The following is a 72089-nucleotide window of genomic DNA, read 5'->3' as shown; positions in this document are numbered from 1 at the left end:
TTGGGAAATTTTTTTGTGACTGTACTGATTCACCCCCCCTCTCAGTACCAGTTTAGTACTTATTGTTCATCATTGAGTTATCACTATGGTAGTTTGAACGATCTAAGGGCCATCGCTATACCTCTATAGAAAGAAGCTCACCATTTATCATAGCGACGTGGTGACAAGCAATGTTTAGAAAAGGCAAAGGGGATGTGATCGTCTGAGAGGTTAAAGATCAAGCAGTTTGAGGGTAGATCAACGACCATCACTATACCACAAGATTAGAATGCTCGATGGTTATCTCATGCAACTTGGTGATTGATGATGTGGTTGTCCAAGTGGACTCAGAACGAATAAGGATGCACCACATGGTAGAGAGAAGATGAAGAACCAAGGTAGACCAAGAGTAAAGATTGAACAAATTGATTACAACCAATGGTGATTGTACAGATTCGACGGTGGTCGCTAAGCCACAATGAAAAGTTAATTGCCTAGTTATCAATGCGATTTGGCGACAAGGTGAGTCTAGTCCAGATGTCGGTCTAGATGGTAGACAAAGTGGACCCTCAAGCAAATCAGAGGACGACACGTGGGTCCAGTCCAGATGGTGGTCCAGAGGCAGACAAAGTGGACTTTTAACTTGAACTTTGAACTAGTTCAAATTGGTTCCACACTTCAAAATGGTTCAATTGTTCAAAGTTCAGTGGTTCAATGCTTCAAAATGGTTCAATGGTTCAAAGTACATTAGCATCGCTCATTCCCATGGGCCCAAGAAGATAAAAGAAAACAAGCAGACTAAAAGGCAAGCAGGTTCCTGACATATTGATGGCCATCGCTATACCGTAAGGTAAAAGTGCCCATTGGTTATCATAGCGACTTGGCAACAAACGGTGGGGCCCGCTAAGAAGTAAACAAAAAAGTTAAATGCAAGTGTCCATGGTCAATGCAGGAGATCGAGTGGCTGGAAATAATATTAAATTGCACGATGGACTCAGAACTGGTTACTCAAACAGTGAAAATCCTACCAAGCAAGGGGATGATTTCTACATGAAAGATTAATGCAATTGATTATCTGAATATGCAAGTGCTACATACCGTTGGAAAGCTCACAAAATAGGGAGATCATTTCCACAACCATTTTTAACAAAAGTTTTCAACATAGAGAGAAGTTGCCAAGGGATGCATAATATTTTCTCATTGGGATTTCTTTTAAATATAGTCATAGTTCAGTTCATCATGCAACTTTCACATGGGGATAACTATTTTTTCACATTTAGTGTTGGCAATATTACATTATAAGGATATTGAGAAGGTTGTTGATGATTATGGACATAATTGATTAAAGATGTTTAACTATCTTGATATTATTATTTTGTCATTGATGTCAAGAAATCGATTTTCTAATTCAGTATGATGTTGCCATATCTTGAGAAATATGATATGAAGATTATAAAGAAGTCGGTAAAGACAGAGGAAAGAATATGATGAATAAGGGGATAAGTTATTCAATGGGCAACTACTACTGAGTTAGACAATGATGAGATCTTGATGTTTTAGATTGTTTTAACATCACACATATGTTGTAAAATGTAAAGGTTAATACTATACTATGTTATCCAGCAAAGAACCTAGTCAGTAAACCCTAAGGAACCTAGTCGGTAAACCCTAAGGTTATCGCAGTTGGTTAATGAAGAAAGAATGTCTACCGAGTGAAGTTTAGTATTAACCGAGTTGTAACCGAGCTATAACAGAATGCATTAAATGTTTAGATGTGATATTTAATGAAAGAAGCTGATGAGCTGGAGCAGATCAATGATTAGCAAGCCGTGGAAGAAGTTTGTTAAACGAATCTAAGGCAATGGAAAGTTGGCAAGAAGATCTACAGCTCAAATTGAACCGCATTACCCTAACACAAGTTCCAAAGTGAATGTGCAAGTTCCAAGGCGGGGTAAAACATTTTCAGATTAAAAGATACAATGAACCTGGACAAGATTGAAGATCTGATGGCTATGATTGATCATGGGAAATGTGATCAAGGAGATTAAGCAGTTAGAAGATTGTTTATAAATAGGAAATTGTTGATAAACAATGAATGCGGGCAAGTGTATGCACAGGGATGCTACATAGTGATTATCGAGCACAAAAGCTTGAAGACCTATTAAAATAACAGAGTATTGATGCCCAACAGATAGACAAGATTAGTTCTATGTCTAGATTGTATTGACCAAATAGGAATCTGCTTTAGCATTTTAGATGTGAAGTTGCAGATAGATTGTATTATTGATATTTTGTGAAAGTGATAGGAAATCTCTTAACCGAGTGGACTTAACAATATTATATGTAAATCCTCTAACAAGGTGACATTCTGATTGAGTGTTTGAAATCCTTTGACAAGGTCACTTCTAACAAAGTGAAGATCCTAATAGATCTAAGGGAAATCCCTTAACCGGGTCACATCTAGCAATGTGTTTGTAATCTTTAACAGGATTTGCTTTTAACCGAGCATACTCTAGAAGAGTATATTTCTTAGTGGGTCCAAAATCCCACAATGGTTTTTCCTATTTGGGTTTCCACATTAAATCTAGTGTTATGAGGTTTATATTGTTCATATGCTTTTGAGTTTGCATGTTTGACATTTTTTGGTTATATGACTGATATATATGTTACCGAGGTTGAATCTGATGTTTTTATAGATGATTAAGTTTGTGAGATTCACCCCCCCCCTCTCATCTTGTTGGCTATTGGATCTGTACTTATATTAAGTATCAAAACTATCAATTGGTATCAGAGCTTTGGACTCTGGAAGGAAAGTTTAAAGGCACTTGAGTTAAAGATCCAAAGATGTATAAGAGGGATGCACCTAAGCTGAATAAGTCAAGTTTCTCCACATGATAGAAAAGGATGAAGCTACATCTATCAGGAGTTGGAGAATATGCTATATACTATCTGGAGAATGATTTTGTTGCACCAAGCACCTATCCATTGACTATGAAAGAGATAAAGGTGAAGCAAGAACATATTCAAGCAATGATTGAAATAACATCTACATTGACCGATTCTGAGTTTAATGATCTAGAAGGATGGAATGATGCAAAGGCAATGTGGACTAAGCTCATATCTGTATATGGAGGAGATGAACATGTTCAAAGAGAAAAAGTTGATAGTTTAAGAGGACAACTTGAATCTATGAGGATGAATGAAGGTGAAAACATAACCCAGTATAGTACAAGACTAAAGGAGATTGTAAATCAAATCAAAGGAGTAGGAGGAACTATTGAAGAAAAGGATGTGACAAGTAAGTTGTTAAGAACCCTTCTACCTGCCTATGCAATCCAAGTCTCTGCAATCAATGAATTGAGGTCTGTACCTAATATACCAGTTTCCTTGGATGCTACTATTGGTAAGCTATATGCATTTGAGTTAAGTAATTTTGATAATAGTGGGTCATCGGTAAATAAAGTTGAATCTGCATTTAGTTCTTTTCATCTAAATGAATCTAATGATTACTATGAAATAAAGTATAAGTACTCTGAAGGAGATCACAATGGAGCAAGTGAAAGGTTTTGGAAGAACATGGAGGAGGTACACAAACTGTATGAAGAAATTAGAAAGCAAGAAGAGTTTGAAGCACTATTGGCCAAAAGGTTACCGAGAGGTAAAGGTAAGTATAAAGGAAAACTACCTTTGAAATGTTTCAATTGTGATAAGATTAGACATATGGCTCCTAATTGTCCTGACAAAGATTTTACTGAAAAGAGAGATTAGCGAGATGATAGACAGAAAGATAATCATTACAGAGGACACCGAGACTTCAGAAGAAGAGATAGAAAGACATGCTTAATTGCTGATGAGGAATCTAAAGATGATAAATCAAATGAGATTGATACAGAGGAAGTTGTTTATGTGGCTATCAAGGATGGATCAGATGAAGAAAGGTATGAAGAAAAAGGCCTAATATCTCACATAAACACTAATGATTCTTGGATTATAGATAGTGGATGCTCACATCATATGACAGGAGATAAATACAAGTTTGTTATGTTAGAAGATTATGATGGAGGCTATGTTAGATTTGGTAATGATGCACCATGTCTGGTAAGAGGTAAAGGATCCATAACACTTCTTGATAAAGCAAGATGCAATGATGTTTATTGGGTTGAAGGTTTGAAATATAATTTGTTGAGTGTAGCACAACTAAACAACACAAATTACCGAATAGAATTTCAGAAAGGAATTGTCAAAGTTCATGACAAGAATGGAAAGTTAGCTGCTACCGGGACACAAACAAAAGGTAATACATTTCACCTTGACTCAGCTTACAATAAGTGTTTGCATGCAAAGATTGATAATACCTGCTTATGGCATAAAAGGTTTTGTCATGTTAATTTTGTTAATCTAATCAAGATAAGTAAGAAGCACAGAGTAAGAGGTCTACCGAGTCTTGAAAAACCTGAGAATGCTATGTGTCGAGGATGCCAGATGGGTAAAATGACAAGATCAAGCTTTACAAGTAAGTCCTACACTTCTAAGGGAATTTTAGATCTTGTGCACACTGATCTTTGTGGTCCTATGAAAGTTCAAAGTTATTATGGTGATAAGTATTTCATATTATTTGTGGATGACTATTCAAGGATGATGTCAGTAATGTTTTTAAAAGAAAAACCAAAAGCTTTTCAAATGTTTAAGTGGTACAAGGCTAGAGTTGAAAATGAAACAAGAAGACAACTGAAATGTGTTAGATCAGATAGAGGAGGAGAGTTCACATTTGATGAGTTCAACCTATTTTTCAATGATCATGGTATTAAAAGACAAGTCTCTGCACTGAGAACTCCACAACAAAATGGAATAGCTGAAAGAAGAAATAGATCTATTATGGATTGTGCTAGAACACTGATGATTGAGAAGAAGGTTCCACAAACATTTTGGAGAGAAGCAATAAGCATAGCTGTTTACACCTTGAACCAAGTTCAATTGAAGAAAGGCACTTTGAAGACACCTTATGAAATCTGGTATAGCAAGAAACCTAATATAAGTTATTTTAAGATCTTTGGAAGTAAATGCTATGTTCATAAAGATGATAGAAATGGCAAGTTTGATCAGAAAAGTGAAGAAGGAACATTTCTAGGATATTCTTCTAGAAGCAAAGCATTTAAATGTCTAATCAAATCATCTAACAAAATAGTAGAAAGTGCAAATGTGAAAATTGATGAATTTACAGAAAGAATTGATGAAGGGAATTCCAAAGAACTGGAAGACTATGATGAATTTGTCTATGTGCAACCGAGAAGTCCTACCAAGATAACTGTTGAAGAAAATGAAGGAAATATCCAGTTATCGAGTGATGAAGAAGATCATACAAAGCCTACCAAGCCTGTATTATCCAACTATGTCAGAAGACACCATGCACCAAGTCAGATTATAGGAGATAAGGATGATCTAGTGATGACAAGGAACAAACTGAGATAGAACCCATGTTTGATATCTGAATTTGAACTGAGAATTGTGAAATAGGCATTTAACAGTGAAGATTGGATAAATGCTATGACAGAAGAGATTGATCAAATCAAGAAGAATGACACATGGACACTGGTCCCAAGACCGAAGGACAAAAATGCAATCGGTACAAAGTGGATCTTCAGAAACAAGCTAAATGAAAAAGGTGAGGTCATTGTGAGGCCCTACCCCGACCCATCCTATCTCTTCAGCTATTTTCATTTTGGAACTATTTTGGATGCTAGTTTTGACACACTATGGATAGAGAACTTTACATGGTCCCATGATTTTGGTAACATTGATATATATGGATGCTTCATTTCTATGCCTTGTGGATTATAGAATATTATATGATTCTAGATTAGGGTAATATTGTGATAATGTAGGTTATTGTCTGAATTTTAGGATTTGTTATAATGTTAGAAATATGTTTGCATATCTTGTAGATGGATCAAATTTTGAGGATTATGATGAATTGCTTTGATTTGTGACAAATCGTATTTTATAATGACATGTCTTTACAGAATGAATGTATTGTATTCTGATAATGTGTTATATATTATATGAGGCTATTTGGGAAGTACTAATGTTTAAATTGAGATGTGCAGGAAATTATCCATGTGACCATGGAAATATTATGGAGAATCAAGCCTAGGCCTATGTGCGTTAGTAAAACCAGGGGTTGTCTATTTGGAGAGACAACACCCAGTATGTATTGTATTTTATTCGTAAATGTAAAATGTTGCATGAGTGTAAATTGTATTTATTGAATTGTTTAAATTGTTTTAGGGACAATTGCCATGTATGTAATTGTGATGTGGAATTATGTTGTAGTGTCACTTGAAACCTATGTAGTATGTTGTGTTGGCAAATTGTCTGGTCACCTTTTTGGAAAGTTTTATTTTTGTTAATTGTTTTATCTCCTAATTATCCTTGAAGGAACCAAGAAACCTAGGTTAGTGAGCCACAAGGAGGGTCAACTCAGAGTTGACCCATAGGTTAACTTTAGGTGGACTTTCTGAGGGTCAAATCAACTCCTAGAGTCAATTTCAGAGCTTTTTTATTAGGCCTCATGGGGTACCTATGGGTGAAGGCCAAAATTGGCCATATGTCTCTCCCTTAGGACTTGTTTAACCACCCAAAAAAGTGGTTTTCCCAAGATGGACGAATTCCATCTATAGGAGTGCCCTCCTTGGTAGGATAACCTTCTTGAAGGGAGTAATCCCTCTTCCCCATTCCATTTCCCTTCTCTAGGTACCTAGGTTAGGGAGTGTGTAAGACCTAGGGAAGACCAACCCAATGGGGGATCCCTCACTCTATCCAAGAGGTTGGAAGGAGTGAGAGAGGCCTTCTTAGGCTAAGAATGGAAGCTTAGTGAGCTATCACCCATTCTCCATCCTTGGAGATTTTTGGAAAATTTTGAAAAGAAAATCAGTTTTAGGATAGCAGATCTGGGGGGGCTAAGGAATTGCAGAAAAGAATTAGAGGATTGGGCAGCTCTTCATCAAGCTTTCCCTTAGATTTTCCCTTGGCAGGTCAAGGTTGGTGTTATCTTTTCCCCTCTTGTAAAAATGTAAAAATGCAATGGATTTTTTGAATGGAAATTGCTGTAACTCTTTGTTTGTGTTGTAATTGTAAAAAAAAATTATGTGTTTCTTGTTTATTGTTGTTTTATGTAATGTTGTGTTTGGGAAATGTTCAAGACCCTCTTTTCCATGGGAGGAAAGATGGTCTTGGGGGTGGAAGGAGTATGACAGCCCTTAGGGTGAGAGGCTCTCATTTTGAGAGTGATCTCAAGGGTCTGTCCATGAGACCCTTGCTGCTTTCTTTTGTGTTATTTCTACTTGGGGGTCATAAAGGGTGCAAATATGGCATGGTTGCCTTTTGGGGGGTCATAAGGGTGTAGGGATTAAGGATGAATTCTGGTTATGCATTCATGGGTGCCATGAGTTGGCTGTAAGTTTTATTTAGTAGATTTCTCCCCTAGGGTACTTGGTCCACTTCCACCCTAGTAAGGCATCACATTTTGTGATGGAGTTTCAGCTTGGGAAGGGATGTGTTTGTTGTGTTGATTTCTATTCCCTTTTGCTTGTTGTATTGCTTGGTTGTTACCCCGTCTAGGTCTTGATTCTCCAAGCTCGGGGGTGGCTTCTGGTAAGCCTAGGCTGGGAGGTGAGCATCCCATGGTCACAGTCCTAAATTTTACATGCAGGTGGCTTGGGAAAAAGACTACGAGTTGCAGATTTGTTTGGTTGCAGATATTTCTATTTAGATTCAGACTTCTTTTTAAATGCAGAAAAGCAAAGAAAGAAAATGTAACTTTATGATTTGTAGCAAAAAGAAAATGTATATGTAAATAAAGAGCTTTAGGGTGTTTCTTTTATCCTCTGTATAAAGATTAGAAATGGAAAGACTGGTTAGTTTATTCACCCATTTTATATATGGGTCATTGTAAATTAATAATCTGTGAGCAATGTAATCTTTATTTAAAAATTTGATGCCTATTATGTTGCTGTAGACTACATATAAAACTTGTCTCAAAAAAAAGGAGGGTCTGTTAACTTGTTTATTTACTGCAATATTAGAAAAAAAAAAAAAAAAAAATGCATTAGGTTCATTATTTATTTGCATAATTTAAATTGCTGTTATTTTATTGTTTAGACATAGTTGGAAGGGATCTAGTAATTTTACATTGCTGAAGTAGGCATGATGTATGACTGTAAAAAAAAAAAGAAAGGAAAGAATAATAAGTTCATTCATAATGCTGTTAAAGGACTAAGATCAGAATGTTTAGATGTTAGAATCTCAGACAATATAAGGGTTTCCAGCCCTATTGTCTTAACATTTATTGAATATATCTGTAAATATATAGGTATATATATATATTGAAAATATATATATACACTTATATATATATATATATATATATATATATATATATATATATATATAGATATATATATATATATATATATATAAATCCCTGTACATATATATCTCTGCAACAACAAAAAAAAAAACATATTTTGAACCTGTGTATCCCTGTTACAAAAAATATATATATAAAGTATTGCATGCTGCTGTGTTAAAAATATTGCAGAAAAGACTTCCTAATCCTAACTATATATATATATATATATATATATATATATATATCTGAAAACATACTCTGTGGATGCCTTTAGAAAAATATATACATATATGTTATGTTCGGATCATAGCAGTGTTTATATGTATATATAAATATATATATACAAATATATATATATATATATATACATATTCATATATGATTATGTGCACCATATATATATATATATATATATATATATATATTTGATATTTAAAAAAAAAAAAACACATCATATAAAATTTAAACCCTCCAAATATTAAAATATTTTTAAAAAAAAATGTGGGAAAACACGGGCACCGAGTCGCTAGCCACTGTGTGTAACACAGTGGACGGCCATGGCGGAGCCACTGTGCTACACACAGTGGGCAGCGTCGAAGGGCACCGCACTGTGTGTAACACAGTGGAGCGATCGCGGCCGCCACAGTGCTACGCATAGTGAGCGGCGCCCGCCACTGTGTGTATACACAGTGGGCGGCAGTTATGCCGTCTGCCACTATGTGTACACACAGTGGGTGGCGCTGCCGCCACTGTGTGTATGCACAGCAGCGCCCGGAAACACCCCCCCCCCCCCCCCCCCCCCGCGCACTTCCTCCATTCTTCCCTCTTCGAACCCTCCGCCGTGCCCTATCCGCCGTACCTGCAATCACACTAAACAATAAAAAAATGGTATAATAAACCCTAACCCATTTCGGGTTAGGGTATAAAATTGTAAGGAGATAAAATAAAATAGGAATAAATAGAAATGCAACCCTAACCCAATTTCGGGTTAGGGTTATCATTTTAGGAAAAGGGGAGTTCTTTATTTTAAAAAAAGAGTTTTAAATTAGGGTTAGCATTTTTAAATAAAGGATTTCTTTATTTAAATGGGAAATTTAAAATTAGAGAGGGGAGTTTTAAATGGAAGTTTTAATAATTTAACTTTAATTAATAATTAGGATCATTTAAATAATTGAGTTAATATATGCTTATATTCTATAGAGAATTAAAATTAAATTAATCTAGAGGGATTTAAAAGGGGAAGAGTTAATATAGTTGGATAAACTATAACCTAAATCAAATTAATTTGTTTAATTAGTCAATAGATTATCTTCAATTTAATTGTGGACATTAGGTTATATTGTATATTGGGAAAAAATTCAAAAAAAAGGAAATTGTAAATTAATTTTATGAACCATAAGCCTTTGTGACCGATTGGGCCGAAATTATTAAATCACCAAAATTAAGAGGTTAGGAAAATTAGAATTTGGCTTTAGCCTAATATCGGTTTTAGTGGGCAAATGGTGTTATAAAAATTTAAACCATATCGGTGGGATTTAAATAATAAATTTGCGTGTGCATCAATTAATTAATAGTATTATCATTGCATGGTTGGGGAATGATTTAATACATCAAGATATCCCACTTATCCCTCGTTTCTATTTTCGACAACTTAGTTAAGGTAATTAAGCTAGCTAACTAATCTGTGACACTGATTAATCCCCCGCCAAATTAAGTCGCTCGTTCGAGTTGGTTAATTAACCCAACCTCAGTAAACAATTTTATTTTCACACTAGATAAGACAAAACTCTAATAAAGTTATTATAATTGTAGGATATGTTGCGAGTTCATGATGTCAAAAAAAAATTTGTTGTTCCGTTTTTGTGCCCAAAAGTTTGGGCACGACACTTTGGTATCAGAGCAAGGTTTCCGACACTAGGAACCTTTCTCCATTACGTTTCGGTTTAATTATCTAAATTAATCAAATATTTTCTTAAAAAGAAAATGAAAATATAAATATATGAAAATTAAACTATTTAATTAATTGTTTATTTATTTTATTTTTGTTTTCTCATTAGGATGCCTCCGACTATGCGACAAGCTCGCAAGCGCGGAAAGGGTCCTAAGCGTACACGTATGGCACGCGAGGATGTTGCTAGGGAGGAACCGGTTCCGGAAGGGAACCCGGAAGTACCTCCTGAACCACTGGTTGACCCTAACCGAGACATCTTGCTAGCTCTTCAGAACTTGATTAGGATCGTGCAAGATAGGCTTCTAGCAGTGGACCGTAATGCAGACAATCAAAACTCAGGGAGTCATAGGTCAGTAGAGAGGGAATGAAGTAGGAGTCCACCTCCTAATTCCATAGAGGGTGAGGCAGAGCATGAGCCGAAGTCCATTCACCTGCCCGAACCACCTCGAGTAGCAGCACCTGTGTACTTTGAGAGAACACGTCAGGAACCAAGAGACCTGATTAGAGAGGTTTTGCGCCTCCAGCCACCATCTTTTCGAGGAACTACTGACGGGGTAGAGACTGAGGCATGGCTTTTGAGCCTAGATCGGTGCTTCCCATTGCAATCTTATGAAAGCAATCTGAAGGCACGAGTTGCAGTCCACCTTCTGAGATCGACAGCGTCCACATGGTGGAAGCAGGAGGAATTCAAGTGCGGGCTCACTGTAGATACCATCACATGGGAAATCTTCACAGAGAGGTTCAGAGAGAGGTACTTGTCAGAGCACTTCAGGCAGCGTAGGATCGATGAGTTCCATGACCTCCAGCAGAAGGGTCTCTCAGTGACCCAGTACGAGAGTAAGTTTATTGAGCTCCTACCTTATGTAGATTACCTGAAGGACGAGAAGCTGCTTGTCAATCGATTTGTTAGGGGACTTAATGCTGGGATAGCAGGACCAGTGAGGATGGCCGCTCCAGGGAGCCTTCGGGTTGCCGTAGAGAAGGCCCTTATAGCCGAGGAGATTTAGATCAAGACTCAGGACATGAGGGATCGGTTCCAGAACCGAAACCCAGCAACCCAGTCTTCCAGGTTTCAGAAACCCCATTGGAAAGGCAACCACAGAAATGTTTCGGGGTCCTATAAACTCCCTCCTCCGTAGCAGTCACAACAGAGTCAGAGATAGAGGCTCCCTCAAGGACAGCAGGGCTCCAAGCCCAAGCAGTGGTAGTCATAGGGCCCCAGGCATGACCAGAGAGAACAGGGTACATACACACCCCCAGCACGGGCTCAACAGTCCTCTAGGGGTGGGTACAGTGGTTCTTGCCGGACAGGTGGGCATCCTTTTTCCAGGCCGCAGGGTGCACAGTTCCAGGCACGCGGTGCTTGCTTCATGTGTGGAGCCATGGGGCACATGGCGAGAGAGTGTCCATAGGGTCAGATGATAGGAAATCAGAGAATGGCAACATCAGAGCCTACAGTTGGGGATATGGGCAAGTCCCATAAAGTCTTCGCAGCGGTTGACAACCGCTAGGCAGAGCACCAGGCCACAGTCATCGAGGCTGCAGGTAAGATCAGAGGTAGTAGTATTTCTATATTATTTGACTCAAGAGCGACTAACTCCTTTATATCTCCATTGGTTGTGGAGCGTTGCGGGCTAGTGGCAGTAAGGCAAAGTGTCAGCTGGGAAGTGGAGTTAGCTTCAGGGGCTAGAGTGTCAGTTGATTCAGAGGTTAGGGGATGTGCGCTCCAGATTGGCAATACCACCACCTTAGTCGACCTTAGAGTTATGCCACTTGGATCTTATGGCGTCGTACTTGGCATGGATTGGCTTTATGCCCACAGAGCCAAGATGGATTGTCGCTAGAAAAAGATTGAGTGTGAGGATGATCATGGTGCTCCCATAATAATCACTGGGATTCAGAGACCTGTGTCTCTTCGTATGATATCCGCTATGCAGCTTAAGCGGAGCATGCGAAAGGGATGCCAGTTTTTTGCTATCATGATCAGTGACCGAGAGGAAGAAAATGAGAAGGAACCTTCTATAGATGACCATCCCATCCTTGAGGCATTTGCAGACATGTTTCCAGCTGGGCTACCCGGTATGCCGCCTAGCAGGGAGATTGACTTCCACATAGATTTGGTACCAGGAGCGGAGCCAGTTTCGAGAACACCTTATAGGATGACCACTCATGAGCTTAATGAGCTCAAGATGTAGCTAGAGGAACTCTTAGAGAAGGGTCACATCCGTCCTAGCGTCTCCCCTTGGTGTGCACCAGTCATCTTCATGAAGAAGAAAGACGGATCCCTTCGGTTATGCATGGATTACAGGCAACTGAATAAAGTAACCATCAAGAACGGCTATCCCTTGCCGAGGATCGATGACTTGTTTGATCAGCTTCAGGGTGCTAAAGTATTTTCCAAAATAGACCTGAAGTCAGGATATCATCAGTTGAGGATTGTGGAAAGTGATATCCACAAGACCGCGTTTCGCACCAGATATGGCCACTATGAGTTCACTGTGGTCCCATTCGGTCTTATGAATGCTCCAGTTGTATTCATGAGTCTCATGAATGGGGTATTCTACACCTTCCTCGACCGATTTGTGATAGTGTTCCTCGACGACATATTGATCTATTCCCGAAATGAGCAGGAGCATGAGGAGCATTTGAGGTAGGTTTTGCAGTGTTTGAGGGACAACCAGTTGTTCGACAGTTTGTCGAAGTGTGCTTTCTTTAGATCCGAGGTCAAGTACCTAGGGCATGTTATATCCGGTGATGGGATCTCAGTTGACCCATCAAAGATTAGAGCCATTATGGATTGGCCGGCGCCCACCAGTGTGATAGAGGTCAAGAGCTTCATGGGCCTAGCAGGATACTACAGGCATTTTGTGGAGGGATTTTCCAGAGTTGCACACCCCATCACATCCCTCCAGCGAAAATCGAAGAAATTCGAGTGGACAGAGAAGTGTGAGAGGGCTTTTCAGGATCTAAAAAGGGCACTTACTAGTGCACCTATTCTTATTGTGCCAGACCCCACGGTCGACTTCATGGTATGCACAGATGCTTCCTTAGATGGATTGGGAGCAGTTCTTATGCAGGAAGGTAGGGTTATAGCATACGCGTCTAGGAAACTTAAGACTCATGAGCTTAACTACCCTACGCACGACCTAGAGCTTGCAGCGGTTGTACATGCACTTGTGAGGTGGAGACACTTCCTTTTAGGTAATCACTTCGAGCTTCACTCAGACCATCAGAGTTTGCAATACATCTTCACCCAGCCTAACCTTAATGCACGTCAGAGGAGATGGATGGACTTCCTTTGTGAGTATGATTTTGATGTTCACTACATCAAAGGAAAGGAGAATGTGGTCGCAGATGCCCTAAGTAGGAGACCGCATGAGGTTTACACCATATCCATGATCACAGATTTGAGAGACCGTATTTTGCAGCGATTGCCGGAGGATGATTGGTATCTAGAGGTTTGTCAAAGGATCCGTAATCAAGAGGCCCTGGAGGGGAAGTTTGTGGACTACTCTTTAGAGTCCGATGGTTTATTACGCCATAGAGGGCGCATCTATGTACCCTCTCCTAGGGGATTGCAAGATTTCATTATCATGGAGGCTCATAGAGCTCCTTATGCAGTGCATCCCGGGGTTAAGAAGATGCATGCTGACTTGAGGCTATTGTACCATTGGCCAAGAATGTGGCAGCTTATTGCCGAGTTGGTAGCCCGATGCCTTGAGTGTCAGAGAGTCAAGGCGGAGCACCGCCATCCAGGTGGGTTACTCCAGTCCCATGCTATACTAGAGTGGAAGTGGGATACTATATCCATGGATTTCATCATTGGTCTTCCTATGTCATCTCGTCGCCATGATGCTATCTTGGTGACAGTTGACAAATTGACCAAAGTAGCCCACTTCTCACTAGTCCGAACTACCTTCATAGCTCCAGCAGTGGCACAGGTGTTCTTGCGAGACATTGTTAGGCTTCATGGTGTCCCATGCAAGATTATTTCTGATAGGGATTCTCTCTTTACTTCTTCCTTTTGGAAGGCATTACAGGCAGCATTGGGCACCAAGCTCAACTTCAGCATAGCCTATCATCCAGAGACAAATGGATAGACAGAGTGGGTTAACCAAATGTTAGAGGATATGCTCCACATGTACGTCATGGATCATCAGACCCGATGGGAGGAGTACCTGCATTTAGTAGAATTTGCCTATAATAATGGGCATCACACTTCTTTGGGGATGCCACCTTTTCAGGCTTTGTACGGCAGACCATGCAGGACGCCATTGAGTTGGGACCATATTAAGGATAGAGTGGCCATAGGCCCTGAGATGGTCCGTGATATGGAGCAGCAGGTAATTTTGATTAGACAGCGCCTTAGAGAGGCACAGGATAGGCAGAAGAAATATGCAGATGCAAAGAGGATAGACCGGAGTTACATGGTTGGGGACAGAGTTTTTCTGAGAGTGCGACCGCATAAGAGTCCGATCCGCTATGGAAAGGGTTCTAAGCTCGCACCTCACTTTGTCGGACCGTTTGAGATCCTTGAGAGAATAGGACTAGTTGCTTATCACCTAGCTTTGCCACCTATCCTGTCACGCATCCACAATGTGTTTCATGTGTCAGTTTTGAGAAAATATATCTATGATGAGTCTCATATTTTAGATTGGGATGCCTTGCAGGTGGAGTCGGACGGGCAGCTAGCCTTGGAGCCCATTCGCATTTTGGCTCGCTGGACATTGGCCCTTCGAGGTCGAGAGCTGGACTAGGTTAGGGTCCAGTGGGAATGCTATGATGAGGTTACAGCTTCATGGGAGGATGCAGCACGTATGAGATCACAGTACCCTCATCTTTTTGATGAACTCCAGGAGGACGTTCATGACTAGAGGGGGAGGGTGTGTGGCCCTACCCCAACCCATTCTATCTCTTCAGCTATTTTCATTTTGGAACTATTTTGGATGCTAGTTTTGACACACTATGGATAGAGAACTTTACATGGTCCCACGATTTTGGTAACATTGATATATATGGATGCTTCATTTCTATGCCTTGTGGATTATAGAATATTATATGATTCTAGATTAGGGTAATATTGTGATGATGTAGGTTATTGTCTGAATTTTAGGATTTGTTATAATGTTAGAAATATGTTTGCATATCTTGTAGATGGATCAAATTTTGAGGATTATGATGAATTGCTTTGATTTGTGACAAATCGTATTTTATAATGACAAGTCTTTGCAGAATGAATGTATTGTATTCTGATTATGTGTTATATATTATATGAGGCTATTTGGGAAGAACTAATGTTTAAATTGAGATGTGCAGGAAATTATCCATGTGACCATGGAAATATTATGAAGAATCAAGCCTAGGCCTATGTGCGTTAGTAAAACCAAGGGTTGTCTATTTGGAGAGACAACACCCGGTATGTATTGTATTTTATTCGTAAATGTAAAATGTTGCATGAGTGTAAATTTTATTTATTGAATTGTTTAAATTGTTTTAGGGACAATTGCCATGTATGTAATTGTGATGTGGAATTATGTTGTAGTGTCACTTGACACCTATGTAGTATGTTGTGTTGGCAAATTGTCTGGTCACCATTTTGGAAAGTTTTATTTTTGTTAATTGTTTTATCTCCTAATTATCCTTGAAGGAACCAAGAAACCTAGGTTAGTGAGCCACAAGGAGGGTCAACTGAGAGTTGACCCGTAGGTTAACTTCAGGTGGACTTTCTGAGGGTCAAATCAACTCTTAGAGTCAATTTTAGAGCTTTTTTATTAGGCCTCATGGGGTACCTATGGGTGAAGGCCAAAATTGGCCATGTGTCTCTCCCTTAGGACTTGTTTAACCACCCAAAAAAGTGGTTTTCCCAAGATGGACGAATTCCATCTATAGGAGTGCCCTCCTTGGTAGGATAACCTTCTTGAAGGGAGTAATCCCTCTTCCCCATTCCATTTCCCTTCTCTAGGTACCTAGGTTAGGGAGTGTGTAAGACCTAGGGAAGACCAACCCAATGGGGGATCCCTCACTCTATCCAAGAGGTTGGAAGGAGTGAGAGAGGCCTTCTTAGGCTAAGAATGGAAGCTTAGTGAGCTATTACCCACTCTCCATCCTTGGAGATTTTTGAAAATTTTTGAAAAGAAAATCAGTTTTAGGATAGCAGATCTGGGGGGGCTAAGGAATTGCAGAAAAGAATTAAAGGATTGGGCAGCTCTTCATCAAGCTTTCCCTTAGATTTTCCCTTGGCAGGTCAAGGTTGGTGTTATCTTTTCCCCTCTTGTAAAAATGTAAAAATGCAATGGATTGTTTGAATGGAAATTGTTGTAACTCTTTGTTTGTGTTGTAATTGTAAAAAAAAATTATGTGTTTCTTGTTTATTGTTGTTTTATGTAATGTTGTGTTTGGGAAATGTTCAAGACCCTCTTTTCCATGGGAGGAAAGATGGTCTTGGGGGTGGAAGGAGTATGACAGCCCTTAGGGTGAGAGGCTCTCATTTTGAGAGTGATCTCAAGGGTCTGTCCATGAGACCCTTGCTGCTTTCTTTTGTGTTATTTCTACTTGGGGGTCATAAAGGGTGCAAATATGGCATGGTTGCCTTTTGGGGGGTCATAAGGGTGTAGGGATTAAGGATGAATTCTGGTTATGCATTCATGGGTGCCATGAGTTGGCTGTAAGTTTTATTTAGTAGATTTCTCCCCTAGGGTACTTGGTCCACTTCCACCCTAGTAAGGCATCACATTTTGTGATGGAGTTTCAGCTTGGGAAGGGATGTGTTTGTTGTGTTGATTTCTATTCCCTTTTGCTTGTTGTATTGCTTGGTTGTTACCCCGTCTAGGTCTTGATTCTCCAAGCTCGGGGGTGGCTTCTGGTAAGCCTAGGCTGGGAGGTGAGCATCCCATGGTCACAGTCCTAAATTTTACATGCAGGTGGCTTGGGAAAAAGACTACGAGTTGCAGATTTGTTTGGTTGTAGATATTTCTATTTAGATTCAGATTTCTTTTTAAATGCAGAAAAGCAAAGAAAGAAAATGTAACTTTATGATTTGTAGCAAAAAGAAAATGTATATGTAAATAAAGAGCTTTAGGGTGTTTCTTTTATCCTCTGTATAAAGATTAGAAATGGAAAGACTGGTTAGTTTATTCACCCATTTTATATATGGGTCATTGTAAATTAATAATCTGTGAACAATGTAATCTTTATTTAAAAATTTGATGCCTATTATGTTGCTGTAGACTACATATAAAACTTGTCTCAAAAAAAAGGAGGGTCTGTTAACTTGTTTATTTACTGCAATATTAGAAAAAAAAAGAAAAAAAGAAATGCATTAGGTTCATTATTTACTTGCATAGTTTAAATTGCTGTTATTTTATTGTTTAGACATAGTTGGAAGGGATCTAGTAATTTTACATTGCTGAAGTAGGCATGATGTATGACTGTAAAAAAAAAAAGAAAGGAAAGAAGAATAAGTTCATTCATAATGTTGTTAAAGGACTAAGATCAGAATGTTTAGATGTTAGAATCTCAGACAATATAAGGGTTTCCAGCCTTATTGTCTTAACATTTATCGAATATATCTATAAATATATACGTATATATATATATTGAAAATATATATATACACTTATATATATAGATATATATATATATATAAATCCCTGTACGTATATATCTCTGCAACAACAAAAAAAAAAACATATTCTAAACCCGTGTATCCTTGTTACAAAAAATATATATATAAAGTATTGCATGCTGCTGTGTTAAAAATAATGCAGAATAGATTTCCTAATCCTAACTATATATATATATATATATATATATATTCCTGCATCTGAAAACATACTCTGTGGATGCCTTTAGAAAAATATATACATATATGTTATGTTCGGATCATAGCAGTGTTTATATGTATATACAAATATATATATATATATATATATATATATATATATATATATATATATTTACATATTCATATATGATTATGTGCACCATATATATATATATATATATATATATTTGATATTTAAAAAAAAAAAACACATCATATAAAATTTAAACCCTCAAAATATTAAAATATATTTTTTTTTAAATGTGGGAAAACACAGGCACCGAGCTGCGGGCCACTGTGTGTAACACAGTGGATGGCCACGGCCGAGCCACTGTGCTAGACACAGTGGGCAGTTCTGAAGGGCACCGTACTGTGTGTAACACAGTGGAGCGGTCACGGCCACCACTGTGCTACACATAGTGAGCGGCGCCCGCCACTGTGTGTATACACAGTGGGTGGCGGTTATGCCATCCACCACTGTGTGTACACACAGTGGGCGGTGCTGCCGCCACTATGTGTACGCACAGCGGCACCCGGAAACCCCCCCCCTTCCTCCGTTCTTCCCTCTTCGAACCCTCCGCCGTGCCCTATCCGTCGTACCTGCAATCACACTAAACAATTAAAAAAAATGGTATAATAAACCCTAACCCATTTCGGGTTAGGGTATAAAATTGTAAGGGGATAAAATAAAATAGGAATAAATAGAAATGCAACCCTAACCCAATTTCGGGTTAGGGTTAGCATTTTAGGAAAAGGGGAGTTCTTTATTTAAAAAAAAGAGTTTTAAATTAGGGTTAGCATTTTTAAATAAAGGATTTCTTTATTTAAGTGGGAAATTTAAAATTAGAGAGGGGAGTTTTAAATGGAAGTTTTAATAATTTAACTTTAATTAATAATTAGGATCATTTAAATAATTGAGTTAATATATGCTTATATTTTATAGAGAATTAAAATTAAATTAATCTAGAGGGATTTAAAAGCGGAAGAGTTAATATAGTTGGATAAACTATAACCTAAATCAAATTAATTTTTTTAATTAGTCAATAGATTATCTTCAATTTAATTGTGGACATTAGGTTATATTGTATATTGGAAAAAAATTCAAAAAAAAGGAAATTGTAAATTAATTTTATGAACCATAAGCCTTTGTGACCGATTGGGCCGAAATTATTAAATCACCAAAATTAAGAGGTTAGGAAAATTAGAATTTGGCTTTAGCCTAATATCGGTTTTAGTGGGCAAATGGTGTTATAAAAATTTAAACCATATCGGTGGGATTTAAATAATAAATTTGCGTGTGCATCAATTAATTAATAGTATTATCATTGCATGGTTGGGGAATGATTTAATACATCAAGATATCCCACTTATCCCTCGTTTCTATTTTCGACAACTTAGTTAAGGTAATTTAGCTAGCTAACTAATCTGTGACACTGATTAATCCCCCACCAAATTAAGTCGCTCGTTCGAGTTGGTTAATTAACCCAACCTTAGTAAACAATTTTATTTTCACACTAGATAAGACAAAACTCTAATAAAGTTATTATAATTGTAGGATATGTTGCGAGCTCATGATGTCAAAAAAAAATTTGTTGTTCCGTTTTTGTGCCCAAATGTTTGGGCACGACAGTCATTCAGAACAAAGCAAGATTAGTTTGCAAAGGTTATACCCAAGAAGAAGGAATTGATTATGTTGAGAATTTTGCACTTGTTGCCAGACTTGAAGGAGTTAGAACATTGTTGGCATATGTTGCTTTCAAAAAATTCAAGGTATATCAAATGGATGTCAAATCTGCATTTCTGAATGGAATATTAGAAGAAGATGTTTTCATTGAACAACGTGGAGGATTTGTTGAAGACAATAATAAAGATCAGGTATTTAAATTGAACAAAGCTTTATATGGTTTGAAACAAGCACCTAGAGCATGGTATGAGAGATTGCACTCTTATTTGATTAAGATTGGTTTTATAAGGTCAAGTGAGAACAACAACATGTACATGAAGAATGATAAAAATGGAATACTAATCTCAGCCATATTTGTTGATGATATTATATTTTGTGGAAATGACTCTTTATGCAAGAACTTTGGAAATGAAATGAGCAAAGAATTTGAGATGTCATTAATCGGTGAGATAAAGTATTTTATAGGCTTACAGATACTGCAAATGAAAAATGAGATTTTCATTACTCAATCCAAGTACATAAAGGAAATCTTGAAGAAATTTGGAATGGAGGATTCAAAACCAGTAAGTACTCCTATGACTACCAACTGTAAACTATCAAAGAATGATGAATCTGCATTTGTTGATGAGACACTTTACTGATCTATGATTGGAAAGTTGCAATATGTTGTTCACAGTAGGCCAGATATAGCACATGCAGTAGGTATTATTGCAAGATTCTCTGCAGATCCTAAGGAAATACACATGACAACAATCAAAAGAATTTTCAGATACTTGAAAGGCACTGAAGATTATGGCTTAGTATATTAGAGAGGAAATGATTTTGATCTAAAAGTTTATACTAATGCAGATTGGGTAGGCAACATTGATGACAGAAAAAGCACAAGTGGAGGAGCTTTCTTCTTAGGAGAAAGACTAGTGAGTTGGCTTAGCAAGAAACAAGGATGTGTTTCTCAGTCAATAGCCGAAGCTGAATATGTTGCAGCAGCACTGAATTGTACCAACATTGCATGGATCAAACAACTGTTGGAAGGTATAAATGAGAAAGTTACCGAGCTAGTAACTATATTCTATAACAATACTAGTGCCATTAATATTTCAAAGAATCTTGTTATGCACTCTAAGACAAAGCACATATCTATCAAATATCATTATCTTAGAGAAGAAGCTCAAGAGAAGAAAGTGGTGTTGGAATATGTTAACACAAAGGAGCAAATAGCTGATATCTTCACCAAGCCACTACCAAAGGACACTTTTGAATATCTTAGAAGTAAGTTAGGGGTCCTACCCCTATTTTTTACTCACTAACCGAGTTCGGTGAAAACATCACTTTGATGACTCTATTAAATATCTTTTGGGGAGCTGATGCTGGATTGATACACTTTAGAATGTTTTTCTGAAAGTGTACTGGAATTAATACTGGGATAATATAGAGAATGATACAGGGAACAGGAATTGAAGACAAATGCTCTGACCGAGACCCAGTTGATACACAACAGCAGGCAATAACTTCTTATAGAAAGAAATTATGTTTTAGTTCTTTTTATTTTTGGCATTGTTGTAAAAGGGGGAGAAGACCTACCCAGGGGGAGAAGACCAAAAGGGGAGAAGACCTACAAAAGGGGAGAAGACTGAGAAAAGACTACAGATTGAAATAAAGATTGAAAACAGAAGAGAAGTCTAATGTATGGGGGAGAGAATTTCAGCATTTCAGAATCATAGCAATCCGAATCTTTTAAAGATCAAATCAATTGGTTTTGCCATCAATGCCAAAGGGGGAGATTGTTGGCAATACTACATCATAAGGATATTGAGAAGGTTGTTGATGATTATGGACATAACTGATTAAAGATGTTTTACTATCTTGATATTATTATTTTGTCATTGATGTCAAGAAATTGATTTTCTAATTCAGTATGATGTTGCCATATCTTGAGAAATATGATATGAAGATTATAAAGAAGTTGGTAAAGACATAGGAAAGAATATGATGAATAAGGGGATAAGTTATTCAATGGGCAACTACTACCAAGTTAGACAATGATGAGATCTTCATGTTTTAGATTGTTTTAACATCATACATATGTTGTAAAATGTAAAGGTTAATACTATACTATGTTATCAAGCAAAGAACCTAGTTAGTAAACCCTAAGGTTATCGTAGTCGGTTAATGAAGACAGAATGTCTACCGAGTGAAGTTTAGTATTCACCTACTTGTAACCGAGCTATAACAGAATGCATTAAATGTTTACATGTCATATTTAATGAAAGAAGCTGATGAGCTAGAGTGGATCAATGATTGGCAAGCCATGGAAGAAGTTTGTTAAACGAATCTAAGGCAATGGAAAGTCAGCAAGAAGATCTATAGCTTAGATTGAACTGCATTACCCTAACACAAGTTCCAAAGTGAATGTGCAAGTTCCAAGGCAGGGTAAAATATTTTCAGATCAAAAGATACAATGAACCTGGACAAGATTGAAGATCTGATGGCTATGATTGATCATGGGAAATGTGATCAAGGAGATTAAGTGGTTAGAAGATTGTTTATAAATAGGAAACTATTGATAAACAATGAATGCTAGCAAGTGTATGCACAGGGATGCTACATAGTGATTACCGAGCACAGAAGCTTGAAGACCTATTAGAATAATAGAGTATTGATGCCCAGCAGATAGACAAGATTAGTTCTATGTCTAGATTGTATTGAACAAATAGGAATCTTATTTAGCATTTTAGATGTAAAGTTGCAAATAGATTGTATTACTATTATTTTGTGAAAGTGATAGGAAATCTCTTAACCGAGTGGACTTAATAGTCTTATATGTAAATCCTCTAACAAGGTGACATTCTAATTGAGTGTTTGAAATCCTTTGACAAGGTCACTTCTAACAAAGTGAAGATCCTAATAGATTTGAGGGAAATCCCTTAACCGGGTCACATCTAGCAATGTGTTTGTAATCTTTAACATGATTTTCTTTTAACCGAGCATACTCTAGAAGAGTATATTTCTTAGTGGGTCCAAAATCCCATAGTGGTTTTTCCCTATTCGGGTTTCCACATTAAATCTGGTGTTATGAGGTTTATATTGTTCATATGCTTTTGAGTTTGCATGTTTGACATTTTTTGGTTATATGACTAATATATATGTTATTGAGGTTGAATCTGATGTTTTTATAGATGATTAAGTTTGTATGATTCACCCCCCCCCCCTCTCATCTTGTTGTCTATTGGATCTATACTTATATTAAGTATCAGAACTAACATTTAGCTATGCATATTTTCTTATAGGAGGATTAGTGGAAGTCCTTTTGAGCAGTAAAGATTATTATTTTACAGATTATGCATGAGTTTTTATGCCATTTTTTGGGACAAATTCACCCAGGGCTTTTCTCATGCAATGTTTTTAGGGTTTTTGAAGGGGATTCATCATGATTTCTATATATTCCTTCTCTCCTTCCTTTTTCCCTTTGGTTCTTTATTTTTGCATACACACTTTTGCAAAAAGTATTGTAGCTCAGCAGTATTTGAGTTTTGTAACAACAACACTCCTTTTTTTTTTTAATAATATAGCAGCAAATTTCCTTCTTGGCACTTCTTGTATTATCTAGTGAATGAATGATTTGATATTTTCCTATGATTTTTATTCTCTAATTTATCTCATTCAGCCAATTTGTGGTGCAAGGAGATATGTGTTAGTTGCAGGTTCTAGTTTGTGTTAGTTAATTTTAATTGCTTGAAGTTGTGAAAACTTGTTGTTTCCCTTCATGCATGCATTAAATTCATCCCTTTCTAGGAAATATTTATGCATCTACATTTACAGTTGAGTTGTGAAGCAATCAAGGTTATTTGTTGAAGGTTTTGTGAGTTAAGCAGGTTGCAGATCTCATATAAGATTTTTTGGTACATCACCTTCATTAGGATAGGTTTTTCATTACATACAAGCTTTCCATCCCTTTCTATTCCTTTTCTTATCAATAGTATTTACAAGAGATTCACCAAACAGGAAGCTGACCTGATCTCTGGAGATTCACCTTCAGTTTGAGCAAGCCACAAGCTCAAAGGTGTTTCCATATTTCACAGGATTGCTAGTTTTTGAACTTAGCATCATAGGTGCAATCCTCAGTGGCAACTATTTTTGGCACCCCCGGTGGGACCTCTTTGGTTTGTTTTAATCCAAAGTGTTTCCACACACTTCTGATTTTTGGTGTGAAAATTAGAAAATTCAACCTTTGGAGGCAAGATCTACCCACACCTGGCAACTCCGAGTTATAAATCTACTAGTTTCAACAGTCTAAGTGTTGGTATGATTCAAAACAATTCTAAATTTTTAGTTTACAATTCTTTATATGAATAAAGATGTCTAATTTCCAGGGACAATATAATAACCCACCTCCGTATTATGAGAATTTTGTCCAAAATGCTTCTTATCATTAATACCCAAATAGCCATATTGTAGATAATAACCAACAAGTTTATCCTTCTTACCACCCACCCACAACAACTCAGTTTGCATGGAAACCTAACCCAACCTATAATCAGTCTCATGGAATTTTTAATGATGCAAATCAATATGCTTCAGAGCTTAGATGGATCAATGATATGGCAGAAAAGCATTTCAAAGACCTACAATCCATCAATAGTATATTGCAAGGCTATGTTGTGCATATCGATGAGGCTAACAAGAATTTAGATTAGTAGCAAGATGAGTGGGCTCATCAAGCCTATCTTCATGATCAAGAAGAGTTAGATTTGCAAGCTCAATTTTATGAGCAGAAATTGAAGGAACAAGGTAAGAAGTTTGCAAATCAGTTGTTAGTCCAAAAAAGGCAATATGATCAGAAGCTCACCAAGTTAGAGTTACAATCAATATCTCCTCTTTCATTGCAAGATCTTGTGCTTAAATAAGAAGAAGGCCCAGCGGGTATTTTTCCAAGCCCTTTATTTGGTAAGGAAATCCATTTGTTTAACACCATGTGTTTCATGCTTAATGAGCCCACATATGAGAAAATTCAGCCAACAATTGATCAAGAGCATCCTTGTGAAGAAAATTCACAAGTTTATTTGATTGATCATGTTGAATCTCAAGAGTGGTGTTATGATAGGCAAGACACATTAAAGCAGCAAGAGATGGAAGACCAAAAAAGGCAGCATGAAGAGTAGCTTGCAAAGGTGATGGCAACAAAAAATGAGCAAATGAAGGCTTTATCAGTTCAATTTCAGAAAGATCAGATTCTTCCAATGCCTGGTTTCAGCCAAGCACCTCTAGTAAGAGTACCTTCTCCTACCAAATAAAAGGTAACACATGCAGATAATGTTCAATATGAAATGGAAAAAAGACGGTTTGAAGAAGAGCTTCAAAAATAGAGCGCTACAAAGGAGATGTAGATGAGGTTATTATCTGCCAATCAAGAGACTTCCAAGATCAAAATACCAAGTTTCAAACATAGTGAGTCTTCTAAATCTCCTAATTTTAAAATTCCTAGTTTTAGGAGTCCTCAATCATTTCAAGAACCTATTATTGAACAAGTGCATCCCTATAAAAGGATCATTCAAGAAAATCCCATCTTGAATCAACCTATTAAAGAAGAGCCTCGCAGATTTGTGTTCCCAAATTTTAGACAACATCTTTTAGTTCAAGAGCCTCAAAAATTCATTCCTGAAGAACCCATTGATATCTTGCTTCCTCAAGATATTCAAGTTGAAGATCAAGAAAAAGAGGTAGTGAAAATAAATTATTTCTCTCACCTATTAAGATGCATGCTTATGATATTCAAGATGATAGGTTAGATTTGTTACAACAAAAAGAAGAGGTTATAAATGAAGAATTGTAGGTTCAAAATCTAGAAAAGGTTGATAATTGTCAAGTTCTAACTAATTTGTTTGATGAGCTGCCACTTTTTGTGAAAGATGAGGAAAATGAACTTCAGATTGCAGCCATACCAACTTCACCACAACAAGAAGAGGTTCAAAACATTATTGTTTTGATCGCACAAGAGAGCTGCAACAAGGTAGTAGACAATCCTCTTCGTCAGCAGATTGAAAACAATAATGAAGAGGACTCTTTTTGGGATGATTTAGAGAAAACAAAAAGCAGCATTGTTGAGCAAGTTCAAGAGGTTGATCTGGATGCAAATCTGGTTTAGGTAGAGAAAGAAAATCAGCAAGACACAGATTTCCAAGATATGAGTGCTGAAAACAATCAGCTAATTACAATAAACAATACTCAGCATAGTGAAATTGACCGAGAAGTGAGTATTTTCTCAAACATCATTGAAGATTTTTGTTCTAATCTTGCTGACAACTTGATACCTTTGGAAAGAAATTTTTTTGATCAACATACTTAGGTGGAGGAAATAGTTATGGTTCAAGATAGTTAACCAAGAAGAAACCAGCAAGGGGAGCCCAAGCTTCATTCATACAAGGGGTTGTCCTATTAGATATATTTCTAGATTGGAGGCCAAAAAGACAATACAAGATGAGCTTATGCCTAAAAATGAAGCTTCAGTAAAAGGTTATCATCTTACCTATAACCTCACAGATAGAAGTATATATGAGCAAAAAAAGGAGGTAGGCCACCTTATTTTCATACTTACAATAGTCTTACAACATTATGTGAGGAACCTCTTCATTCATCATTTCTCGTCAGTTGTTTATAAGAGTTTGAAACATCCTAAGCTAGGAAGAAAAGGATGTTATAGTGAATGGTTTTATACAACCAGGTTTCACACTTGGCTAGGGTAGGATAGAGTAGTTTTTTTAGTTTGAGTTCAGTTTTTAGTTTTGGTGTTTCAAGAAGTGAAAATTGTATACTGTGCAGGCTTAGATGTATGTAGAGCCTTTGTAGTTTCATTTTTAGAGTGCTGAGATGCAGTTCCAGATTTTGAGAAAGGCAAAATTGACTCAATGCCTAATGGATATGCTAGGCTACTAGATTCTACTATTTAGCAGGCAAACACCCTTGAGAGGTCACCAAAAATGTTACCAAAATTTTGCACAATGCCAAATTTGGTTCCCTAATGAAGCCTTGCATTCATTTTTGAAAAAAGTCCAAATCATGAACCAAGAAGAAATGCACTATTTTTTCTAACTTGTTTTCTTCATGTGCAGATATAGGAAAGCAATGCAACATTTGGGTTAAAATAGGCTCCCACGAGGGTTGAGCTCAGCATGTTGTAGATCACAAAAGTATTTATGCTCCTTCATAGATGAAATGGTGGGGCTGATGTAAGGCCAAAATAAACTCAAATGCAATCGACCTATGTAAAATTTTTACGTGGGTGCCAAAGAGGTTTATTTAAAAAGTCAGATAACTTCCAAGTGTTTTCAGTTGCCAGGCATGAAGAACATTTATCCCACATTGGTCGCAAGGAGGATCTTTTTTGTATTTAAAACCAAAGTCAAATTTAACTATTTTGGCAAAAAGAGGTAGCTCGTGGCCTGGTGGATCCCGCGCGCATGCATAGCTCAAGGCGACCCAAATTTTGCATCAGACCATAAAGAAGAAGGTAAAGATCAATTTGATTGATCACATCCAATAGTCAAGCAAAAGATCTAATGATGGTTGCTAAGGCGCTATGGTTAGATGCTCACTGATTATCGCTGCGACCTGGTGACTGATGATGTGGCAGATAGGTGGTGCCCAAGCGGATCTCATGAGCCAATGAAGCAGTGACACATGTTGACACATGGCATAAGAGAGAACATCAGTCAGGGTTAAAGGTCGAGCAGTTGAAGAAAGATCAACAGTGATGGAAGCGATCTAACGGTTGTTGCTATGTCGCAATGAAAAGATGAGCACTGGATTATCGCTGTGACTTGGCGACTGATGATGTGGCAGAAAAGAGAGTATAAGACCAAATACAGGTGGTAGATAGGTGGTGGTCTAGTCACTGGTGACATGGTAGGGATGGGCGACATTGAGCAAATCTTGGTCGTGATAAGTCCCGAAAAAGTTTCACCGAAGGCTTAGTTTCATCGACATAATAATATCAATGAAACTGGTAAGCGGCTTGTCGAAGGGGTAGTTTGGGCAAAAGAAGAGATCCGATAGAGAAAGATGTGTGGCAACTGATGATGTGGTAGACAGGTGGTGCCCAAGTGGATCTCTAGAGCCAATCAAGTGGTGACACATGTTTACACGCGACTCAAGAGAGAAGATCAGTCGGTGCTAAAGATAGAGCAAGTTCAGGAAAGATCAATGGTAGTCCAAAGGATCTAAGGGCCATTTCTATACCGCTATAGAAAGAAGTTGGCCATTTATCATAGAGACTTGGCGACAAAGCATGTGCAGAAAAGGCAAAGGGGAGGTGAGCCACTGAGAGGTTAAAGATCGAGCAGTTTGAGGGTAGATCAATGGCCATCGCTATACTGCAAGACTAATATCCTTGCTAGTTATCTCATGCGACTTGGTGACTGATGATGTGGCCATCCAAGTGGCCATCCAGGTGGATTTAGAATGAATAAGGATGTGCCACATGGTAGAGAGAAGATGAAGAACCAAGGCAGACCAAGAGTAAAGATCGAACAAATTGATCACATCCAACAGTGATCGCACAAATCCGATGGTGGTCGCTAAGCTGCAAGGAAAACTTGCTTGCCCAGTTATCGATGTGACTTGGCGACAAGTTGGGTCCTATCCAGATGGCGGTCCAGATGGCAGACAAAGTGGACCCTTGAGAAAATCAGAGGCTGACATATGGCAAAATTCTACAGAAAAGTAGATGTCTATATTTTTATGTCAAATTTGAACTTGAACTTTGAACCAGTTCAAATTGGTTCAATGCTTCAAAATGGTTCAAAGTACATTAGCATCACTTGTTCCCATGGGCCCAAGAAGATAAAAGAAAACAACCAGACTAAAAGGCAAGCAGGTTCCTGACAGATCAACGACCATCGCTATACCGCAAGATAAAAATGCTCATTGGTTAGCATAGCGACTTGGCGACAAATGGTGGGGCCTGCTAAGAAGTAAACCAAAAAAGTATTTGCAAGCGACCATGGTCAATGCAGGCAATCCAATGGCTGGCAATAATATTAAATTGCATGGTGGACTCAGAACTGGTTGTTCGAATAGTGAAAAGCCCCCCAAGCAAGGATATGATTTCTACATGAAAGAATAATGCAATTGATTATCTAAATTTGAAAGTGTTACATACCATTGGAAAGCTTGCAAAATAGGGAGATCATTTCCACAACCATTTTTAACAGAAGTTTTCAACATGGAGAGAAGTTGCCAAGGGATGCATAACATTTTCTCAGTGGGATTTCTTTTAAATATAGTCACAGTTCAGTTCATCATGCAGCTTTCACATGGGGATAACTATTTTTCACATTTAGATATGCAGATTTTCTTATAGGAGGATCAGTGGCAGTCCTTTTGAGCAGTAAAGATTATTATTTTACAGATTATGCATGAGTTTTTATGCCATTTTTTTGGGCAGATTCGGCCAAGGATTTTTGCAGGCAATGTTTTTAGAGTTTTTGAAGGGGATTCATCATGATTTCTATATATTCGTTCTCTCCTTCTTTTTTCCCTCTGGTTCTATCTTTTTGCATACACACTTTTACAAAAAAGCATTGTAGCTCAGTTGTATTTGAGTTTTGTAACAACAACACTCCTTTATTTTTTCAATAATATAGTAGTAGATTTCCTTCTTGGCAGTTCTTGTATTATCTAGTGAATGAATGATTTGATATTTTCCTGTGATTTTTATCCTCTAACTTGTCTCATTCAGTCAATTTGTGGTGCAAGGAGATATGTGTTAGTTGCAGGTTCTAGTTTGTGTTAGTTGATTTTAATTGCTTGAAGTTGTGAAAACTTGATGTTTTCCTTCATGCATGCATTAAATTCATCCCTTTCTACGAAATATTTATGCATCTACATGTTGAGTTGAGTTGTGGAGCAATCAAGGTTATTTGTTGAAGGTTTTGTGAGTTAAGCAGGTTGTAGATCTCAGATAAGATTTCTAGTGGATCACCTTCATTAGGATAGGTTTTTCATTACATACAAGCTTTCTATCCCTTTCTATCCCTTTTCTTATCAATAGTATTTACAAGAGATTCACCAAATAGGAAGCTGACCTGATCTCTGGAGATTCACCTTCACTTTGAGCAACCCACAAGCTCGAAGGTGTTTCCATGTTTCATAGGATTGCTAGTTTTCGAACTTAGCATTACGGGTGCAATCCCAAGTGACAACAATAATAAGGTAAAATATTATATTGGTGTCAGGTTTTGGTGCCTCAGAGGAATTTTAACAGCTTGAGGAAGATCCTGAAATCAGAATCATTGAATATGGCTATGGAGAAGCAACTTGAGATGACACTTGAGGATTATGATGCTGAAAGGATGAAGAACTTAAAACTGCAAGATGAATTGAATTCTACTAATGATTTCATTCTTGTTCTACAAGAAAGGTTATCATCTACTCAAGCTAGGAGAAAGGAACTTTTGCAAAACCAAGATGATGAAGAGAAAAATGCACTTAAGGAACAATGTCAGAATCTGAGTCAAGCAAACATGCTCATGAAGAATAAAATGCAAGACCTGAATATGAGGATGTCAAAGGATATTGAGGATAGAAAGAAGAAGGAATAAAATCTTGTTGTATCTCTAAACAACAATTATGAAGAATGTGGCAGATTGGTTCATGAGAATCATATGTTGAAAACTAATTTGGTACAATCCCAGAATAATGAACAAGAGCTTGAAAGACAAATATTAACTCTGAGAGATGATATGACTACTGCAAGTGAGTATAAAGAAAAATGCAAGATTAGTGTTGCATAGTTGGATGATTTATTGAAAAGACAAAGGCGGAGTGAATATTCTAGAGGAGTTGAATTTGTACAAGGCAAAAGCTCCGGTACTGCAAATGAAGATCAGACAACCAGTATGCAGAACTCATCAGACTAGAGGAAACCAATAAGGCAATCTAATGCTTACAAATTCAATGGTAGATTCTTTTTTTGTAATAAATTTGGGCATATGGCTAAACAATGTAGAAATAGAGAAAATCAAAACTACAATTCAGTTCCCAGTCAATGTACAGATTGCAAGAAATATGGTCATAAGTCAAAAGATTACAGAATGAATGTTAAATGTCATGCATGTGGAAAATTTGGACATTTGGCTAATCAATGTACATCAAATAATGACACCAGATATGTCAAACCACTTCAAAAGAACAATGTTACATGATATTCATACAACAAAATAGGTCATATTGCTAAATACTGTATAAGAAAGACTAAACTAGTTAGCAATGGTAAAGAAAATGAGAAAGGAAAGCAAAAGGTAGATGAAATTATTGGCATTATGCGAACCGGTATGAGGACATAATGACATTGTGTGTTGTCATTGATGTCAATATGCTGAACAGAAGAGAACCGGTATAACACTATGAACTAGAATTTGTGCCAAAGTGAAGTGGTGTGTTTGTTCAAGGTGAACCAGCATGTGGTTATGGGAGCCGACACATGGAAGCTTTGTATGACTACTAGTTGGTAGTCTCATCTTTAGGGTTTCCAGTTGAAGTGCTTCAAGCCTGTGTGGCTCAACCGGTGACTTTGTGTGATGAGTTAGTATTGTAATGAAGAACAGATCATGTTTCCACCATAGCGTTGTATGTGTGAAGGACCTTGCATGAAGGAGATTGTTCCCATTTACCTCACAAATGTGCGAAGCTTGTAAACGGTGATAATGCGTGATGGGTTATCAGCCGCCATGAAATCAATTGAAAATGAACGATGGAGAATGTCTTGAGATTGGATCAAGTCTATTGCATTTAATGCAATATGCTTAATGGTTAGGAATGAACCATTTGAATTCCTTAACCTAACAGGTTTAGAGTTTAGGGTTTATGCTACTAGCCTATCTGTTTCCTATAAGGTCGATGTTGTGTTTCTTTCTGAGGTTGTTGGAAAAAGTTGTGTGTGTGTATCCAAGAGAAGAGATACATGATTCTTTCCAGAGCAAAGGAGAGAAGTGATACATGCAGAGTGTAAGTGTAGAAGGTGAAGAGGACATAAAGCGGATTTGCATTGGCATTGAGTGTTGTTACCAGATCATTGTAATACCTGTTGATCTCAAACCACCTCAACAGTTGGGAAATCCCTTAACAGGGTATCTTTAACCGGCTTGTTGTAAATCCTTTAATAGGGTGACTCAAAACTATTGAGTTCTTGAAATTCTCTAACAAGGTAACCTTTAATAGGGTTTAACCCTTAACAGGGTATTCTAGCCATCCCTTAACTGGGTGATCCCTAACAGGATTGGTTCCTAACAGAACCTATTGTATCAGTCTTTAACCGGACAAGGCTCCTAATAGAGCGGACTTCTAAAGAGTTCAAAACCAAGCTTGTGGGTATTAATCCCCACCGTGGTTTTTCCCAGTTGGGTTTCCACGTGAAAAATATGTGTGTCATATGTGATGTCTTTTTCATGTGATAATATGTTGTTTTCTGACAAGCGGTGAATCATGTTGATCTAGCTGTTTATATATATATCTTTGATGGTAGATTACCTGTTCATACACTAGGGTGAAATGAAAATGAAGTATTAGATTGTATGAGAAGATAAGTGTCAATCGGTTTATCCTTGTCTCAGTTACTCTGGGTTTTGTCGGTTGTACACTATTCAAGACAGGTGTTATTGTTTGTCTGCCTAAGCATAGTGTCTATTGACAAACTAGTTTAGGATTGTGTTTTTGTCTATACTGATTCACCCTCCCTCTCAGTACTGGTTTGGTACTATCCATTCATCATTGAGTTATCAATTGGTATCAAAGCATCCTCTAGGTCTTCTGTGTTATAAGATTAACCGCATGAGGTAAAGATCTCAATGTAATGATGAAGATGGAAGGTCCAAAGTTCAATAGAGAAAATTTTAGTATATGGAAAGACAAAATGAAGATATACATTAGAAGCATGGGTTCTCAACACTAGAGTTATGTTGAGAATGCCTATGTTGCTCCTATCGGTACTCTCACCGATGACTAAAAGAGAGAGATGCAGGAGAATGGGCAAGTCATGGAAGCCCTAATTAGTAGTTTATCTGACATTGAGTTTATTGATGTCCAAGATAAGGTAAATCCCAAAGAGGTATGGGATACTCTTGAAAATATCTATGGCGGTGATGAGCATGTAAAACAAGCTAAGGAAGAAAGCTTTAGAGGGAAGTTTGAAGACATGTGGATGGTTGAAGGTGAGACCATTCAACAGTATGGAATAAGTATCAAAACTATTGTTGGAGATATCAAGAGTGCAGGTGGTAAAATGGAAGATTCCACTGTGGTAAGTAAGGTCTTGAGATCCTTATTACTGGTCTATGCAATAAGGGTTGCTGCTATTCAGGAGTTGAGATCAATAGACAAGACTAAGGTATCCCTAGACTCCATCATTGTAAAGTTGACAGCCTATGAGCTAAATAGTTTTGATGGCAGTGTTTAAAAGATTGAATCAGCTTTTAAAGCTTCTACTGTACCATCCAAAAAAGGAAAAGAAGCTAGCACTAGTGGTGAACCAAGACAGAGAAGAGAAATGGATGATGAGGAGATTTTGATGGCATTTGAAGCTCTTCTTTCTAGGAAACTTCCTAAAGGAACCAGAAAATATAGAGGTAAGCTCCCTTTTAAATTCTTTTCTTGTAACTGGTTAGGACATATTGTTTGTAAACTGTCCTAATGGTGACAACAAGGACAAACTAGAAAGGTTCAAGAAATTCAAAGGAGGAAACCAGAGAAACTATTTTGTGGCAGTTGATGAAGGTGTCACAGATGAGGAATCAAAAGATGAAGAAAATAAAGATATTGTGTTTGTTGTTGTCAAGGAAGATGTGTTAGACAAGAAGGTTCTTGTCTCCCGGTTTGATAATTCTAATGAGTGGATTATTGATAGTGGCTATTCTCACCATATGACTGGTGACCGGAGCAAGTTTCTATCCTTGGAAGAGTATGATGGTGGTGTGGTTTGCTTTGGTAATGATGCACCATGTATGGTCAAAGGCAGAGGGTCCATCTCTTTGACTGGAAAGAGTAGTGCTGACAATGTGTATTGGGTTGATGGTCTCAGACACAACCTTCTGAGTGTTGCCCAGCTGAATGACAGTGGTCTCACTCTGAAATTCAAGAATGGAGTGTGCAGGATCAAAGGAAAGAATGGTGAATTGGTGGCCACTGGCATGTAGACCAAAGGTAACCTATTTCAGCTGAATGCAAATATAAGTACATGTATTATGGCTAAATTTGATGATAGCTAGATATGGCATAGGAGACTTTGCCATGTAAACTTTGATAACATTGTGAAGGCTAGTAAGATCAAGGCAGTTAGAGGGTTGCTGGTGCTAAGCAAACCGGATAATACCTTGTCCAGAGAGTGTTAATTGGGGAAAATTTCTTCCTCAACCTTTAAAGGTAAACCTTTCACTGCTGACAATTTGGTTGATCTTGTGCATACTTATTTGTGTGGTCCTATGAAAACTAGGAGTGTGCAGGGTGATAGGTACTTCATGATTCTCACTGATGACTGCTCAAGAATGATATGGGTCACATTCTTGAAACATAAGTCTGAAGCTTTTGTAAAGTTTAAAGCTTTTAGAGCATTAGTGGAGAAGGAAAGTGGTAAAAGGATCAAGTGCCTAAGAACTAATCAAGGAGGATAATTCACTTCTGGTGAATTCAACAAGTACTATGAAGAACATGGCATCAAGAGACAAATGTCTACCCCCCGGACTCCACAACAGAATGTCCTAGCAGAGAGGAATAACCAAACTGTGGTTGAAGCAACTAGAACTATGTTGATTCAAGGAAAGGTAGCCCACACCTTTTGGAGAGAAGCGGTAAGCACTACAGTCTACACAATGAACCGCGTACTCGTCAAGAAAGGTAAGGATAAAAATCCTTGTGAGTATTGGACCAGTAAGACACCTGTGGTTAGCTACTTTAGAGTGTTTGGTAGCAAATGTTACATCAAGAGGAGCAAAGACCAGAGAAAATTTGATGCGAAATGTGAAGAGGGAATATTCCTAGGGTATTCCACCAAGAGCAAAGCTCTCAATTGTTTCAATAATAAGACTCAGAGAATTATGGAAAGCGTCAATGTAAGAGTTGATGAAACCTCTGATAAAACTGAGGAAACCGGTAGTGAGCAAGTGATAAATGAACTAGTTGTAACCTTTTGGGAACCAGTTGTCAGTCAACCAAGTACCAGTAATAGTGTTCCTACACTGGTAGATGTAGATGCTGATACTGATGGAGATTAGGATGAAGAAGAAAAGCAAGAGGAATCTATCAAGACCATTCCTCGGTATGTCAAGTTGAATCATGATCCTAGGCAGATCATAGGAGATAAGGATGTAGGAATCCTTACAAGAAGAAAGGTCAGAGAAAACTCATATATGATCTCTGAATTTGAGCTTAAATCATTCAAAGAGGCACATAAAGATGAAGACTGGATCAAGGCAATGGAAGAGGAACTTGACCAGATAGAGAAAAATGGTACATGGTCTTTGGTACCCAGACCAGAGCATAAAAATGTCATTGGTACCAAATGGGTTTTCAGAAATAAGCTGAATGGGGATGGCACAATGATTAGAAACAAAGCCAGACTGGTGTGCAAAGGATATGCCCAAGAAGAAGGAGAAGACTATGGAGAAACCTTTTCTCCTATAGCCAGATTGGAAGGAGTTCGTATGCTTCTTGCATATGCAGCCTTTAAAGGATTCAAAGTATATCAAATGGATGTAAAATCTGCATTCCTAAATGGTGTACTCAAAGAGGAAGTGTATATAGAGCAACCAGATGGGTTTTCCCTATCTAAAGATAGTGACATGGTGTGTAGGCTACATAAATACTTATATGGTCTAAAGCAGGCACATAGAGCATGGTATGAACACCTGCACTCCCATCTTCTGAAGATTGGATTTGAGAGAACAAGCAAAGATAGCAATATCTACTTGAAGTCTGAAGGAGATCAGATCCCAATCTATGAGGTATTTTTTGATGACATTATCTTTGGTGGAGATGACAAGATGAGTCATGAGTTTGCAGATGAGATGAAGAAAGAGTTTGAGATGTCACTCATAGGGAGATTAAGTTCTTCATTGGACTGCAGATCCAGCAGATGAAAGATGGAATCTTTATCACTCAGTCCAAGTATGTCAAAGAGGTGTTGAAGACCTTTGGCATGGAAGATAGTAAACCAATTGGTACACCGATGGTGACCAGTTGTAAATTATCCAAAGAGCATGACTCAGCATTGGTTGATGAGAAGGAATACCGATCAATGATTGGTAGGTTGCATTATGTAGTGCATAGCAGACTAGATATTGCACATGCAGTTAGCATTACTGCAAGGTTCCAGAAAAGCTCAAAGAGAATCCCACTTGGTTGGAGTCAAGCAGATTCTTAGGTATCTGAATGGAACTATTGATTATGGATTGTGGTATCCATATAGCAAGGATTTCAACTTGAAAGTATTCACAGATGCTAATTGGGCAGGCAATGTAGATGACTAGAAGAGCACAACTGGTGGTCCATTCTTTCTCGGTGGTAGACTGGTCTCATGGATGAGTAAGAAGCAGAGTTGTATCTCTTAGTCTACAATGGAAGCAGAGTATGTTGCAGCTTTCATGAACTACACTCAGACAATTTGGATGAAGCATGTATTAAATGGCTTCAAAATTCTTGTATCTGAACCGGTAAGTATATTTTGTGACAATACTAGTGCAATTAACATCTCCAAGAATCCAGTTTTACATTCTAGAACCAAGCACTTTGAGCTTAAGTACCATTTCTTGAGGGAAAAGGTTCAGAACAAAGAGATTATACTGGAACATGTTTCCAGTAAGGAGCAGTTAGTAGACATATTCACCAAGCCTCTCCCAAAGGCTACATTTATGTACTTAAGAGGTGAATTAGGGGTGTTGCCCCTTCAAAAAGTAAACTAAAGGTATATGATCCACATTAGTCAAGTATTACATAGTCAAATTTTTCTTCAAGATCGATGTGTTGAATGATGATACTCCTCAGGGGGAGTAGCATAATGGAACAGGGAAGCTTGTGCCTCCACTTTGGCATTGTTGTCAAAGGGGGAAAAGAAGAGAAGCAGAGAAGATATCTGCAGAAATTGGGGAAGAAGATGTGAGGCAGAGAGATATCCTTGTATATTGCCATCAATACCAAAGGAGGAGATTGTTGGCATTATGTAAACTAGTATGAGGACATAATGATATTGTGTGTTGTCATTGATGTTAATATGATGAAGAGAAGAGAACCGGTATAACACTGTGAACCGACATTTGTGCCAAAGTGAAGCGGTGTGTTTGTTCAAGGTGAACTGGCATGTGGTTATGGGAACCGGCACATGGAAGCTTTGTATGACTACCGGTTGGTATTCTCAACTTTAGGGTTTCCCATTGAAGTGCTTCAAGCCTGTGTGGCTCAACTGGTGACTTTGTGTGATGAGTTAGCATTATAACAAAGAACAGATCATGTTGCCACATCAACCTTGTGTGCGTGAAGGATCTTGCATGAAGGAGATTGTTCCCATCTACCTTGGGAATGTGCGAAGCCTATAAACAGTGATAATGTGTGATGGGTTATCAACCACCATGAAATCAGTGGAAAATGAATGATGGGGAATGTCTTGAGATTGGATCAAGACTATTGCATTTAATGCAATATTCTCAATGGCCAGGATTGAACCATTTGGATTCCTTAACATAACAAGTTTAGGGTGTAGGGTTTATGCTACCAACCTATATGTTTCCTATAAGGTCGATGTTGTGTTTCTTCCCGAGGTTGTTGGCAAAAGTTATGTGTGTGTATCCAAGAGAAGAGATACGTGATTCTTGCCAGACCAGACGAGAGAAGTGATACCTACAGAGTGTAAGTGCAAAAGGTGAAGAGGAGCTAAAGCGGATTTGCATTGGCATTGAGTGCTATTACCAGATCATTGTAATACCTGTTGATCTCTAACCACCTCAACAGTTGGGAAATCCCTTAACAGGGTAGCTTTAACTAGCTTGTTGTAAATCCTTTAATAGGGTGACTCAAAACCATTAAGTTCTTGAAATCCTCTAACAAGGTAACCTTTAACAAGTTTTAACCCTTAACTGGGTATTTTAGCCATCCCTAAATCGGGTGATCCCTAACAGGATCGGTTCCTAACAGAACCTATTGTATCAGTCTTTAACCGGACAAGGCTCCTAGCAGAGCGGACTTCTAAAGAGTTCAAAAACAAGCTTGTGGGTATTCATCACCACTGTGGTTTTTCCCAGTTGGGTTTCCATGTGAAAAATATGTGTTTCATATGTGATGTCTTTTTCATGTGATGATATGTTGTTTTCTGTCAAGCAGTGAATCATGTTGATCTAGTTGTTTATATATATATATATATATATATATATATATATATATATATATATCTTTTATGGTAGATTACCTATTCATACACTAGGGTGAAATGAAAATGAAGTATTAGATTGTATGAGAAGATAAGTGTCAATCGGTTTATCCTTGTCTCATTTAATCTGGGTTTTGCTGGTTGTACTTTGTTCAAGACCGGTGTTACTGTTTGTCTGCCTAAGCATAGTGTCTGTTGACAAACCAGTTTAGGATTGTGTTTTTGCCTATACTGATTCACCCCCCTCTCAGTACCAGTTTGGTACTATCCATTCATCATTGAGTTATCAGAAATACAACAAGATCACACCAAGAGATGGGTTAGAAAGTCTAAAGAACCAAGTGGAGATGCAACTAAACCAGTAATTGCACCAGTAACTCCACTAGTAGAACAAAGCATTCCTGCACTGACAAGAAATTCAACTGGTAACTGAGGCATACACCTTATAGGTTGGTGAATTCATTGCAAATATTTCATATTCCATGGAAGAGATCTGGAGAGTTGTATTAGGCTTATCCGGCATAAAACTGTGAAACCGACATCTGGTATGGCACATCACTAAGTATCTATGATAGTAAAGGATTAGGGCTTACTCTTGATAAGAAAAGGGAAAATGGACTCATTTTGACTCACCCAACACTCAAGCAAAATAGAGCGAAGTAATTTAGGTGGTCACTGGCTTACCCAAAGCTGGATAGGAACCAAGAAAGAAGATCTCCAACACTGCGGTTGAAAAACTCACTAACACAACCCATGATGGAAGATCAATGAGGCTCAGCACCATCACAAATACAGATGTGAAATTTTCCAGCATGATCATCGGCTACAATGTAACTCAATCAAGGCGATTGAACTCTGTTGCCAGTTTTTGTATCCATGTTGCATATCAAATGATAAGGAATAATGGAAAGTATGACTTGTGTGAATGGTTAAGAAATGAATTAATGTTGAATCTTGGAAAAATCAAAGGTGTTAAGAAAGGAACTTTCCAGTTTGGCAATCTCATTGTCTGCTTAATGTTGTATTTCATGAATGAGCTACCAGGTTTGGGAAAGAAACATTGGGTTCATGACATACTGGTAGGTATGTAGATCAAAGATGCAATCAATGGTCTTGGTAGTAATAGGGATGAGAAGCTTTGGGGATACTTTAAAACTTTTCAAGAGAACATGAGACTGAGGGAGAGAATCTCCAAACACATTGTGGAGAAATATTCCACTGATATTTGCTTCATGGTAAAAATAGATGAAACTCTCATGGAAGCAATGGAACCTAGAACAATATGGGTCACTGAATTGGAGTATGAAGTTGATGACAACATCTTAGAGCTATATGCTAAAATGTTGATTGATGCTCCTTTGGATGATAAGGTTGAAGACTTTGGCATTGTACATATCTAAAAGATTTCAATCATTATAGAAAATTTCCAAGCGGCAAGCACTTGAAAGATTTACTTTGACTAAGAAAGCCACTTTTGACCAGATTATTGAGACAAAGAAGAAGAAGGTTGAAGAGAAACTTATACTTATTGAAAATTCTTTGAAACAATGTACTAACATCTACAGGTTATGTTGTAATATAGATATTCATACAAGAAATGTAGATAAGAGGTTAAAGGAGTTACATGAAAAGATTACCAATATTGCTAACTCTTTTGATGGACTAACTTCACTTACAATATCCATTCATGGACAAATTTTGACTTTGGAGAGCCAAGTTTTTTCTTTTGAAAAGAAACGAGACAAGATCATTTGGAGAGAAAGGAGTCTTATAGGTTTGGTGAGTCCAAGATTGGATTCACTTGGTATAAATAAGACGGAATGTATGGATATGCTTGCGAAGCCCACACCGACAGAAGTCACTAAGAAAGAAACACTTGCACATTTACTGAGTGGACTTGTATCCATATCTAAAACATTCAAAACTGGCTAGGATACCTATATATAGTTGCTAGAGAGAGCTTATCCGGAAATCTTGAGATTCGTAAAGCTCTAGTAAAGTAATCTGTATCAATTCTTTCACCAATCTTTGACATTGATGCCAAAGGGGGAGTATATGTATGTGAAAAATATGTATATAATCCTAGGGGGAGGATATCAGATGGATTATATTATAGACAGAGTCAATCAACTCAAGGGGAGCATGTTTCATGTTTCAGTTGAATCGACATGGAATCCATTTTTCACATGAGTGTTGTCATCAATGCCAAATGGGAAGATTATTGTAAATTGACACTCACTAGATCCATATGTTTTCATTGATGGCAACAAGATTCTGTAGAAGGCATATACCGATGGATATTGGCATTGGAGTAATCAGGGTCATCACTAGCACCAACACTGACATCCAACACTTCAGTGGAGATGACATCAGTTTGGAATCTGAAAGGTTTTATTTGTAAAATCATTTTGTATAGGGCTGACATTGAATATCTTTTGTAATGTATTGTAAGCTGACATAAGGCATATTGTTTGTAGAGGGTATATAAGTCAATTTGTTAGTTCATTTTAATATATGAAACGGTAGTAGAACTGTGTGATGTGAAGGATATATATGTAGGTGATTTGTATGCAAATATTATATCGTGCAATGATCAGTAGATGGTTTGTAAGGCATTCTTGGAGGAAAGGAGATACCGATAGAAGGGTTCATGGTTTATGAACCGGTATAGAACATAGCTATAACTGGAACTCTTTTTGGCATTGCAGATGCATTTTCTGAGTTTACCATTACTGTTTTATCTTAGCAGAAGCTTGTAGTCAGTGAGACTCTTTTGTGTTGAGCAGTGTGCTCTAAGCAATGTGCCTTCCTGCATGTGTATGCCCCCATGCTATGGAATATCTTTCATATGGCCAGTGAATTGATATTGTGGGTCACAAATCCCACCTTGTTTTTTCCTCTTTGAAGTTTTCCACGTATAAAATTCAATGTGTTATGGTGTTCATTCATGTCGGTGGTTTATTTACTTCATGTTATATGTTTCTTCATTTACCGGTTTATATGTGTGTGTTATAATAAGGTAAAACCTTATATTACCAACAGAACACTGATTCAACCCCCCTTTCAGTGTCTTGGATTCCAATATATTCTAAGATTCTTTTTGGTGTTTGCTGATCATATCCTATTTGTTTTGGTGGTTTGCATTGATCATTATGTGTGTTATTGAAGATCTTATGGGTCTGGTGATATTCTTCATGTTATGCGTCATTTTCGGTGGTGTAGCATGTTGTGATTGATCTTGGCAAGATTTATAGTGGTGTTGCATATTTGAGGATTTGATTTGGGTCTATGCTATGTTTTTTATGGCATTGTATTGGTCTGATGGTTGATTTATGTATCATGTGATGTAAACTTTTAATTAGGTGTTGAGTGTTTAATCGACCTTTTAGTCAAGATTGATGATTTGTATAAATAGGTGTTATACTCATGTAATTTAGATGTCGTGGTTGTGTCTACATTATCAGAGAGTGGTGTACGTATGAATAATAAAATTTATTTTTCAGTATGGTGTATTGAGTAGAGATTGTTGCAAAGTAGACAAATGAGCTTAACCAGTGTTGTCATTAGGCATTAAGAGATGTTACTCTTTCAGTTCATCCTAACCGGATTGTAGTCCAAATATTATTATAATGTAGTGAACCTTCCTAGAAGGTTGGAGCCTTTTGGGTCATTGTATTTTGAGTAGTGAGGTTTAGGCAGTGTTCCTGAATGAATGTGCATTCCCCATTGAAATATTTTCACATACTACTGCAGAGTATCATCTTATTGTGGCTAGGTTCCCAACGTGGTTTTCCCCCTAACCAGGCTTTCTACGTCAAAATTTTGGTGTTATGTGTGTTGTTGTTATTGTGTTTATCTTTATTCTTGCTGCAGTTGATCATATCTAAGATTGTGCTCAAATTGTTTAATCCGGTGAATACTGATTCCCCCCCCTCTCAGTTTTCCTTCATTGTTGTTGCCAACAAATTAAGCATGTAAAGATTAACATTGGGTAAAATCAATGGAAGAATAATTGATGTAGATTGAGAAGAATAATACACGGGATCTTGTTCCCAAACCTAAAGACAAAAATGTAATTGGAACCAGATGGGTCTTCCAGAACAAATTGAATGAGCAAGGTGAGGTTGTTATAAATAAAGCAAGACTTGTTTGTAAAGGATATTCACAAATGGAAGGGATTGATTTTGAAGAAACTTATGCCCCTGTGGAAAGAATTGAATTTGTAAGATTGTTTCTATCTTTTGCTTCTTACAGGGATTTCAAAGTCTATCAGATGGATGTCAAGTCAACATTCCTGAATGGTGAATTGGAAGAAAAGGCGTGCATTGAGCAACCAAATGGATTTCAATTGTCTGATCAAGGACATATGGTTTGCTGATTGAGGAAATCTTTTTATGGACTGAAGCAAGCCCCAAGAGCATGGTACGGCAGATTGGATAAGTATATGTTGAAGCTATAAATTAACAAAGGTACTATTGATAGTAATTTGTACTTCAAGATTGATCATGATAACATTCTGATTGTTGAAGTTTTTGTTAATGATAGTATCTTTTGGGGGAATGATATGTTGTGCAAAAAGTTTGCTAGTGAAATGCAAAATGAATTTGAAATGTCTATGATTGGAGAGATGATTTTTTTTTTTGGTTTTGCAAATCACACAGTCGATTGGTACTCCTATGGTGACCGGATGTAAGTTGACTAAAGATGATGATTTCCCTAAGGCAAATCAGACTAGATACATATCTATGATTGGTGGATTTCTCTATTTGACTCAGACTAGACCTGATATCATGAATGCAGTTTGTCTTATTGCTAGATTTCAAGTTGATCCTAATGATTCTCATGTTGTAGCTATCAAAATAATTTTCAGATATTAAAAGGAACAGTTGATGTTGGTCTATGGTATCCTAAAGATGATGATTTTACTTTAAGTGCTTTTAATGATGTTGATTGGGTATGAGATGTGGATGACAGGAAGAGTACTAGTGGTGCTGCATTTTTCTTGGGAAAAAAATTGGTTTCATGGTTGAACAAAAAACAATATTCTATTTCTCAATCTACTGTAGAGGTAGAATATATTGTTGCAACAAACAATTGTACTCAGGTGGTATGGATGAAGTAGATGTTGAAGGATATTAGAGTATTGTATGATGAGCCTATTGCTATCTACTGTGACAATTCAAGTGCAATTAACATTTATAAAAATTTGGTGTTGCATTCAAAGACTAGACATATATCCATCAAGTTTCACTTTTTGAGATAAAAGGTAAATGAGAAGGAAGTTAGATTGGAGTATGTGCCTAATAAGGAACAAATTACAAACATATTCATGAAGCCTTTTCCTAGGGATAATATTGGGTACCTCAGAGGGAAGTTAGGGGTGATTTCCCCTCTTGATCAGAATTAAGATGCATTAGTATGCATCAGTCTGGTGCATTTCACAGTCACATTTTATGAACCAGATTGATGATTGGTGGATGATACTCAAGGGGAGTGGTTAGTTTTGTGAGTCATATATTTAAATTTGGGGAGAGAAAGTAAGTTTTGTGGTTTGATTGCAAATATGTGCATTTTCCATTGATATCAAAGCTGGAGATAGTCATGTGAAAAACTGTGAAGAGATGAAACAAGGGAGAAGATTAGTGTGCAAGGTCTAAGGAAAAGTTGCTAATATCTTTGTCATTGATTGTGTTAGTTTTTCACATCATATGTTGTCATTAATGCCAAATGGGGGTATTTTGGGAAGAATGTTGCAAATATGTGCTTGAGAGATATTTGAGAGATGTGTTGTCATTGATGTCAACATATTTATTTGTTTGTGATAGCAATGCAGTGAAGTTTAGTGAGTTAGTCTATTCAGCATAGTAAGTATGATGAAAATCAGAGTTTGTGGATTAATGGGTTTGTAGAGGGTTGTATGTAGTTGATATAGTTCAAGTTTCAGAGGTCCACATGGAGATTTGATTGACTTATGGGTATCTATGTTGTGGTTGGTTTTTCAGTTGTTCAGTGGTGATAGTGATAGTATTTTGATTTGCATTGCTCCACATTATAATATCTTGTCATGCGTATTTTTAGGTATGTTTGGGACATTGGTTTGTGTCCTAAATTCAAGTGGTTTGTGGTTTGGAGGTCCGCAAGTGATTTTTCAAGTTTGACAGTCATTGCAGTTAGTGTTCTTGAGGTTTAGTATGAAGATACTGGTGATTCTAGTAATTTGTGTTGGTGCAGATGTTGCTATGATAATTCATGATGCTTATGGATATTTCTAGATCACGTGCCTTTTTTGTTGGTGGTTCACATTGATTTTTGAGCTTATAATTGATGTTTTTCTTCGGTGTGTTGGTGTTATTCATGTTCTTGGCTGATCAGATGCTTGTAGCATGTTGCAGATGTTCGAGGCATAATTCTTGGAGGTGTAACATGTTTGAGGAAAAAGATTTAGGTTCATGCTATGTATTGACTAACAATGCTTGGTCTACATATAATATTATCTTGTGATTGTATTTTCATAATTGTATGGTAAGTGTTGAGATGACCTTGATGATTTCTCATAGGTTGATGACATGTATAAATAAATGTAATAACTTTGTATTCAAGTGTGGGTGGTGTAGATGTGGCTGAGTGTGTATGTGCACTAAATGTACACATGTTTTGAAGGTAAATAGGAAGTGTGAAGAAGAAATTTTCTTTGTGCTTCAATGGGACTGAACCAGGCATTAAGGAGGTGTTATTCCATAGTTAATAATTTTTAGATGTGATATGTGATTGTTTCTAGAGGTAGTGAGCCTTCTTTGGGCAGTAATCCTTTTTATTTTAAAGAGTGAGCTCTAGGTAGTGTACCTGAATGCATGTGCATTCCCCATTGTAATAATTATAACGGAGTATACTTATATTGTGGGTGTATCCCCCACCATGGTTTTTCCACTAACAAGGTTTTCCACATCAAAAATCTCAGTGTTATGTGTGTTTATGATGTGTTGCTAATTCATGCTTTCATGTTTAATTATCAGATTTGAGAATAAGTTTAAGTTGTGTAAGTTTTTGTGATAACTAATTCACCCCCCCTTCTCAATTTTCTGTCCTATTTCCATCAATTGGCATCAGAGTTGTTTCCATCATTTTTCTGATGTTGTTTGGTACTAGTAGCAGTGAGCCTAAGGTTTCTTTCAGAATCATAGTAGAGTGGAAGTTGTGTCTCTTGTGGTGGATTGTTTCTTTCTTCCTATGGGTATTGATCCCTCCTTCTAGTAGTTTTAGTTGGGTAGTGAGCCAACCTACAGTAAGCAATTTTGGTAGTGAGTCATCGTGTAAAAGTCACCTTAATTGGTGTCACCCTAACAGGTGTTTTTATTTTGAGAACTAACATTCTCCATGCTTTTTCCCTTCTTGGGTTTTCCACATCATATCTGGTGTCTCTTGTTTGTGTTCTTTTCATGATTTCATCTGTTTAGGGTTAAATGCAATCTAAAATCCATATTTGATAGAGTTGTTTTCATGAAAATATAACTTTCAATGGATAGTTGATTCACCCCCATTTCAATTATTTGAAACATCTAACAATTGGTATCAGAGCTTTGGTTCCTAGAAAGTGAGACTAATTGCTCAAGGAGATTTGATGGCACTTAAATTGACTAGAGTTTTTGGAAAGTAAATGATGCTCTGCAAAAAGGATTAGAAAATCTGTTTGATGGCAACACACACAAGAGCACAAGAAACAAACGTTAGTGTTAGCAACAAAAGATTATCCTAAACAGGCATATCAAGAGAGATATTAAGCATGAAATAGAAAGCATATAAACATAAAATGAAATAGCTAATCAAGATGCTCATAGTTGCTCCTCCCTTGTTCCTCTCCTCTCCAAGTCCCAAATGAGTGTAGCTCTCAGCAGCTTTTTGCACTATGGATGCTTATGGAGGATTGAGATTTAATACTAAGCTTCAAATATGAAATGAAAAGCTAAATACTATGCTAGAGTAGATAGTGATGCTATGAAAAAGCTCTATGCTAATGCCAGTATAACAACAATACTCTAAAATGCTTCTTTTTGCTTGAGGAGAAGGGTTCTATTTATAGAAGAAATGGGGAAATGAAGGGTTAAGATTGAATGGTTTAATCAAGGGCCAAGTTTGAAAGTTGGGGATCCATGTGCACAATTGGCACCAATAAAATGGTGACAAGTGTCAACATAGGATTGGGTTGAGAGAAGAGGTTGGAGGCATTAAAGGCCTGAGAAGACCTCATGGTTATCTAGAAGGTAAGGGTCAAGTCTAAATTAAGATTACCCATTGGATTAAGAGTTAATCCAAGGATAAACCTTTGTGCAAATGATTAAGAGATAATCATGGTCAAAGCATTAATGGCCTGATGAGACCTTTGGGTTGGGTAGAGGTTGAGTCAAAACAAATGTTTTAACCATGTGGGAGGGTTGAATTAACCATTAATGGTTATTGGAGACTTTGGGGATTAAGTGGTTGAAGGTTGGAAGCCTTCAATGGTTTTCAAAGACTTTAAGGGTTTTGGTGGTTGAAGGTTGAAAGCCTTCAAAGGTTATCCAAGACTTTGAGGGTTAATTTGTTGAACACACAAAGCATTAATTGCTTTTCAAAGACTTTGGAGTCTTTGAGAAGTGACTCCAATTTGCTTAGGAATGTGACAATATTTAGGGGATGGATTAGGCTAATTAGGAAGGGTTTAGAAAAATCTAGAAGGGGTTTAGGCATGCAAGTGGATTTTGTAGGAAAATGCAAGTGGGAGAAATTTTGGTATTTTCAATTAAAATAAAATCATTTATTTCAATTAAATGGTGTAAGTTGAATTTGGATAAATATTTAAATAAATATTAATTTATTTAAATGAGAAAAAGAAGATAAAGCATTTAAAATGCTTGAAGACTTTGAGGGAAACCATTAAAGGCTTGAAGACTTTAAGGAAAACCATTAAAGTCTTTAAGAAGATTATAGAAGGAAGCCATCAAGTTTGAAGACTTTAAAGCCATCAAGTTTGACTACTTTAAGGGAAACCATTAAAGGTTTCAAGTGGGTGAGGATAAATAGGATTTTAAATAAATAATTTATTTAAAATAGTTGTGCAACTTGCTTTTGTAGGAAAATACAAGTGGGTGGAGGATAAAGGTGATTTAAATAAATTATTTATTTAAAATAATTGTGCAACTTGCATTTGTAGGAAAATGCAAGTGGGTGGAGGATAAAGGTGATTTAAATAAATGTTAATTTATTTAAATGTGAGAGGTGGGATTTTGGGGGATTTAAATAAATATTAATTTATTTAAATGTGAGAGAATATTTAATTAAATAAATATGATTTATTTATTTAATTAATGGTCTGAATTTGGTTAAGTGAATTAAATCAAATAAATTGAATAATTTATTTAATTAATAGGAGAAGAGGGTTAAGATGAATTAATTAAATATTAATTTAATTAATTATTAATTGATGGTTAAATAATCAAATAAATACTAAGTATTCATTTAATTAAGTGGACAGATTTATGTGACTACATTTGCCCCTCTTTGAGACGGTGCGGTTTATCGCGTCGTTTCAAAGAAAGAAAAATAGGTGTGAAGAAATGCCCCATAAAATGTAAATTTAATGGGTGGTATGCCCCCTCGAGGGATGGGCCGAATTTTTTTGAAAAATCGGGCGATCTCTCGAAAAAGAATGAAAAGCGGAGGGGAGGTAGAATAGAAGAAATTAGAACTAATGATGAAAGAATGGGAGAAAATGGAGTGAATATGAAGAAACAACAAGCCAACGAGTACCCTGAGGTCATGCAAGAGATACATAGCAGATGTAGTGTGGGGTTTGGATTGATGCTATACAATTGATCAAAATTGGTTGGACAATCTGGTGCAATCGGTTGAATTGCCCCGGTCAAGTCAAAGCGTGACAGTTGATGTCAGTTGGTCGCTTTGACATGATAAAGTCTGAGTAAGTGAATCAAAGTGACCTGATGGTGACTTAGACAATTGATGTAATTGCCCGATGAAGTCAAGGTATATGAAGCAAAATACTCGTTGAGACGTAGACAATTGATGTAATTGTCCGTTGGATTGTGTTTGATTGGTTGATCAATTGATAGTGTGTGCGTGTGATGGATGGCTGTGGGGAATCATGGCAACCCCGTTGAGACTAGGTCATTATGATAAATGCCTGATGTAGTCTAGGATTACCATAATCGATTACCTGTTGAGACCCGAAGATACTTGATCAGAGTATCTGTTGATAGTCTAGGTGTGTGGGAGTCGATGTATCTATGTAGACAGAGTAACTGGCTTAATTTTGTGGATGAGTGAGGATGGGAAGCGATGAAGGATATGTGATGCTGATTATCGAGATGGGGAGGGTGGGGGGGGTTCAATGTTAAATAGAAGAAATGGAGGACCTATTACATTCCTATGGAAGAAGAGGAAAATAGAGTATCCATTGTCATTACTAGTATGAATGATATGCAGCTATTTATGAATGTATGGATGGATGGAATGCAACGAAATGCAATATATACAGATGAGATGAAATGACGATCCATAGTGCTTTATTTTTCATCATTGAGCTTTAAAATGTTGTAAGAAAATACAAGCAACTTGACATAAAGATTCAAGATGACCAGAGTATTTCTTACATGGATTTTGATATAGCAAGTTAATACAAGCAACTTGATATAATGGATCAAGTTGACCTGAGTATTGCTTGCGGAACAGACAAGGATTATCACCGTTCATGCATGACTTGGATCGTCCTCCTTGATCTTAGGCTGATCATATCCTGAGACAAGTGCATACCGTAATAAGAGATAAAACCTTTATCCAGTTTGGATGAGGTAGGAGGAACCAAAGAAAGAGAATTGTACCTGCAAACAAACAATATATACATAAAGAATAAAGAATATGGATCCTTGGTAATGGTTCATGCTCATATGGTCGAGGTATACGCTGTAGTCAGCAAGCCGTAATGATCTATGACTACATTTGGCATAAGATCACGTAGCTTGGTGAACTTCCCACGTAGACACCATTAGTACATGCCCCAGAACTTCATCGGAAGTAATGCGCAAACGATACAAAACAATGCTGAAAGATCCTAATATAAATTACTAGACCAGAAATCAACCAAGTATTTGATAGTGTAAACAGAATTTTCTTGTCAAAGAAAATGTCATCTTGTCTTTGTTTTTGTAAGGAAGGATGCATCCTTGTTTAAAGACAGTTTCTGATTGTTTGATGTTGATTGGTTTGATTGATAAATGGTCATTTTGTTAAGTATGTCGCAATGTTTGTTTGGGATCTACTCAGATGGGTATGTACAATGTATTGTCGTGTTTTTGTTGGATTTTTCAATGGTTTGTCGATGTTTTTGGATTTTGAATTGTTTTGAATGTTTTTGGTATTTTTGCGAGATATTTTTGAATGTTTTTGGATTTTTGATGATTGTTTGAATGAAGAACTTAATGAATCATAAGACAACGTAGAATCCACTTCCATCAATAGGTTAAAGGCATTGCCCCCAGTTTTAGACATGACTATGAAAAAGCGGGATGCAAGATGTATGGAGTACTATCATAATTGCAGAGGAATAACAAGCCATGGTTGATGGATGGATGGATGTATGTATGAAGTAGATGTGATCGCCACAAGTCTGAAAGATAATGGAGCCATAGCCTTTACGAGTGGCGCCTGTTTGCCAGGTTTTCACCATCGTTCTTACCCAAGGTGCCACCGGAGTGGTTGTTCACCGTTTGGATGCATGATTTTTCTTTACTTTTTTGAATGTTTTTATATTTTCTTCAGGACATTTTTCTGAATGTTTTTTGGTATTTTCTGATAGGCAGGGGAGCTTGATGCTCTGTACAGCTTATGTGTAAAACCGTTTGAGGTGCATGCTGTTGATTGGATCTGCGAGCGGTTCTCCGTCTGATGTAGCCAACTGATATGCCCCGGACCCAAATACAGCAGTGACAACATATGGGCCTAGCCAATTTGATTCAAACTTGCCTTGATGTTCTCTGTTTGGTTGGTTGCGAGGATTCTCTCGAAGAACAAGATCACCTACCTCAAATGTATGAGGTCTAACTCGGTGATTGTAGCTTCTACTCATGCGCTGCTGATAGGCTTTGAGATGGTTGTATGCAGCTTGTCGCTTCTCATCAAGTAGCTCCAAGTCCTGAAGACGAGATACTCTGTATGCTTCATCATCGATGAGATTATGCAAGGAAACTCGTAATGATGGTATCTCGACCTCAATAGGCAAGATAGCTTCTACACCATAGACCAATGAATAAGGAGTTGCACCTGTAGGGGTCCGAATGCTAGTTCGATATGCCCATAGCGCTGGATTCAATTGAACATGCCAATCACGGCCGGCATCATTGACTGTCTTCTTTAGGATTCTCAATATGTTTTTATTGGATGCTTCGGCCTGACCATTGCCTTGTGGGTAATAGGGAGTGGAAAAGCGGTGTTGGATATGAAATTTCTCACAAAGCTCACGGACATCCTGATTTTTGAAAGGAAGACCGTTATCTGTGACAATGGACATGGGCACACCATACCGGCAGATGATGTAATTGAGGATGAATGAGGCGATCTGCTTGCCAGTGACTTGGGTAAGTGGAACAGCTTCGATCCACTTGGTGAAATATTCGGTGGCGGTAATAATGAATTTATGGCCATTGGATGAAGATGGATGGATTTTACCCACAAGATCAAGGCCCCATTGACAAAAAGGCCACGGTGTTGTGATTGGTTGCAGTTCCTGGGCTGGTGCATGTATCAGGTCGCCGTGAACTTGACATTTCTTGCATTTCCTGACAAAGTAGTAGGAATCCTTTTCCATAGATGGCCAATAGTATCCAGCTCGCATGATCTTCTTGGCTAGTGATGGACCACTTAAGTGAGTCCCGCAAATTCCTTCATGTACCTCTTCCAAAGCCTTTGTTATCTCACCTTGTTCTAGACATCGAAGGAGAGTACCATCAAGACTGCGTCGGTATAGGGTTTCGGCAATAATGGTATATCGAGCAGTTTGGCGAATGAAGGTTTTACGTTGGTTATTTGATTGGTTGGGAGGAAGGGTGTGATCACGGAGATAGGTGTAGAACTCACCATACCATGGGGATTCTGAACTGACAAGGCGACATATCATCTCAGATTCAAGGATATCATAAGCGGGGATCCAAAGCTGTTCTACCAAGAACTCGTAGCGTGTTGAATTCTGTGGAAGATCTAGTAGAGATGCGATGGTAGCCATGGCATCAGCAGCTCGATTCTGATCTCTTGATATCTGCTCAAAAGTGATAGTAGTAAATGATGTTTTTAGATTGTCCACCATTTGCTTGTATGGCATGAGTTTATCATCTTTGGTCTGATATTCATCTGTTGCTTGTCGAATGACTAGTTGGGAATCGCCATATACTTGCAGTTCTTTTAATTTCCATTGTATGGCTAATCTGAGTCCTGTGATCAAGGCCTCATACTCTGCTATGTTGTTTGTGCATGGAAATGTGAGCCTGTAAGACTTCGGGATGCTATCACCTTGAGGTGTGATAAACAGAATGCCTGCCCCCGAGCCGTGCCTAGTGTATGAACCATCAAAGTATAATTTCCATGACTGTGCTTCTGTAATCATGAATATCTCTTCATCTGGAAAATTGGAAATGAGAGGATGATCGCCTATGAGAGGTGCATCAGCCAACTGATCTGCAATAACTTGACCTTTGATAGCTTTACGGTCCACATACTCAATGTCAAATTCACTTAGAATCATCACCCATTTGGCCAAGCGGCCTGTCAATGCTGCTTTGCTGAGTAAATACTTGAGTGGATCAATCTTTGCAATGAGTTGCACCTTGTGTGTTAACAGATAGTGCCTCAGTTTAGTGGCTGCCAAGATTACTGCTAGGCAAGCTCGCTCAATAGGTGTGTAATTGAGTTCATAGCCCACCAGTGTGCGAGAGATGTAGTAAATAGCACACTCTTTTCCTTCTGCATTATGTTGTGCCAGTAGTACACCCAATGCTATACTTGTTGCTGAGATATAGAGCAATAATGGTCTACTTGGATCTGGTGGCATCAGCAATGGTGGATTCATGAGATAGTCTTTAAGCGCCTGAAATGCTTGCTGGCATCGGGCATCCCACTGAAAGCGGATGTTCTTGTGTAGCAGGTGTGTGAATGGGTGACACTTATCAGCCAATTGTGCAATGAATCTGCGGATAGATTGAAGCCGTCCTTGTAGTGTCCTTAGCTGACTGATATTCTTTGGAGGTGGCATGTCCATTATTGCCTTAACCTTTGCTGGATCGACCTCAATACCTTTGCTTGAGACAATGTATCCTAGAAGCTTCCCGGAGGTCACTCCGAAGACACATTTCTTTGGGTTGAGTCAAACATGGTATTGTTCCAGTCTATCAAAGATTTTATCTAAGATGTGAAGATGTCCTTCTCTAGTAAGTGATTTTGCTAGTAAATCATCCACATAATCTTCCATCATAGTATGCATCATGTCATGGAAGATGGTGGTCATTGCTCTTTGATAGGTCGCTCCTGCATTCTTTAGACCAAAAGGCATTACATTCCAGCAGTATGTGCCCCATGGACATGTGAAGGCTGTCTTATGTTGGTCCTCTGGTGCGATCTTTATTTGATTGTATCCTGAAAAGCCATCCATGAGTGAAAGCATGGCATGTCCTGCTGTCAAATCTACTATGATGTCGATATTTGGTAGAGGGAAGTCATCCTTAGGACATGCCTTATTCAGATCTCTGAAGTCTGTACAAATGCGGATGCCCCCTTTTGGTTTGCCAACTGGTACAATGTTGGAGTTCCATTCTGCATAATCAATTGGTCTAATGAAACCAACATCTAGGAGTTTCTTGAGTTCTGTTTTGACTAGCACGGCAATCTGAGGATGCATCTTACGAAGCTTCTGCTTGACAGGTTTGGCTCCTTTTGCTACTGTGAGATGATGCATGACTAAATCAGGATCAAGCCCAGGCATGTCTGCATATGACCATGCAAAGTTGATCTGATGCTGTTGGAAGAACTCTATAAATTGAGGTTGTTCCTCTGGAGTGAGAAGAGATGCCAGATGTATGATATGAGGGTTTTCAGGAGTCCCCACATTGTATTCTTTAGTCTCCTCAATGAGAATCGTCGATCGTTCCTGTTGTGTACTAGCAGGGAGAATGTCAAACCCTTCATCCTCAAGTGCCTCAGAGAGGTTTTCACCGTTGGATACGCTCTTTCTTTTTACTTTTGTTGGATTAAACAGTGCCACAGTGTGGTTTTCACTGGAAGATCCATGTTTTAATGTTATATTTTTGCAGCTGAAGGGTTTGGCATCCGCCCCGAAGTATGCTGCGCTATTAAGTTCAATGGCGAATCCAGCTTTGTGATCCCCGCTTGGTAGATTATCCCTTAATTCCAAAAAGTCAATGATAGCCTCATCGTTTTGGAAGAGGTCAAGACATGGGGGATTTGATTGGTTCCATTCGATGAGTTCAGGGTGGATAATGGGCATTACTTCATCGATTAGGTTAAGTTCGTTAGAAGTATCAGTGAGGGTTAAGACAGTGTGGTGAAGGTCATTGATGGTACTCTCCCTGTCAGAATCCGGCGTAGGATGAGACGTAGGGTCTGTGGAAGATGTTTCCAGCTCAGGTACCCAAGTGGTCTTTATCTGTGCTTCTCCGTAAACAGGAATGTCTTTGCGTGGTGGAGGTGGTGATGTGTCTTCCTCATCTGAAGTGTTAAGTTGCACAGAATCAAATTCCCACTCATGTGAGTCGGTCTCTTAATCACTTTCCAGCATTCGATTGCTATACCATACTGGGATATCTTTTGAGTTAAATACGGTAGGTGTGATTGGTTTATGTATCTTTGTGGTGATCGGTGTTGCAGGAACCGTGATGGGGTTTAAAGGATTTGTTACTGGAAGTATTGGTAATGGTGACTCAGTGGTTTCTGCTGGAACTACTGGTGCCATAGATGTTGCTGTGGGTTCTGATACAGTTGCTGCTGCTATTGGTGTTATTGATGGGATTACTAGTTCGTTTGGTGGGATGATTGGTATTGTAGATGGTTGTGGTGGGTTTGTGAGCCTTGATGGGGCAGTGGGGATAGTGTTTGATGGTGCTTTGATTATGAAAGGTGTCCTCTTTGCAGTAGGTGGGCAAAATGGTGTGCTGGGTTTTCCTTTGAATCTGAGTTTAGGAAGGACTTCTTTTTCAAAGCCTAGGCCTGTATTACCTTTGGGCTTGAATTCTGGTAGCAGAGGTTCATGTCGTCCTTGTTTGCAGTATCCCAAAGCACTCTGACCATCATATCCCATTCTTTGCATAATGAGGAGGCCTTTGCCATATTGTTCCGTAGGAAGTGTAACTTGCGGTTTGTCAGTGGTGATGGGATCTTTATAGATCCAGTCCGCTAGGTCCTCATCTTGTGTTTCTTCCTCTTGACTCTTTCCAAGGATGAAAGGCGTTAAGGCACATGCTGGCGTGATTAGTCGTTGCTGGAGTAACTGCTGTGGTTTACCATGTGTTCTAGGAGAAGTGGGCATTTGTCCCACACAAAAGAGTTGACTTAAGTTATATTCCCCGGGACCTTCCTCTGCGACTTTCATCTTAAGCTTTTCTTGCTTGGGTATAGGGGTGTTCGAACTGGCAAGAAAGGTGGGATTTACATATGATGTGGAGGAAATGGCTTCCCTATTATTAGGAACAGTAATCTCTGGTTGATGGCTGATATTATGGCAAAATGCAAAGGGATTTGCATCACCCAGGATTGTGATCTCTGCACCATTATGTGGGAAATTGATACATTGATGGTAGGTAGATGGAACGGCTTGCATGGCATGTATCCAAGGTCTTCCTAATAATAGATTATATGGCAGAGGAAGGTCCAGAACCTGACAAATGATATGCTTTACCACAGGGCCCACTCGGATTGGTAGTACCACAGCTCCTTTGGATGAACGCTCGGCATCATCATAGGCTTTGATGGTGATCTTCTTACGAGGATCCACTGATTCTATTGCATATCCCAATGCTGTGACCAACTGTAGTGTACAAATGTTTAGGCCTGCTCCATTATCGATCAAGACTCGCTTGATCCTGTGTTGGTTGACGAAGCCTTCAATGTGGAGTGAGGCGTTATGAGGTTGCTAGAAGGAAGAGTTGTCACTTTCAGAAAAAGTGAGACAAGGTGATGACTTTAGACTTCCAACCATGGCTTGAAATTGGTCCGTATTTAGATTTGCAGGGACTGACGCCTCTTGGAGTGCTTGATCCAATATTGTTTTATGAGAGGGTGACAGACGCAAAAGCTCCAAAATGGATATAAGTGCAGGGGTTTTGTCTAATTGTTCCACAAGATTGTACTGCTTTGGGACGAAGGTGGTGCCTTGTGGAGCTGCCTTGATGGTGACCTTGCCACGACGTGTAACAACATTGCAATTTGAGGTGGGATTTTTGAAGGTTATGGTTGCAATTTGTTCACTGGCATCATACAGGTGATTTACAGTGTAATTATACGCAGCTTGCGTATAATCAGTGGTATCAGGACCTCGACTGGACGTCGAAGGACCCCTTTGATCTTGCGATGGAAGTGGATTCTTGAACATCTGATGATCATTATTGGTTGTTTTTGGGTCATGCCCTTCAATTTCAATTTCTCCTCGGTCAATAAGATCCTGAATGAGATCTTTCAATCGGTGACAATTACTTGTCTTGTGTCCTCTTCCTTGATGGAACTCACAGTGTTCAGTATCTTTCCACCATGCTGGTTTGACTTGAGGCTCATAGTTTGATAGCTTAGGTAGAGTGACCAAATTTTGAGAGAGGAGTTGTCACAACACTGTTTCAATGGGTTCCCCTAAGGGAGTGTAAGTACGTTTTTGTTTTTGTGGACGAGGTCTTGGTTCATCCTGAGATGTGATGCGACCTTGATTAGGAGGAACATTTGTGTTATTTTGAGGTGGAGGATTTTGTCCTGCAAACCGAACCACAGGTTGTGCATTTTGGATAGTTCGAGCATCCACAACCCCATCGTTGACGATATTCTTATTCTTGTTCCAGAAGTTTGGTTTATCACTATTGAATCGCGGGCGAGGACCATCTTTTGGTTCATTAAAGATTTTGATGAGTCCTTTCTTGATGAGTGCCCTTTCACATTTTATACCTTTGGTGATCATATCGTTAAAGGAGTCTGTGTCTTTGACATCCAGGTGAAATTCCATTTCTTCGTTTAAGTTGGAAATGAAAATTTCCACTAGTTCTCGTTCAGGTAACTGAAGAGAACGTCTGCTAGACATTTGGCGCCATCGTTGCAGGAATACTGAGAATAGTTCACCTGGTTTTTGTTTGGTATTGCATAGATCAGCCATGGTGATGTCACGTTCAATGTTATAAGAGTAATGAGATAGGAACTTCTGGATGAGTTCCTCAAATGTTCTAATGCCACCTGGAAGTCGGGAAAACCATGATGTGGTTGTTCCTCCCAAGCTTTGGGGAAAAAGGCGCATTAGGTATGTGTCCTCATAAGCTACTTCAAGACAAGCAGAATGAAATTCTCGGACATGATCACGGGGATCCCCCTTTCCTCTATATTTTTCAAATTTGGGTGTTTCAAACCCGCGTGGAAAGGGTGGCATATAAAGATTCCTATCAAACGGATAGGGACAGATGTCGTTAAGTGAAAATTGATTGGTCTTAACACCACTATGAAGTTGTTGGGCGAGATTCGCGACTTGTTGCCGCAACATCTCCATTTCATTTGGAGGAGGAGGTGGTGGGTTACCTCGAGGGATGTTATATCTGATGGGATCTCTACGTCTTTCCTCCTCATGGCGACTTTGTCTTTCTGATGCTTGTCTTAATTGGGCAAGATCAAAGTCTGAGGGGAGTTTGGCTCCTTCTTGAGCAAGTCTTAAGAAGTGAGCATCCGCATTGCTCCTGAGAATTTCATCAAATAATCTGTTAAAGTGAGGGTTATGCTGAACCCTTTCGATTGTTGACGGAGTAGGAGTACTTGGGTTTTCATCATTTACATTTCCTCCAAGTGCTTCTTGAAATTCATTGAGATTGTCCTCTTCTTCCTCAATTTCTATTTCTCGTTGCCTTGATCGCGATCGGGTTTGAGCCATTTTGTTTGCAAGTTTGTTTTGAAGTTGATTGAAGATGATGATGAGTTGGTGATGAAATGAAAGATTGATGATTGGTGATTTGTGTTGTATGTGGATCTCTAGCACTTTAAGGTAGATGTAACCGAAATTCCTTCTTTGATTTGCTTGTTTGTTTGATAAGTTTGGATGTGATAAGGTGCAGAGAAATCTGAGATGTGTTACAGATTTAACTACCTAGCAATGAGAGGATTCACTCATGAACTAGTTTTAACCTGCGTAGATGTGTCTCTTAGGATGAGCTTATCCTAGATGTAGAAACAATCTAAAAAGTGATGTGATGTGTTTTGATTTCAAGCAATATCTAAAAAAGAATCTTGGGACAAGAACCTCTTAATGTTTTGAGAGTTGGGATGGATTGATGATGAAGTGATGATGTATGAGTGAGATGATGGATGAAAATGTTTTCAACTTTCAATAAAAACTTTGTGTCACAAATGGGACAAACTCTTCTTCTTCCCTTTCAGACGTTGGTGGCACTTCTCGAGCTGTGTTGTAGGTGATACAGATGTTTGGGAAGAAATTGGGATTAATCTTTCCTCCTTGATTTTTGTGATAACTCAGAGCTCTATATTGCATAAAAGCTCTGTGGTTCAATGATTCTGAATCAAACTCGTTTGTTTTACCTTGAAGGTATAGACGCATGCGATGTAGAAAGACTCTATGGGAGACAAAGATTTGTCGATTGATATAGAAGAATTTTCTCCTTTTGATTAAAGCCTTTGAGCTTAGTGGTCTCCTTTTCAAGGTGATACTCTGATGACACTTCTTCTTTCGCAAGATGTGAAGAATGGTCATAAATTTTTTGACTCTTTGTTTGTTTGCACTTTGTTTTTGGTATTTTTGGTTGTGTTGACAGATGTTGGATGAATACTTTGTTTTTGGGATTGATTTTCTGATTTTTCTTTGACAAGAAAACAAAGCAAGCACACAAACACAAGAATGTTGCCTCAAAAGGCACAAATGAGTATGGGTCTAGATCAACCCAATCCTTGGACTTGTTTTTGACCCTTCCTTTAGATTTATTTTAAGGTGTATTTCCAAAGCCTGAAGTCGGCTCAATTTGCACTTGGTCTTTAAAACGAACACACTTCAAACACTTTTTATCCCTAAGGTCAAATGGCCAGTTGTGATAAATTTAGCCCACATCTTGATATTTCTTCGACTTTGGTACTACATACCTTATGAATCCCGCCGTGGCAGGTAAGGATGTGATATACTAAGTCTTGCACGAGCATAACAAATAGATGATCCCTATGATGGGGGAGTCACCACTTTTATCAAGCCACAAGTGACTTTTCAAAAAGCTATGTTTCTACTCAAGGAAATATGTATGGTGAGTATCTTGGGAGCAAAACCATCTATGCTCTTGCACTAAATTATATCTCAAATATCCTCAATCAATAGAACGGGTGGGCTACTACTTTAAAGGTGTTTAGTCATGTTCGATGTTTTTGGACATAAGTTCATTCTGCAGTGACTCACTTAAGAGCCTTATAACTGGTGGTGGGGCCCATTTGTCCTTTCGGCCAGTTACACTGTAGGAACAGCTATACCCAAGGCTACAGCTTTCGCTCTCACCTGATTTCTATAGCGGCTCGAAGGATTTACCGCTCGAGGTCGTTCCCAAGAGTATCGATCCCTTGGCAGGCCTCTCTTAAAAAGATAAAATGTGAGTGTTACTAACACTTTTCTCTTGCACCTAGGACCACGAAAGCCAAGGGAGAGGATAGTGTGTGTTAGAAGTAGGACCACTCGACCAACTCTTTGCACAAGTGTGCCAAGCACGAAAAACACTTGTTCTTTTTAATCTATCATTGCAATGTGATCTAACTATTTGGAGATGTTGCTCCAACAATCATGGTGTTCTTTTTAATTTTCAAAGGCAATTGTTTGAGTAAACTAGAATTTGAAAATCCTGGTCAACTTAATGAAAAACACGTTTGCATGAAGTAAAATTGCTTTGAAAATGAGACAAGTTGATTGTGAATTTTATTTGCACCAAAAATGGAAGTGTGGATTGTGAGTTTTATCTTGATGCAAGAAATAAAATTTGCCTTGTTGATTTTAAGCACCAAAACGAAGTTTGTTTTCTAACTTGCAAAAAAAAATAAAGTTGTTTTTGTATAAGTTTGTGGTTCTTTTTACCTTTGAACAATGAAATTCTTTTTAATAGCCCCAAACAAATGTGTGATTCTTTTTCAAAAGCCCAAATTTGAAATGTGAAGTTAATTTTAAACCAAAATAAAAAGTGAATTCATTTTTAAAACCAACTTCAAAAACAAGTTAGTAAAAAAATATAAATCTACTCTTTAATCTAATTTAAATCTGCACAAAAGAGAAAAATAGTTAGTAAAATCCGCCTATTTGGTGGGCTTCTACAAGCCTAAATTTTTTATTTTTTTTTTGGTTACAAGGTGATTTGTACAACGTTTTGTTACAATAGCGCTAGTCTGCGTTTGAACAGAGGCACTATTTAACACAAACGTATTAAAAGAAAGGGAAAGACAGAGAAGGGAAAAGCACTGAAACAGGGGGAATAGCGCCAAAATAATGCCAAACGCACCAAAACAGTGTCAAAATCGCAACCTGTGTGACATTTTCAACATTCAAACATGTTATTGGTTAAAAAAAAAAATGATCTTTTTGGTGTTTGGATTCACGTCGGGTTCACCAAATGATGCTCTGCAAAAAGGATTAGAAAATCTGTTTGGTGGCAACACACACAAGAGCACAAGAAACAAACGTTAGTGTTAGCAACAAAAGATTATCCTAAACAGGCATATCAAGAGAGATATTAAGCATGAAATAGAAAGCATATAAACATAAAATGAAATAGCTAATCAAGATGCTCATAGTTGCTCCTCCCTTGTTCCTCTCCTCTCCAAGTCCCAAATGAGTGTAGCTCTCAGCAGCTTTTTGCACTATGGATGCTTATGGAGGATTGAGATTTAATACTAAGCTTCAAATATGAAATGAAAAGCTAAATACTATGCTAGAGTAGATAGTGATGCTATGAAAAAGCTCTATGCTAATGCCAGTATAACAACAATACTCTAAAATGCTTCTTTTTGCTTGAGGAGAAGGGTTCTATTTATAGAAGAAATGGGGAAATGAAGGGTTAAGATTGAATGGTTTAATCAAGGGCCAAGTTTGAAAGTTGGGGATCCATGTGCACAATTGGCACCAATAAAATGGTGACAAGTGTCAACATAGGATTGGGTTGAGAGAAGAGGTTGGAGGCATTAAAGGCCTGAGAAGACCTCATGGTTATCTAGAAGGTAAGGGTCAAGTCTAAATTAAGATTACCCATTGGATTAAGAGTTAATCCAAGGATAAACCTTTGTGCAAATGATTAAGAGATAATCATGGTCAAAGCATTAATGGCCTGATGAGACCTTTGGGTTGGGTAGAGGTTGAGTCAAAACAAATGTTTTAACCATGTGGGAGGGTTGAATTAACCATTAATGGTTATTGGAGACTTTGGGGATTAAGTGGTTGAAGGTTGGAAGCCTTCAATGGTTTTCAAAGACTTTAAGGGTTTTGGTGGTTGAAGGTTGAAAGCCTTCAAAGGTTATCCAAGACTTTGAGGGTTAATTTGTTGAACACACAAAGCATTAATTGCTTTTCAAAGACTTTGGAGTCTTTGAGAAGTGACTCCAATTTGCTTAGGAATGTGACAATATTTAGGGGATGGATTAGGCTAATTAGGAAGGGTTTAGAAAAATCTAGAAGGGGTTTAGGCATGCAAGTGGATTTTGTAGGAAAATGCAAGTGGGAGAAATTTTGGTATTTTCAATTAAAATAAAATCATTTATTTCAATTAAATGGTGTAAGTTGAATTTGGATAAATATTTAAATAAATATTAATTTATTTAAATGAGAAAAAGAAGATAAAGCATTTAAAATGCTTGAAGACTTTGAGGGAAACCATTAAAGGCTTGAAGACTTTAAGGAAAACCATTAAAGTCTTTAAGAAGATTATAGAAGGAAGCCATCAAGTTTGAAGACTTTAAAGCCATCAAGTTTGACTACTTTAAGGGAAACCATTAAAGGTTTCAAGTGGGTGAGGATAAATAGGATTTTAAATAAATAATTTATTTAAAATAGTTGTGCAACTTGCTTTTGTAGGAAAATACAAGTGGGTGGAGGATAAAGGTGATTTAAATAAATTATTTATTTAAAATAATTGTGCAACTTGCATTTGTAGGAAAATGCAAGTGGGTGGAGGATAAAGGTGATTTAAATAAATGTTAATTTATTTAAATGTGAGAGGTGGGATTTTGGGGGATTTAAATAAATATTAATTTATTTAAATGTGAGAGAATATTTAATTAAATAAATATGATTTATTTATTTAATTAATGGTCTGAATTTGGTTAAGTGAATTAAATCAAATAAATTGAATAATTTATTTAATTAATAGGAGAAGAGGGTTAAGATGAATTAATTAAATATTAATTTAATTAATTATTAATTGATGGTTAAATAATCAAATAAATACTAAGTATTCATTTAATTAAGTGGACAGATTTATGTGACTACAGTAAATATGTGAGGATATTTGATTTCTCTTATTTACAATACTTGGAAGGCTGTGGAGACTAAGTATTCGACACCAGCAAATGGACCTACTACACCATATGAGATTGAAGCTTATGAAGAAAATGAGCGAGAAAGGTATGTTATCTTTAGTGCTTTTATTTAAAACTAAATTAGCAAAGGTTGTTGCTTTAGAGACTGCTTATGGTGTTTAGGAAGGGTTGAAAATTATTATGAAGGAAATGAAAGAGTCAAGCTATCCAAGATGTAGACTGCTAAAGAAACATGAGAATTTGAGAATGGAAGAAGGTGAAGGTGTTGCAACCTACTTTCAGAAGGGTGACAATGTTGTGAATGAGATCAAAGATCTTGGTGGTGTTTTGGATGAGAAGGACATGAAACCAAAGATCATGAGAACCTTACCTATGAGTTACAGTGGCAATATATCAGCTATTGAGGAAACCTTTGATCCAATAAAATTCACTAGAGAACAGTTGTTTGGCACCTTGACTGCATTTGAGATGAGGAAACTTGGTAGAGACAGAAAAATTAGAAACAGCTTTTAAAACATCAAAAGTTGTAGATGGATATTTATATTATAAGAGCCTAAATGAAATGGAAGCAAACTTTGTAAGAAAAATTAAAATATGAACTGACAAGTATAAAGGTATGTTACCTCTTAAATGTTTTAAATGTGGAAAGGTTGGTCATTATGCATCTAGATGTCTAGAAAGATGATCAAAACAGAAGTTAAAGGATAATAAAGAAAAGTTAAATAAGAAAGCCTACTATGTTAGAGATGATGTTGGTATTTCTAATGATGAGTTAGATTATGAGGATGGTGATTGTTTGTTCATGGTAGAGAAAGATGGACCTAATTCTGATAACTCTAAGATTGTTGAGACTATTGCTTCAACATTGCATGTTAGGAGAGATATAAATGAATTGTTGATTGATAGTGGAAGTTCAAATCATATTACTGGTGACAAAAGTAAGTTTTTAAAGCCTAAAAAATATGATGGTGATTTTGTTAGATTTGGAGATGATCAAATTACTCAAATTGTTGGAATTGGTTCTATTATGTTTGATGGAAATCATAACATTGACAAAGTTTACTATGTAAAAGGATTGGATCATAATATTTTAAGTGTTGGACAGATGTGTGAAAACAGTTACAATTCTATCTTTCAGAATGGTGGCTGTGAGATTCAAAACTATCATTATTGTGGGGAAAAAGACTGGTGGAAATATGTATCATTTGGAAGCTACTATATGGTATTGCTTGTTATCATAGATCAATGAAAGTTGGATTTTGCATCGAAGGATGTGTCATATCAATTTTGACAATTTGGTGATGATCAGTATGATAAAATATGTGAGAGATTTACCAAGATTGACTAAACTAGATAAAAATATTTGTAGAGAATATCAAGTGGGAAAGCAGACAAAAGGAACATTTAAAAGAAAATAATAATTGCCTACTCAATTGTTGGATCTAAAATACATAGAATTGTGCAGCCCAACTAGAACAAGGAGTCTACACAATGAGAGGTATTTCATGTTCTTAATTGATGATCATTCTAGAATGACTTGGGTTGCATTTCTAAGAGAAAAGTCAAAAGCATTAGAAAAGTTTAAGAGAGTTCTAGCTAGAGTTGAGAATGAAGTACATAGAAGAATTAAGTGTCTAAGATCTGATAAAGGAGGATAATTTATTTATGATGAATTTGATACTTTCTATGAGAAATATGGAATTAGAAGGCAATTATTAGGTCCTAGGACACCTCGACAGAATGATATAGTTGAATGCATGAACAAGACTCTTCAAGAGGCAACAAGAACTATGATCAAGGAAGCAAATCTACCATAAAATTTATTGGAGAGAAGCGATACATGTTGTTGTGTATACCCTTAACAAAGTTTTATTCAGAAAGAAATTTAGGAAGACATCATATGAACTATGGTATGGAAGGATCTCATCTATGAAGTATTTAAAAGTTTTTGGAAGCACTTGCTATATCCAAAGAGATGAAGGAAACCTTAGAAAGTTTGATAGAAGAGAAGATAAAGGCATATTTCTTGGTTATTCTACTAAGAGAAAAGATTATAAATGTTACAACAAGAGATAGAACAAAATTGTTGAAAGTACAAATGTGAAGGTTGATGAGAACATTTCAAAAGAAGCTATTATTCAAGAACAATATGAATCTCATGAGAAGAACAAAGATGAAGAGAAGAAGAAAGAAACTTAGGCTGCTCTAGTAACTATATAAAAAAACCCCTAGTTATGTGTAGAAAAATTATTCTAAGAATCAAATTGTAGGAGATAAAAATAGAGGATTCATTACAAGAAGCAAAGTTGCTGAAGAACAAGTTATTTTGTGGTTAGTTTCTAAGATTGAACCTAAGACATTTTAAGAAGCTTGAAAAGTTTTGATTAGGTTCAAAGCACCAAAATACTGAGAGGGGGGATGAATCAGTGTTCCCACAGATTTAAAAACAATAAACTCTTCACCAATTATAACTATTATTAAGCACACTTGACTGATATAAATCAATTAATACAGAATAGACATGAAGAACACAACCACAAGATAAAAACTAGATTTATACATGGAAAAACCAAATGGGAAAAACCATGGATAGTGTTAACTTTTAGGAGAATATAATCAGTTATATTTGAGTTTACAAAGGGGTTGCTCACTGCCAGATTACAAAAACAGCTCACTATTGGACTGTTCACTGTAGGTATACAAAAGATGGCTAACTATCAAAATGCTCACTACAATTGGAAAGGTTGAACTGAAAAGGTTTGCTTCTCCAAATACATGGGATCAGTTCCAAGTTTAAGTTTAAGGACTTTTGCACTACTGCAACATGGATTGCCTTTGTTGGCATTATTATGCATTTTGTATGACCGGTTAAATGGTTGTCATTGTTGGCAACATCATCTTTTAAGTCTCTACAGTCCATCAGTAAAGGAGTAAAGAGTAATCGGTGAAGAACAAGAGTCCTTATTCCTATTGGTAGTGAGTAGACCGGTATATATGGGTTAATCGGCTATGCAGTGACTAGATTGGTATATAGGGGTTAACTGGTTAAGCAGTGAGTAGACTAGTGTACAAGAGGTAACTGCCTAAGCAGTGAGTAGACTGGTATAAAGGAGGTAACTGGTTAGGCAGAATTGGACCAGTACATAGGCAACAATCGACAATACATGATTCTCAACCGACAGACTTAGAAACATCCAGATAACATCTAGTTGAACTAACAATCTTCCCTTTTCAACTGGTGAGCTTATCAACATGAACGATTGTCTTGATCGATATTCCCAAAATAATTTTTGGAGAGTAGTTTGAGGCGCGATAACAAATTTTTGAATCTGATTTTTGGAGGGAAAGTAGGTGCCACAACTAAAGGCTTATATATTCACATCTTTCATTCTGATTGTGTGTTGTTGTCAATGAGAAAAATATTTGTGGGGGAGCAAAATAGAGTGCAGCAGATAGAGGTATGAATCAGTTTAAAGTTGACACCTGTCAAAAGAACAGAGCATGCAAAGTGGATCTATGAGAGAGAGGTAGTGTCATCAGATATATTGATCATCTTTGTTGCCTTCTAACAATTGAAGCATTGTAAATCCTTTAACAGGGTGAACCTTAACCAGTTCTTCATGTAAAATCTCTTAATAGAGTCACTTCTAATATGAAGTTGTAAAATCCTCTAACAAAGTGAACTTTAACAAGTTCTAAGGTATTCTTAATCAGATACCAGTCACTCCTAACAAGGTGATGTTCTCAGAAAGAATTGGTTGTAATCTCTTAACAGGGCACTCTTTTTCATTGTAGGAAAAGGGATTGTGGTTTATCCCCAACATGGTTTTCTCCCTCTAACCGAGGGTTTCCATGTATAATTTTTAGTGCTATGTGATGCTTATTTGTGCATACAAATTTCTTTTCTTTGATGTTCTCTGCTTTCATGATTAATGCAATGTTTAAGTTAATTTGGAAGGATATATGTAGATCAGTTACTTTAAAAGTTTGAATTGTGTATAAACAGTTTTGACTGATTCAACCCCCCTCTCAGTCACCAGTTAATACTAACATCCTTTGTTGTGCACAACTCATGCTTCACTCACTTTGCTATCTTTGATGCTAGCTATCTTTTGCACATCACTCACCTTCACATTCACTCACTTGTTTGATCTTTCTCCCTCATACTACTTCATATGTATATGTGTATATATACTGAAGGGTACATATATAAAATAGTGTGTTGGCCAAGCCCAACACGTTACCAATATACTCATGTCAGCCTCCACAAAATTTCTACATGATTCATTTTCATCAATGCATATATCAGGATTACCAGAAAGGCACAGGATCATCCAAACACAAGAATACTAGTCCATTATCTCAAGATCAAGCCCAATACATCCAAAAATTAAACTCAATGCAAACCAAGGAAACCGCAATACAAAACTCGAAGAGATACTTTTGATCATTACCAATATTGCTAACACTAGGACACATAACTGATATCAAGATCAATAAGAACTCCTAACACTGGGATACCGATATCAGTGAGAACTCAATTAATCCAAAAAAGTCAACATCCAGAGTTGCTCATGTTGCATAATAACTTTTGACCAAAACAACAACATCTAAACTACACATACATACAAACTGCATTACCATAATATCTGAACTAATATATAGGCCTCAAAACATTGTTTGGTCCAAAACTAGATGATTGGTTTGACATCAATGAAAACATTATTCACACAAGTCTAACACAAAAATCAGAACTGGATGAAAGCTATGAAGGAAGAACTAAATCAAATTGAGAAAAATTAGACTTGGGAATTTGTACCTAGACCGACATATAAGAATGTTATTAGAACAAAGTGGTTCTTTGAGTCCAAGCTGGATGAAGATGGTTAGGTTCTAAGAAATTAAGAAAGTTTAGTATACAAAGGTTCTACACACATGTTGAAGTAATTGATTTTGAAGAAACCTATGCTCCTATTGCTAGAATGGAGTCTATTAGGGTGTTTTTTGGCTTTTGTAGCACATAAGGGTCTCAAAGTATATCAAATGGATGTAAAGTTAATATTTCTAAATGGAAAATTAAAGGAAGAGGTCTACCTTGAACAACCAAAAGGATTCAAGTTATCAGATGATTCAAATGTTTGTAAACTGAAGAAGGCCCTGTATGTTAAAGTCAGAGATCACTGAAAGGGGGGGTGAATCAATGATCTACCGGAAGTTAAAACCAAAAACTTATTATTTATACATCATTTAGTGATGTATAGCAGAAAAGAACATCAATATGCAACAAGGATTACACAAATCCATAATACCAGAATTTTTACATGGAAACCTGGAAAGGGAAAAACCACAATGGGGCTGGAACCCACAATTTTCATATACTATGGCCAGGAGTACATAAATATTACATATATGGGGAATGTACTAGCATTCAGGCACATTTCCTAGAGCTCACTGCTCAATTACAATTTCTTAGAAGGCTAAAACCTTTAGGGAAGTCTCACTAACTTACAATTTGATTATAATGAAAAAATAAAATGAAATGAACTCTTAATTAGAATCTGGCTATGCAAGAATGAGTTCCAGTTAAGTGTTGAATCTTTGACTATGTCTGCTTTACTGAATACTCTATTTTTGTCTTAGTCAACTACTAGTTGGTCTGAGAGAAAAGTGTGCACGTGAAACTATGCTCAATCACACCAAAATGGATCACCATAACTCTAACACACCAAAAATGAATCAGCAAACCAAACTTATATATCCAGTCTTAACACAAAAGCAATCTCCTTCAAGTAGGCTTCAAGAAGTGTAACATGTAGGTCCAAGTCAGCTTCAATCTTGAATAGAACATAGCACCAGACCAAAATATTATAATCACATGCTTCCAAAGGGTCTTCCCAATGACCTAGATCACAAAAACAATCACTAAAAACACCCCAATCATCAAGAATCAATCCGGGAAAAAGCATTACTGAAATACCCTGTTTTACTCATTAACTACCTAATGGTATGATGAAAGAATAAGTATCCAGAATAATACTAAGAGGGGGGGTGAATTAGTATACTGAGAGACTCATACAAAATCTCCCAAACTCAAATTCAATCACACAAAGTAAACTTGTCATAGTCAAGAACAATATTCATAAGAATACTTGACATCAACTAGTTTGAGTGTTATGACAACTTAACAGTAAACAACTTCAATCTTGTAAACATCAACAATGATTAATCATATCTCAACATATTCATCTCTCAATGCTTCTATTTATCATGCCTTATCATAAGTTAATCAAATCAATAAATAAGATCATAACCACAAAAACATTCACCACTTCACACAAATGTTTATATGTTGAAAACACAAATAGGTAAAAACCATGGTGAGATGAGACTCACAAGGACAGCTATCTAAACGCTTCTGAAGTTTTCCCTATTAGGAGCCAAGCCTGTTAAAGCTTTACAATAAGTTCTATGAAGAACTAATTATGGTTAGGAATCACCTGGTTAGGGGATTTACAAATATGCCTTAATGAAAATCACAATACCCTATTAGGAGTAACCTTGCTGGAGGATTTAAAAATCCAAGCTAATGGACCACCTTGTTAGAGGATTCAATAAGTAACCAAGCTTGTTAGAGCTTACCCGGTTAAGGGATTTCACTTCTACTGTAATTGTTAGGAAACAACAGGTTTTCTTGATCTGTCTAAATAGCACTAAATTTGCTTGATCAGATCCTTTTAAGCTTCAATCTGCCTTTACTCAAAGTGCAGATCCATTCACCAGTTAGGCAACTACACACTCAACAGGTTTCTGGCAATCTTGCCAACAACTTTTACAAACAACTTCATTGACCTTAAATACAAATCAATAAGGGTGGTAACACAATAAAAACCTGATTCTCATCACTGAGATTACAAACAAGTCGGTAAAATCTTGACTGTTAGAAATCATAACAATCTCTTCACATTCTTCAAGAAAATTCCAATCGCTCCATGATCACCACTTCATCAGACTTTGTAACTCATCACACATTATGCATTAGATACAATCCACTTTTATCCTTCCTTAGACAACAAACAAACGTGCCAAAAACAATCTGAACTTATCCTCATACAATGATCACATGTGTCTCCATCATTACCACTCATCAGATAATAAACCAACAAACTTGATCGGCTAGGGTTTAACAACTGATAGGGTTTATCGGTTACATCGCATAGAAAGGTTTAACCCTTTACACTAGTTTATCAGTTCAACAAGAAAACTTAACATACCGGTTTACAACATCTTCCACAAAGCTCTTCCTACCAGTTACTAGCCAATATCAATAATAACAACAATATCGACAATAACATGAATACCATTACCGATTCAATTGATATCAATGATAACATATCATTAATGCAATCTATATGCAAAAATGCCAACAATCTCCCCCTTTGGCATTTATGGCAATACAAATATCAATGCCTCTAATTGTTGTTGAGATTGGTGAATAGGAATCCGATTTACATTACCAAGTATTCACCTTTCTCTGACTGTCTTCAGCTTGCTATTGGTTTTCCTAATCAGACACATAAATCTTCTTCTCAATCACATAATTCTTCTCCCCCTTTGACAACAATGCCAAAGTGAAAGTAAAAACATGTAATTATGCTCTCACTATGCATCAACATCATACTGCAACTTGATGCTCCCCCTATGGAATACATCCACTTATTCATCAATCCATGTAAGATTCTACAAGTAATTCAGGGACTAATGCAATCAACATCATGCTCAACTAACTTCATGAAGAGGGACAACCCCCAATTGACTTCTAAGATACTCAAAAGTGGTCTTAGGAAGAGGTTTGGTAAAGATATCTACAAGTTGCTCCTTGGTAGAAACATGCTCCAAGATAACATCTTTACTTTGAACTTTTTGCCTAAAGAAGTGATACTTCAATTCAATGTGCTTAGTCCTTGCATGCAAAACAACATTTTTAGAAATATTTATTGCACTTGTATTATCACACAAAATCTTTATAGGTTCAAAGATTTTCATCTTAAAACCCTCCAAAATGTGCCTCATCCAAATAGCTTGTGTGCAATTCATATAAGCTACTACATACTCAACTTCAATAGTAGATTGTGAAGTACAAATTTGTTTTTTACTACTCCATGAAACTAGCCTTCCTCCTAGAAAGAATGCTCCACCGGTAGTACTCTTCCGGTCATCAATATTTCTTGCCCAATTAGAATCTATGTATGCCTTCAAATAAAAATTTCCACCATATGGATACCATAACCCATAGTCAACAATACCTTTCAAATATCTAAAAATTCTCTTGGTTGCCATCAAATGTGCTTCCTTTGGATTCTTCTAAAATCTAGCAACTATACCAACTGCATGGGCAATATTTGGTCAATTGTGAGCAACAGTGTAATTTCTCAATCATTGACCTTTATTCATTTTCATCTACAGACTTAGATGCATCTTCCTTGGACAACTTACAACTTGTAACCATTGGGGTTCCAACTAGTTTACTGTCACTCATACCAAAAGTCTTCAAAACCTCTTTCACATACTTAGATTGAGTAATGAAAATACCATTCTTCATTTTTTGTATCTGCAAGCCTATGAAATTTTGTATTTCCCCTACTAATGACATCTCAAACTCATTCTTCATTTCATCTATAAAACAATTACTCATGACATCATTACCTCCAAATATAATGTCATCAACAAATACTTCATTGACCAGTATTTCATCTCCTTCAGACCTGAGATAAATGTTGTTGTCATCACTGGTTCTAGCAAAGCCTATCTTCATCAGATGTGTATGAATCCTTTCATACCATGCTTTGGGTGCCTTCTTTAATCCATACAAAGCTTTATGCAATTTGCATACCATGTCTTCCTTATTTTTCAATGTATAACTGTGTGTGTGAAAAAGTGGTCAGTAAGCTAGAAGCACAACACTTCAATTAAGTCATTATATGCATGGTTAATAATCAATGATCAATAAGTTAAAAACCATAACAAAGCGACTAATTGCCTTCTTAAATATGCGAGTATAAGATTGCTCTCAGATTTTTATAAGCAATACTAGTGACTAGACTACACCAAGATGAAGGATTTAATCTATATGATATTAACTATATGGATGCAAGATGGATGAATAATTCAAGCAAAATAATCAATTCAAGCAATAATGGATGTAAGCAATAATGAGTGAGTAAAATGGATGCAAATAATCTAAAAAGAAAAATCTTCAATGACTCCAGGGAAAAATTAGCGTGATAATAATCTCCAAGCATGTTCTCAAAAATCTCTGGGGTAAATTGAAATGAGAGCTGAAGACTGAATTTATAGAGAATTACCAAGAGAAAATCTCAATTTAGAATTAATTGAAAATAATTGAGAAATTAGGTTAAGTTAGCCTTGAGATAGATTCCAATTATAGTTTAATTAAAATGCATTCAAATTAGAAGTCCAAGTTGCATTGGAAATAATAATAAATTAATTTCATGCATTTGTCATAAAAATAGATAATTCTTTTATTTATTCAAGAAAAGAGTCTTTTCAATGCAACTGAACTTCTTTTTCTGAAAAGCTTTGAGTTCCAATTTTAGAGAATAATTCAATAATTCAATTAAATTGCTTTTCTGATTTCAAGTTCTAAATTTAGAAAAAGAAATAATATCTCAAGTTTGATTTCTCTTTCAATTCAATTCTTTTATTTAATTTTCAATGCAAATCTTATTTTGTAATTAATTTCTCTTTTGTAATAAATTAATTCTTTTTGTATGATTAAATGGCAATTTTATTAATTAATTAAATATGCAAGGATATTTAATAAATTAAAATGGGATAATTGATCAAAATGATATTCTTGGAAATGATTCAATTAATTAAATAAATATTTAATTAATATTGAGTAATTGATTTGCCATGTGATATTTGATAATTAAAGAATTAATAATGTACTCAAGATTGAATTAATTGCCTTTGGTTAGGACCTTGGTGATGTTGTCTAGATTAGGGGCCCATGGTTTAGATGACCATTTTTAGGGT

The sequence above is a fragment of the Cryptomeria japonica genome, chromosome 9 (assembly GCF_030272615.1).
Source record: "Cryptomeria japonica chromosome 9, Sugi_1.0, whole genome shotgun sequence".
Taxonomy (NCBI): domain Eukaryota; kingdom Viridiplantae; phylum Streptophyta; class Pinopsida; order Cupressales; family Cupressaceae; genus Cryptomeria; species Cryptomeria japonica.
The sequence above is the reverse complement of the archived record's forward strand: the minus strand, read 5'-3'. Positions refer to the sequence as shown.